This window comes from Beta vulgaris, chromosome 5, assembly GCF_026745355.1.
Source record: "Beta vulgaris subsp. vulgaris cultivar EL10 chromosome 5, EL10.2, whole genome shotgun sequence".
NCBI lineage: Eukaryota > Viridiplantae > Streptophyta > Magnoliopsida > Caryophyllales > Amaranthaceae > Beta > Beta vulgaris.
The window spans coordinates 10,834,410-10,906,498 of record NC_079206.1 but is presented as its reverse complement, the minus strand read 5'-3'; the positions used below and the strand labels follow the sequence as shown (position 1 = coordinate 10,906,498).

At 35.0% G+C, this 72,089-nt stretch overlaps 3 protein-coding genes, 1 long non-coding RNA gene and 1 pseudogene across 4 annotated transcripts in view; 3 read left to right on the top strand and 2 right to left on the bottom strand.

Moving 5' to 3' along the window:
- LOC104892778 (peroxisomal acyl-coenzyme A oxidase 1) overlaps positions 1–3,362 on the top strand; it is a 7,510-nt gene extending 4,148 nt beyond the window's left edge. The window contains exons 9-14 of the mRNA XM_010678776.4: positions 169–300; positions 1,272–1,392; positions 1,613–1,723; positions 1,999–2,068; positions 2,470–2,653; positions 2,740–3,362. Of these exons, the coding sequence (XP_010677078.2) occupies positions 169–300; positions 1,272–1,392; positions 1,613–1,723; positions 1,999–2,068; positions 2,470–2,653; positions 2,740–2,949 (828 nt within the window). The 3' untranslated portion in view covers positions 2,950–3,362. The remainder of the gene's footprint in view (positions 1–168; positions 301–1,271; positions 1,393–1,612; positions 1,724–1,998; positions 2,069–2,469; positions 2,654–2,739) is intronic.
- A 26,954-nt stretch (positions 3,363–30,316) lies between these two features.
- On the top strand, positions 30,317–32,002 carry LOC104892777 (ethylene-responsive transcription factor ERF039). Its single transcript, XM_010678775.3, has one exon. The coding sequence runs from the start codon at positions 30,603–30,605 to the stop codon at positions 31,326–31,328; it is 726 nt and encodes a 241-aa protein (XP_010677077.1). The 5' UTR covers positions 30,317–30,602; the 3' UTR covers positions 31,329–32,002.
- Positions 32,003–36,132: 4,130 nt separating this feature from the next.
- Positions 36,133–40,295, top strand: LOC130591337 (uncharacterized; annotated as a pseudogene).
- A 1,706-nt stretch (positions 40,296–42,001) lies between these two features.
- On the bottom strand, positions 42,002–44,878 carry LOC125497912 (uncharacterized). Its single transcript, XM_048645633.1, has one exon. It carries the CDS (start codon positions 44,876–44,878, stop codon positions 42,002–42,004), a length of 2,877 nt encoding a protein of 958 aa, XP_048501590.1.
- A 1,447-nt stretch (positions 44,879–46,325) lies between these two features.
- On the bottom strand, positions 46,326–47,263 carry LOC125497350 (uncharacterized). Its single transcript, XR_007273981.2, has 3 exons — positions 47,125–47,263; positions 46,949–47,016; positions 46,326–46,771 (listed from the first exon to the last, which is right to left on the bottom strand). It is a non-coding gene; the product is annotated as an uncharacterized LOC125497350 (long non-coding RNA).
- Between the last annotated feature and the right edge of the window lie 24,826 nt (positions 47,264–72,089).

Genomic DNA, 72,089 nt, shown 5'->3' with positions numbered 1-72,089 from the left:
ACTGGACTACCATGATGGGAAATCAATTACTATGTTTTTGTCTTTGTTGCGTGTGGGAATTATATTTGGGAAACCAGCAGAAAATACCCATCTGATATAATGTTATCGGCAAAGTCTAATTGAATATAGTTCTAATAATTTTCTTCACGTGCAATGTTTTTGATGCAGGATGCTATAGAAGAATGCAGAAAACTATGTGGAGGGCATGGTTATCTCTGTAGCAGTGGGCTCCCTGAGTTATTTGCTGTCTATGTCCCTGCTTGTACTTATGAAGGTGACAATGTTGTTTTGCTGTTGCAGGTACTGTTGTCTCCTTCTCTTTCTTAGAAAAACAATTGCAAACACAAGCTTTTTACTCCCTTATGTGATCCCTTTTTTTGGTTGAGGGCGGGTGGGGGGTCGATAAATGAGTTCCCTAGGCTACATAGTAGATAACTATCTAGCGCAAGCTTTCTTACGTCCCTTTGTCACCTTACAAATCATCTACTAATTATTTTTTTCACACTTGTCAAGGTTGAAATATTGTTTATGACTTTTGTCTTTTGCCTCTTGTCAAATAATTTGAGAGAGTATAATGGAGAGGCATTATGTAAATAGTGATAGAGGAATTGATGGCTATAATATTCCAACTTTTACTCAAACTTGGTCCCTGACAACATTTATAAAAAGTTTGATTCAAATATGAGGGAAGTATATATAATCTTTTGGTGTTCTAAATGTATGTTTAAGAGTGGTGTTACAAAGTATATGGGCACCTATAACAGGAAAGAGGAGCTGTATTGTGGGACTTATATAGTAGTTTTCAGCTAATTAGGAATCATTATGTTGTGGTTTTTGCTTTGTTGACTGGCTGCTATTGCAGTGTATCCCAGGGAATTAGATACCTCTTCCCGCGGTGAAGGTGGATTAGGATAATGTTGACATTTATGCTGCTGTTGAGATATGGCTGTTGCAGTAGTTATGTTTTACTGTTCATTGATAATTTTGATTTTACCAAATTGAAAAACAATTCAAAACGCCGTCAATAAGAAGGAAGTTCAGTTGTCAATTGTTGGACCACAGGCCTTTCATGTATCGTCTTATTCAATTAGTGAAGGGGTTTATACCCCCCCTGTCATTCTGGACCAATGTAAATGAGTGAAGAATATCATGCTGGTTATGATGTATGCATGTACAGTCAGAGATCCTAACATGCTTGTGGCTGAGTGATCAAATGTCAATCACCATTCAATAATGTCAATTTGACATCCTGTCTTTCTTCCTCCTTTTAGGTTGCTCGATTTCTCATGAAGACTGTATCTCAATTGGGATCTGGGAAACAGCCTGTTGGAACAATTGCATATATGGGCAGGGCAGAAAATCTTTTGCAAACTCGGTGTAGTGTTCAGAAAGGTTTGACATCTTCTGATGCTCAGACAAAAATATATGGTGCCTCACAATAATGTCTTGGGAAAATTTGACCATCGAAGCAAACTTAATAAGCTTATGTCATATAGCTGATTGATGCTGTGTATTAGTGTTTCTGTCTTTCTGATATTATTGATACCATGTATTAGTGTCTCTGTCTTTCTGATATTATTGATACCATGTTTATCTATATGCTTATATGCAGCTGAAGATTGGTTGAACCCTGCCATTGTACTAGAGGCTTTTGAAGCCCGATCAGTTAGAATGTCTGTTGCTTGTGCTAAAAGTTTAAGCCAATTTTCAAACCCAGAAGAAGGTAAGCTCTCAATAACCTGGTAGCGTAGCTGTTTTTTCTTTTGTTTATTTATCAAATTGACCTTTATCAAGGGAGATGTATGGAAATATGAGATCTTGGATTAGTGGGAGATAGTAATGCCAATTGTGTGAACTGATTGCTGCTGATCATAGTTTTGTTATTGTCCACAGACCACAATCTTTAACTCGTGGGTTTATTTGAGGGACACTGACCTTTTAGCCTCTATTTTTGCTGATGATACATTATTTTTAATTTTTGCTATCTGCTTCCTTCAGGCTTTCTAGAACTCTCAGCCGATCTTGCAGGGGCAGCTGTGGCTCACATTCAGCTTATAGTGGTTTCAAAGTAAGGAACTACCTTTATCCCTTTGTTGTTTACAAAATTTTTTAATTTATTATTGTGGTCGTGCACTTGTATCCGCAGATGTGAGATACCAGAAACCGTCCTTATCGCACATTAGTATTCCGGGATAGTATTGATCTTTTACATAGATAACCAGATAAAATTGATGTGTCTGCCTCACTCCCCTCTTGTCTCAATATCTCTGGCACATGATGTATAGCTAAGCTGTAGACTTGAAACATAAATTTCTAGTTCATTTGAAGATTTGAAATAAGTAGGGTGATCTAGTTAGCTGGAAAACTATGAATTATGTACTGTTTATCATTTTTCATGCCTTATTTTTCAAGATGCTTTTTCTTTGAAGTCCTATCTTGATCCTCTTATTTTCTTGCTACATTTGTAAGGTTTATTGAGAGATTGCAACAAGACATATCCGGGGACGGAGTGAAAGAACAATTAGAAACACTCTGTAGTGTCTATGCACTTTCAATCTTAGGGAAGCATCTGGGTGATTTCCTGTCAACTAGCTGCATCACGCCTAAGCAAGCTTCGCTTGCAAATGATCTTCTTAGATCACTATTCTCCAAGGTATTTGCCACAATATACTTTGTTTCGTGTCCATTAAAGTCTGATTAATCTACTCACATGACATCCATGGTTGCCTGGCTTTGTAGATGCGTCCGAATGCAATCGCTCTTGTAGATGCATTCAACTACACAGATCATTTCCTTGGTTCAGTCTTGGGTCGTTATGATGGGAATGTGTATCCAAAGCTGTATGAGGAAGCATGGAAAGATCCTTTGAATGATTCGGTTATTCCTGATGGTTTCCATGATTATATTCGACCTATGCTGAAGCGCCAGGTCCGGACTTCCCGGCTCTAAATTGGATCTTGCATTGTGGTTTGTAAAAATTGAATTTCAAGAATTAGGGTAATAAGGTTTTTAATAAGTAAATGCAAAACTGTGAGGAGTAAGTTTTTTTTTTTTTTTGAGGGGTGAGGAGTAAGTTAATTGTGTTTCTAAGTCTCAGCAGTCAGCACATCGATGTAGTGTTACTTATTCTGTTTTTTTTTTTTTTTTTTTTTTTTTTTTTTTTTTATATATATATATATATATATAATTAGTGTCACTTATTCAGTTGTGATAAGTAAGTTTATATTCTCTTAAATTGTACTGTAATTGATAAATAGTTCCTCCGTTTTTTTTGTTCTTGCAACGTTTTTCATATTTGGCAATTCTCTATTACTTGTAATATTTTTATTTTGGATAATATATTCTCTGTTTCTTTCCCTTGACACGTAAGGGTTTTTTTTTTTTATCACTCTCTATCTCTCTCCTGGCATAGAAGGGTTTTTTTTTCCTCTGTCTCTCTTCTCCTTATTCCTATGCAAAAGGAAATGTGCGAGTAACTAAAAAGTTAAGAAAGTGTAAAAGATTTTATTGGCCAGGTGCATTATTTATGCTTTTATGTTGTCATTTTTAACTAATGGATTGATAATTTGATATCAATCTCTTTTAATTGGTACATAACGACATTAAAAACGGTGCTATTTGAGTGCCGTTTGGGTACCAATTGTATAAATTTTAGTTCACTTTTGTGTTATTGGTATCAGTTGTAACCTTGACAATGTCAACTTTTAATTGACCATTTGACCTTGACATTCAATACATTGGTGAACCCATAAATTATATTTATAACTGATATCCAATGTCAATTATCAAAAGTTTAGTCTCAAAGGTAACTTATTCCACAGGTATTTGTCGTACAACAGCATGTCAATCTCAACGGAATAATTTTTTCGGTTTTTTCACCAAATATCCCTGACAAATTAAAAAATTCACAATATATTCTCAATGTTCCAAATATTCACCATATACCCCTGAATATTCGAGAACGTTCACCAAATACCATTTTTGTAACTATCGTTAACTCACCGTTTGCATTAATTACGATTTTGCCACAATTAAACCCTAAACCTTAAAATCTAACCCTAATCTGTAACCCTAACCTTTAATTCCTAACCCAAACCCACCTCAACCCCTCCACCCCAGCCCCCACCCCTCCTTCACCCCTCCCCTCTAACCCAGCACAGCCCCCACCCCTCCCCCTGCCAGTAGGGGTGTGCAAAAAATATCCGATCCGAAAATCCGCCGATCCGATCCGAAATTTCAGATATCCGATCCGATTTTAAGATTTCGGATATTTCGGATCGGGTATCCGGAAAATATTTCGGGTTTTCGGATCGGATACGGATCGGGATTTTTCAAAAATTTCAACGGGCCCGATCCGAAAATCCGGTGATCCAATCCGAAAATCCGGTGATCCGATCCAAAAAGTTCGGGTATCCGGAAATTTCGGATCGGATTCGGATCGCAATTTCCCCGATCCAAAATTTTCGGATCGGATCCGATATCCGACATTGAACACCCCTACCTGCCACCGCTGCCCCCACCCAATCCCTCTAACCCAGAGCAACCCCCACCCTCTCCCCTGCCACCACAGCCCCCACCCCATCCCCCTCCCCTCTAACCTAGCGTAGCCCCCACCCCTCCCCTCTGGCACCACAACCCCCACCCCATCCTCCTCCCTTCCCTTTCGATTTTCGCCGTTAAACCTCTTATCTTTCTCATCCTCGTCTTTCGATTTGCGCATCTCTCTTTCTCGTCCTCAACTTGCGATTTGCGCTTCAGATCTTGCGTGAGTTGCGGAAATTCAAGGAGGCGGTATTTCGAAGGGGGGTTTGCGAAGATTTGTCAATTTTCGGTGATTGGGGACTCAAATTCTCGCAAAAACTCGTGCTTCGTGTGTGCTTTTCGGTGGTTGCGGACTCAATTTCCGACAGTGGTTTTCGAATTCGAATGGGGGACTCGAATTCGGCCGCGAAAACTCGAATTCGAAGGCGGGTGTTGCGCCAGTGGAGGGGAGGGGGCAGTTGGAGGGGGACTAGTGGAGGGGAAGGGGTGGGGGGCTAGTGGAGGGTGGGGGAAGGGTGGATTAGGGTTTAGATTTTAGGATTAGATTAGGATTAAGGTTAGAGTTAGATTAGGGTATATTAGGGTTAGGGTTAATAATGGTAAAATGGTAAATAAAGCTAACGGTGAGTTAACGACAGTTAGAAATAGGGTATCTGGTGAACGTTTTCGAATAGTTAGGGTATATGGTGTATATTTGGAACATTGAGGGTATATTGGGTTTTTTTTTAATTTGTCGGGGGTATTTGGTGAAAAAATATGTGCATGCAATTTGCACATCCACTGCCGGTATAGACTTGTCTTTTTTGTTGTTAAAATCAGTATTTATAAACTTTTTCTTTTCTTCTTCTTCTTCAAAAAGAAAATCACTTTTCTGAAAATGGTAACTCTAAGCCCATGTCTCAAATTGTTTGGTTGAGCCGGAATGGAAACCCATTCCGTTTCTTTTGATAACCCATTCCCCTCATTTGTTACTAGTCATTTATTTGGAGTAACAAAAGAGGAATCATAACCCTAATTAAAAAACTCAAAGCCGACATCTTCTGCTTTCATCACTCCACACTCGCGACTCCATCTTTCACGCTTCTCTCGGTATCTCTCGCGTCAATTGTGTAAGTTTCTATCTACAATTTTCAATTTTTTTTGATGTTGAAACATTAGAATCATTAATTTTGATGAAATTTGAGCTAGTTTTTTTTATTTGTTAAATGTTGTTTTACATTTTTATTCTGAATATTATGTTAATTTTCATGTCAAATTACTAAATAATCTTACATAGTAGCAATTTTTAGATTTTACCAGATTTTTTCGTCTTAGATTTTGGTGAAATATGAGCTATTTTCGTGAAATTGTCATTAGCTCTTATTGTGCTGAAACTTCTACATTATTGTGCTGCAAGTGCTATTGCTAGATTAGGAATTTGCGGTAATATTTGTATGTTTTTTATCCTGTATGTTGAGTGTTTTATGAAGTATTTATAAGAAGTTGAAGAATTCAAATTTTGGTTAAGATAGTATTTTCACATAAGGAAGTCTAAGTTGAAGTGTTGAATTGTGGAATCCAAAAAATGAAGTAATATTAACTCAATATAACTCCAATTCCCACTACAGGAAACCCACAATAATAATCCTCTTAACAATTCCTGTGCAAAAATACAAACCAGCCCCAATTGTTGCAGTTTTTTCATCAAGATGTCCAGGAGAACTCACTGAAAATTTTAAGGTGCAGAAGATAATAAAATTCATTAGTTATTATTATTGTTTCACCTATATCCAAGGTCATGTACTACTAGTTTATATTTGTTCTAAAATATAGTGTCGAATATTGTTATAGCCAGACATTAGTTTTTATTGTATCACCTATATCCAAGATTGAGCAAACATGTGTGACTTGATAAAATTTATAGAAAGGTCAAGAAGGCTAAAACAACTTCAATTAGTATTCATTATGGTTATTGTGATTTTGAATATGTATTGGTTTTGATATATGATAAGTGTTACGACAATTAGGTGTATCCAATTGAAGGAAAAAAAAAGAATAGGAAAATATTACGTTTGAAAAATTTGAATGTACTAGTAAGAGAGAGTGGTGTAAAGTGTAAAAACGAAATTCGTGTTAATAGGCATATCTTCAATGTCATATGTGAGATGCTAAAAGATGTCGGAGGCTTAAGTGGAACTAGAAATATGTCACTTCAAGAGATAGTCGCTATGTTTTTGTACACTTTAGCTCACCATAAATAGAATAGATCAACTGGATATTACTTTCTTTGAAGTAGGGAAAGTGTGAGTCAACAATTTAACCTTTGTTTGAGGGTCGTCCTCAAATTGCATGAACACTTTCTTCATAAGCCTGCTCCAATACTCGATGATTGTGAAGATAAAAATTGGAAACAATTCTAGGTATTAGTCCTTCATATATGTCCACTTTCCTAGCTAATTTTTATTTTTTGCATGTTCAAATGAGTTATATGGTTGTCTTATACTTTGTAGAATTGTCTAGGAGCATTAGATGCCACCTATGTTATTAATGTAAGGATATCTTCGCAAGAAAGGGGGAAGTATCGGACAAGAAAAAAATACTATAGCTATCAATGTATTAGGTGTATTCTCTCCCAATATAGAATTTATCTATATTCTTCCGGGTTGGGAAGGATCCATCCATGATGTCCGTGTCCTTTGCAATGGCCTCGCTAGGCCAAATGGCTTTAGTGTACCTCGAGGTAAAAGTTAGTGATTTGTCTATGTGAGTAAGCATATTTTAGGTAGTAAGATAAGCTAGTAATCCTCTTTTTTGACAAACATGAAGGTAACTATTATCTAGTTGATGGGGGATATACAAATTGTGAGGGATTTCTCGCACCTTATAGAGGGTAATGAAACCACCTCAAAGAATGGGGTGATAGACATCCTGAAGTGTGGAGGAATACATAGGTGCCATCTAATGCTCCTAGACAATTCTACAAGATATAAGACAACCACATAACTTCCAAACGTAATATTTCTATGTTCCTTTTTTCTCCTTCAATTGAGTACACCTAATTGTCGTAACACTCATCATATACCATACCCAATACATCTTCAAAATCACAATGACCATAATAAATACTAATTGAAGTTGTTTAGCCTTCTTGATCTACCTATAGATTTTATCAAGTCACACATGTTTGCTCAATCTTGGATATAGGTGAAACAATGAAAACTAATGTCTGACTATAACAATATTTGACACTACATTTTAGAACAAATATAAACTAGTAGTACATGACCTTGGATATAGGTGAAATAATAACAACTAATGAATTTTATTATCTTCTGAACCTTAAAACTTTCAATGAGTTCTCCTGGACATCTTGATGAAAAATTTGCAACAATTGGTGTTGGTTTTTATTTTTGCACGAACTGTTGAGAGGATTGTTTAGTGGGAATTGGAAGTTATATTAACTTAATATTACTTCGTTTTTTGGATTCCACAATTCTACACTTCAACTCAGACTTCCTTATGGAAAATACTATCTTAACCAAAATTTGAATTATTTAACTTCTTATAAGTACTTCAGAAAACACTCAACATTATAGGATAAAAATATACAAATATTATCGCAAATCCCTAGTCAAACAATAGCAATTGCAGCACAATGATGTAGAAATTTCAGCATAATAAGAGCTAAAAATAATTTCATGAAAATAGCTCACATTTCACCAAAATCTAAGACGAAAAAATCTGGTAAAATCTAAAAATTGCTACTATGTAAGATTATTCAGTAATTCGACATGAAAATTAACATAATATTCAGAATAAAAATGTAAAACAAAATTTAACAAATAACTTTAAAAACTAGCACAAATTTCATAAAAATTAACAATTCTAATGTTTCAACATCAATAAAAGATTGTAGATCGAAACTTACACAATTGACGCGAGAGATACCGAGAGAAGCGTGAACGATGGAGTTGCGAGTGTGGAGAGATGAGAGTAGAAGAATGTCGGCTTTGAGTTTTTTAAATTAGGGTTATGATTCCTCTTTTGTTACTCCAAATAAATGATTGATAACAAATGAGGGAAATGGATTAACAAAAGAAACGGATTGGGTTTCTATTCCGGTCCAACCAAACAATTTGAAACGGATTCATTAAATCCATTTCGTTTTTGTGCCTGTTTTTCTCACCAACCAAACATGGGCTAAGTCTCTAACGCAAAGAGTAACGTCCAATATAATTACTTGAAACCTGCCACTTTGAAACACAGAAGAGTAGTTTAAGCACGGGTACACAATGGATTGACAGTAGACCTATTTCAAACAAGAATTATTTGTAATTACTTTTGAACTGTTTTACCTGAAATAGTTACCAGCTTCTTGCATCCACAAGCTGCATTGACTTTCCTTTTCCAAAAGTAACCACTATAAACCAAGATTAAGATTCGTTAAAGTTAATGATTGCATTTTAAAACATAATTTTACACGCTATTTCAGTCCATAAAAAATAATCCAAAGGCGAATATGGCAAAGCTAAATTTGGACAAGCCAAGTATCCAATGTACTACTCCTTTTCACTCGAGCAGATTAAAAAAATCCCTAATGCACAGTATTAGTGTCTTTTGAGTTCTGAAAGTGCGCTAAATAGAGATAACAATTATGAGAGTAAGTCAGTCAACAGGTCAATAATTATTGAAGTACTAATTAGTTTTTGAAGACAGGTGACAGCTTTGTTTAGGTTTATGTAAGGACAAAAGAGTAATAAGGACAAGAGAGTGTGTTCTTGCATGAAAGGATCCACAAACTACATACATATGCTTAAATTTGATTAGACCCAAGTAAAATAATATGTCATTTCCTTTGAAAATGGGGCCATTAATACGAAAGATTGCACTATACAACTTTAGAAAAATGTTGCAGTTGTACTCTAGATATTGTATGAGTTACGTTTGTCATGACATATGAATATATATATGATTACAATAAGTTGTAGTACGTAGTAGAATACACAGGAGTATATATGAATGAAGTCATTCTTGCAATTATAGTTGTTTTTCAATGATTTTCTTGGTATGATGTCCATTCACGAATTTGATATACATATAAAACATTGTAATTCTTATTAAAAAAAAAAAGAGGATACTATATGTTATGCTATTAGTTATGGTTTATGAACACATTGTTATAAATTGACAAGTTACTAAAGTTCTGGTATTATAGTTGTACTTATTAGGTTGCAACGCCAATTTTTGTGGAGTGGGGAATCGTCAAATTCATATCTAGCTCTTACCTCATGGAATATTTTGGAGCTGTCGAAGCATTTGGGTGGTCTTGGGTGTGGAAATCTTCTCCAACAAAATCTCTCTCTTCTCTTTAAGTAGATTTGGAGGTTCCTTCATGAACCTTAGGCCCTTTGGTGCAAGGTGATTGCGGATAAATATGGTTACTCTCCTCACTTTTTGCACATCTTATCAATCCTTTGATCGGTGGACCATGGAGGAATATCTGTGCAACTATTCTCAAAAGCCCGGTTACATATACCTAGTTGAAATCTGGTATTAGAAGGTGTGTAGGCATCAAACCTTATTTTGGCATGATCAGTGGCTAGGCCAGACTCCCTTGAAGATACAATTTCCTCTATTTTCTATTTCATCAGACCCTCATGCTTCTATTCTCTCATTTGGATCCTGGACTGATCGTTCATGGTCTTGGCAACTTAAGTGGTGTCGTTTACTTAGTGGCGAGGCCTAAGTCGTCTCGGCTAACGCGCAAATAAATCAATACTACCCTACACAAACGTAGTATAAGGAAGTAAGGTTCGAATCCACGGAGAAGGTAAGTTTGGCTTGACTAGACGTGTATTATGGTAACAATGGGGGGGGGGGGTTTGAGGAATGAAAATTTAAACAAACAAAACAGAAGCAAGGAAAATCAAATAATAAACGAGATCTTGGCAATCAATCTTCACAACCAATTTAACCCTTGATCATTGAACAATCCAACAACTAAGTTACTTGAACGCCCTATTGTGAATCATAGGATTCAATCTCCCCTAACGTAGTGGTATGACTAAGCGAGCGCTCTAGTCCTACCCTTAATGGCAAAACAACCTAGTGCAAGTGTTCTAGATTCAATTTGGCAATTAGATAACAACTAGGGAGATTTCAATAGGGTAATCTAGCATTCACACAAGCGGTCGAATGCGAAATTATATGATGATTCTTCTTATACTCAATCATCCACGAGCGTGCAATAATTGGGCATAAACTACAACTCTAGATAATCTCAAAGCAGACAATTATCTAGATAGTAGAGATTGCAATAAGCAAGAAGTTAATTGATCAAGTTAACTTAAGCACAAAAACAATCAAACATGAAGAACATGAAGAATCATCAACATTCAAGCAAATTAAAAGAAGAATTGAACTCACAAGTTGATTAAAATGGTTGATTCGATTGATACACCAAGATGGAAGATTAGCCCTCCATAATATCAAAGATTACAAGTTTTATTTGAGTTCTCTCTAAAACCAGTTGAAAAACGATCCAAAACACAAAGGACGAAATGTTCCTTTTATCAGCAAAACAAGAGAAGACGAAAAGACGAAATCCGCGTTGCAGGGCTCCGCGACCGCGGAGGAAATCACCGCGACCGCGGAGGGGGGTCCGCGACCGCGGAGAAGTAGCGGAGGAGCTCTCGGCAATTTTTCCAAATTTTGCTCCGAATTCTGTCGCGCCCGCGGTCATGTGCTCCGCGACCGCGGAGGCTGCCGGTACATCTTCCTCCATCTTTCCTTGGATGCTTCCTCAATTGATTAACAAATTCTTCCCATTCTTGTTTCCTTGCCACTTAAATGCACTTTGTTGACTTATTCCACTTGTACACTTGACTTTGTGACTTGACATTTTCTTCAAAAGCACATTGTTACAATTTGACCCTCTCATCAACATAAAAGAGAATAAAGAACTTAAATACCATATGATGAGAAAGAGTACAAAATCATACCAAAATATGTTCAAGACCACACAAAAATAACCAAATAAGTACTGGAAAATGCCATATGAACATGGCACATCACTTAGGCTCAGGGATTGGGAGAAATGAAAAGGCCTACAATCTCTCCTTGACTTTGTCCACTTATTAATCTTGGAAGATGATTCTTTTACCTGGACTCCCTGAAAGGAGTCTTCACCATCAAAACCATAAGCCTTGAACTCCCAAAATCTGAATCTGGGCTGCATTCGCAAAATGGAAGAAAATTCGGTTGGGCCTGATCCCCCCAGATTGAGGTGAGGTCTTTACTTGGTTGGCCTTAAGGGGTAAGCTCAGTACCAAATCGAAGCTGGCTCGATTAAACATCATTTTTCCGGAAGAGGATTCCTTTGTTTTATGCTTGGTTAGCTAAGAAAGTGTAGACCATCCACTAGTAGAATAAATGTTAATTGCGACGATTTTACCAATACGCAACAACAAATCCCGTCAAAAGAAAATGAAAAATCGAAAATCAACCTATTGCTGCGGTTCTGAGTGGAAATCGCAGCAATAGATAACGAAATTTTTTGAAAAATTTGTTGACTTGTTTGTTATTTCACTAGGAACACTACAAGAGGGGGGTGAATTGTAGTGTGGAACTTATTGCCCAAATAATGCGGAATTTAAAACATAAGCAATAAGGAACTGAAATGCAAGAGAGATTTTTACGTGGAAACTTCTTGTCTCAATACAAGAAGAAAAACCACGACCTACTCAGATTTAAACTCTTCACTATAATAGGAAATCTCCTATGATTCAACCTATTACATACCAAGTTCCACTCGAAACTCCAACTCTCTCACAATCTCCACTCTATACTCTAGACTTAACTCTAAGTCTTTCAAGAGTTCCCACATACAACTCTTTACAAAAGGTTTGCTCAAACCCTTCACCCCTAGATAGACTTCACCCTTAAGTCTACGCATACACAACAAGAACTTACTCAAGTTCCTAACTCGAACTTGATACAAGAATTCACTCAAACCCTTTACCAAGTTCCCATTACAAGAGTTCACTCAAACCCTTTAACCCCAAACTCAAATACAGACGCTTGATAATTTGGTTTAACTCTAGTATATAGAAACTGAATAACTGTAAAGGAACATGGCACTCGTAGGAACTTGAAACTCAAGGAACTGACTCAAACAAGGAATAAAATATAATTCTTTTGTAACGCTATTCCTTAAGCCAAACTTATGGAATGACATAAGTCTAACACTATGGAAAGACACTAGTCAGACAATTTGAAACTCAATTGAACTTGTATATTTATACAAACTTTTAGAATGAACGTGGGATTAATCATGTGTTAGTGGTTAAACCATTATCCCATGATGTTCCTTACTCGAAGGAACACGTTCCTTAAACATCCCATGATCTCCATGATCACTGTTAAACGTGGGAGAGAATAAATTACTGCTCCTTAATTTTAGCAACCACTTTACATTAATTTGAAAATCTGATTTAATTAAAAACATATTAATTATTAAATCTGAAATTAAATCATTTTAATAAAAATATATCTTTAAATTTCTTCCGTAAAAACCGAATAATATTTTTATTATCTTTTAAAAATAAAATCTTTTCCTTAAAAAGATTTTCCATAAAATCAGATTTTTCTTAAATAAAAGGTTACCTAAATCTAGGCTAATTTACTCAACTGACATAATAACCGTTGTAATTTCATCCTCAGTCTAGTTCCTTTAATAGTTAGTTCCTTTAACTTAGATTAGTAGACTACCACGTCTGTTCCTTTAGAGAGGAACAGACAGACAATTTCTTTAACAATACTCATTATACGTATTATAAATCTAGCCTTTTTATTTTCCAAAAACTAAAAGATAAAATTAAATTAAATAAAATCAGATTCCTAAAGATACCGATTTTATTAAAAACTTATCTTTTATTTTAAAACTAAAACTTATCTTTTATTTTAAAACTAAAACTTATCCTAAAACAACTAAGCATATTATTTATAAATATTTAACCACGTAGAGATTTATTAAGAAATAAACTCTAAATAAATTCTTATGATTAAGATAATAATTGCATCAGATTTATTGACTCTTAAATACTTTTGACTCTAAGTTCCACGAGTTCCTTTGACCTTACGAGTTCCTTTAGACCTTGTTCCATTACCTTTCATCGTTTCCACATACTTACATGAATCCTAGAAAATAAACTCATATTTTCTGCCTTCATGCTCCATGCTGCTCCAACTCAAGAACCGCATGTTGATAGCTCCACCTTTGGAACTTCAGTGTGCTAGTTCCTTTAAGAAACTTCGCACTCATAGTTCCTGCTCAGGAACTTCTTGTTTCAACTCTGAAACGTTATATTGCTGCTCCCACTCAGGAACTGCTCCAGAACTTCATATTCAATGTTCCTCATTGGATGTACCTAGGAACCGCTCTATTTGTGTTCCTCATAGGAACTCTTTTTATAGGAACTTCACTTGTTGGAAAACCTTCATGATGTGATATATTCAACCTTTGATGACTTGTTTCATGTTAATGTAATATGCACATCTCAAACACACATGTTAGTTAGATAATCATCATTTGTTTACAATCATCAAAATACTACATGACTCAACAATTTCCCCCTTTTTGATGATGACAAACAAATGATGTTTATCACAAATTAAGCAATAAACGATGTACTTTAATTCCCCCATAATAAACAAGTCATGCATGTATATGAAGGAAATATCAATATAAATAAACACATCATAAAAAGAACATTCATCATAGAAGGATATAGACTTAACTATAAAAGAACATTCATCATAGAAGGATATAGACTTAACTATATTTGAACATAAGCATCATACATATTCTTCCCCCTTTTGTCATTATCGAAAAGGATCATCTTACACACATTTATTTTAGGTAAATCATATACACATTATTTTATATGCTACACTTACCACCATCACGTTAACACTTGTTAGTCCCAAAAGCCTCAAGAATCTCAGTTTTCAAACTTAGGATGCAGTGCTACACAAATTTCCAACTCACAATCCAAAGACCCAACTTCAAAACCATCGAAGGAACTTGACAGTAAGAAAATAAAAGTCAAGCAAAAATCAATTTTGAAAGTCAAGAATGGATAAAGAGATAGGACATTGTAATATCCGGCTCAAAGAAATATGAAAGAAGTTTGTGGAAAATTTTGAGTAAAAGGAACTTGAGATATATTGTGTGCTCTATGGTTTAGACTTATAATAAGAGGTTCTCAACAATAATTATAGTTAATCACTTCACCTCACACTTTTTAAATCTCTGTCAAACCCCACACACATTCACTTGATATATATCTATCAAGTTCACTTTACTTAACTAATCAGCCATGAGGAACTCATTGAGTGAAGAAACTTGAACGAATTCATCTTTATAGTCAAGTTCTTTCAATCATTCGCTTATGTTCCTCTTCTCAAATCATCAAATCCATGAGTAAGCATTTTCACAACCATATATATGACATATTGAATTCTAGAAAATAATAAAGATTGGATCACCCTTGTTTACTTTTTTTTTTTTTTTTTAATTTTTTTTTAACAAGGGTGTCATTACAAGATGTTGTACTTTTCCTAGAATGTCACATTTACCTACCACAAAGAATAAACATATATATCGATTCCTTCCTTATTCCCCCTGAGTTCTTTACCATTCCTTCATCATTAGGAACTTATATGAGTAGCTCCATCTAATGATATATCTTTCTGAGCATCAATTGTTAAAACATATAATACTTGCTTCTCACTTCTTCCTTAACTTCCCCCTCAAAATGTATTTACCATTTATCACTCTTTATGTATCATTGAACCATAAAAAGTCATGAATTTTAATTTAGAGCACATGGGAATTAGGATATTTGAAGTGACAAGATATGAATGGAATGATAAATTAATTAATCAAAGGGTGTTTGAAGAAATGTGGTGTGAACTGTTGATAGTTGGCTAAGAATAGGTTTGTTCCCTCTAAAAGTTAAATGAAATGAAATATATTAAGGGAATTTACCATCTTGTTCCAACAAGGTTTCTTTCATTGTATCTTTGGCAACTTAGGACTTTCATGTTTCCAGCATCCACAATTCTATTATGAGACCTCTAACACTCTTAGGCAAGGGAATATGCCTTTACGACACAAAAATTAAGTGTAACATATTTACTCTAGTGTGCATATAATCACTTCAATTTTAGTAATGTAAGAACCCAATTCGACAAAACTTTTGGAAAAGAACATGTTTATGCTCAAGTCATACTTCATTAAGTCTTGTTCCTCTAAACAGTCCATGAATAGGTGAAATTATAAAGAACATATATTCACATAATTTAAAGCAAGACTTTTAAAATTTATGCATTCAGATTAATAAATTTTAACAATGTAATATATTAATGTGAATAGGAACATCATAACTTAAGTCATATTTCACCATGAATATAGAATTACCTCAAGTACTGGACTGATTTTGATGACTTACTTTTGAATTCCCGAACTGTTAGTTCCATCATTTTGATGTCTTCACATCTGATGGATACTTCCATTCCAACTTGACTCATACTCATCGTTCTTCAAAAGTTCCTTGACATGTTTTTGTCATAATATCATTATGCTCCAAGAGAGTAGTTGAGTTCCCTTATCATGCTCGTGTACTCATTTGCGTATAAGGTTAGCAAAAACTCTTGCATAAAATAGTTAGTGTACCAAGCATATTATCCATATTACGATGTACAACTACTAAGTCAATTCCTCTTGAAAACAGAAATTATTGTTAATTTTGAAATCATTTTTCAAGAAGAAACTTGATTTGTTCCTCGTAGATTTTCAGAAAAAAAATTCTTTTGAACACATTGAAAATCTATTTGGAACGTCCTAAATATCATGTAAGAAACAAAAACAATTAGAATTCTAATGGCTTCTAGACTAGCAACAGGAGCAAAGGTTTCTTCATAGTCAATTTCCTTCTTGTTGATTATAACCTTTTACTACAAGTCTAGCTTTGTTCCTAACAATTGTTCCATACTCATCTAGTTTATTTCTAAACACCCATTTTAAGCCAATTTTTTTTTTTTGTTTAGAAGAAGGAACTAGATGTCATACCTTGTTTCTTTCGAACTCATTTAATTTAGCTTGCATGGCAGTGATCCAATCAGAGTCAGTTAGGGATTTTTCATGATTTCATGGTTCCATCATTGATAGGAACGCATGAAATGCACAAAAATTCCTTAACTGAGATCTAGTTTGCATACCTTTGGATATGTCACTTATTATGAGTTTCACTGGATGAGATTTCTGATGTCTCCAAGGTTTTGGTTGAAACTCCTTGTATAAAGTTTCTTTGCCTATGTCTCTGTGAATGAGCCATAGGAATACTTCTTATGTTCCCGTTAGAATCAAGAAACTCGATTGTTGGAACTGTTTGTTCCTACTAATTGTGTAGGAACTCGCTTACACATATTCATTGAGTTAAAATTTTATTTGATGAACCTGAACTTGATCTTCATTTTTAAGCTCTTTCCATACGTTCATATAGCTGACTATTATTACTTTCTAGAGTGACATATTTCATATTAAGAACTCTAGCTGCACAGAAACTTGTGAGTTCAACAAACAAATAATAATCATCTTTGACCTGTTTACTGGGAACAAACAAGTTAGTCTCATAATAAATATGTCAACTCTTCATAACACATTATATATCATTTTGCTATAAGCTCTTTGTGTTTAACAATTAGAGGTGCATTTTAACACTACCTCATCGCTTCTATTTTTAAAGTTCCTTAGATGATTCTTATTGCTATTATTCCAAAACACTTAAATCAAATGCTTAAGAATATAATACCATGTTTTCTCCTTTGAAGATGTCATAGGATGTCTTGTTGATCAACTTATAATCATCCTTTGTTGATGATTTAGCAAGTGACATCGATTGCTTTTTCTACTTGTTCCTTGTTCCTGCATACATCATCAAACTTGTTTGGAACTTGGTTCCATGGTTAGATCTTGAATATAATAATTTATGAACACTTATACTTTTAATCTTCTTAGCAATGATTTCACATTATGTGGAATACTTACTTTGCGATTAAAGGAAAGAATCAAGTGTTCCTTAAATAACTATAAACAAGAAAAATCTCCTTCAAAATTCTAATCTAAACACTTAAAATGCCACGCAAATTCATGTGAAAAGGTTCGAAGAATTTGTGATGCACACCAAATTTTGAAAGAAGATAAGATCACATACTATCTTCATGGACACAATATACAAACGTATACCTTTAGGAACTAGATATAAGATATACCTATAATCAAGTTCCTTGGTCTAAATTTGTCAACCATGATGAAGTTAGAATGTTATTATTTTGATAGATATAAGTAGATCATCCTCAATAATGACTAGTCATGTCATGTTGTTAGGAACCAAATTGAGATCCACAAAGTATGTGTTCCCTACTTGATTCCCTTCAAGTGTGACATTTCTAGCTTTTATTGAAGACACAATTTAATTGCAAGACAACCAGAGTTAGTGAACTTTAAAAACTGTAAACATAAAGTGCTTCATTAACTCGACAATAAATATGTATACAATGAAACAAGAACTTAACTTACCAACATTTGATTATTAAACAGTCTTACCATTTTACGTTGGTTTCTGAAGCTACAGTTCCTTCATCATAAGCATATAGCGAGAGTAATGTTGATTTGTCTATCATCATATGCTTGGAACACTCGTTGTCGAGCTATATCTTACGAGTTGTTCCCCTCACTAAATATTGTTTGTTCCTTCAGTTTGGGTTGTCATAAACTAAGAAATATAATCCATAAAGCGAACCCAAAAAGAAATACTTTGTGCATTTTAATATTAGTAGGTTAGTCAAAAGAGATAATATAATTAAAGCATATAATGAAATAAAGTTCCTTAAAAAATATAGTCTCATATGAAGGGAACTTCTGCTTTGTTCAAGTGAACTAAGATTAATTTCAAAAGAATTAGAAACTTGTTCCAAATGTTGGTATTTTTCTATACCATTTAGTAGTTCCACTAATATTAGTTTACCATCGCTTCCTTCAAATCAATAGTCAATGTTTCTTGATTTGAGAAGCTGATTTTATGCATTTAATTTGGTGGAAATAGAATAAGTAGGCAATAGGAACAATTTGCTATTATAAGAGAATAAAGGCACTGAGACTTTAATTACTTAACTCACTTAATCACTTAGTCAGAGACACTTAGAACTTCATTAATTAAGATCCTATATAATAGTTATTTAGATTAATCATGAGATTAGATCATAGGATCATGGATTTACACGTTGTTCCTTTCCTTGAGGAACAAGCACATCATGCGCCACTTTGTATACGTTCAATTGAACGTGTTATATCCAGTATCTCACTTTCCTAAATTCTAGGAAATTGTTAAGCATAAAAAATTAATGTTTAGTTCTTTTTAATAATATCCAAGAAGGTTTTTCTTTAAATATAAAAGATTTAATTTTTTTTTTATTAAAATCTTTCCATAACCAAAAAAATCTTTAAAATGATTTAACTTAGTCAAAATCTTTTTCGTTAAAACCTTCCTAAATTATAGCCTTAATTAAGCTTCTATTATTATTTGAAAATGAACATCAGTTAATAGATTTGTTGATTCATGCTTAATTACTATACTCATGTGATTATATTAGAGTTCGTTTGAATCAATTTAGTTGTGCCAATAAGTTTGTTCCTTTCAGAGGAACTGATAATCATTCTCTTATTACATCTATAAGTTCCTTTACCAATATTAATTATATCCGTAACAAACCTACAAGATATAATTTTACTTGCACAAAAACTTGAAGAGAAGTTAGATTGAAATAATTCATATATATGTAACGCATAAAACAACTTCTCTTTCATAACCTTCTTCAATCATGTATTTATAAGAGATATCAAAAATCAAATTTGATAATAATAATGACCAAGATATATAGTATGTAAAGATTATTACCCAATTTCCTAAGAAATATATTTCACCTTTTACATACTTTTTCTAGCTTTTGTAGTCATAGGAACTCATGTCTAGAACTACTTTCTAGAAACAACTAACCTCTACATCAAGAGATGTCAGTTCCTTTCACATTACCTGCAAAATAAGCAAGTTCTTGGTTTTTGGTACCCAAATATATGTTGGGTCCTTTCTTGTTAGTAGGAGAACATAAAATATCCATATTCATGATGACGCACATATCTACCACTACTAACAAGGAACATCATGTACCGACATAAGAAATATTTCAAATATTCATGATGCATAATAAAACTATCATTTGGCAAATGAATAATAATATGAGGTGATATAACATGCCAAAAATAATGGATTTTCCTTAAGATGAGAAACCAAGTTCCAAGACACAAATATGCATTGTTCCATATAACTTGTTCCTTCAACATTTCTAGTATATGATTCTTTGATATTTTAAAAAATTGGAAATCTGAATTTTGTCTTTAGAAAACAATGTTAAAGTTATCCTAAATTTCTATAAAAACATCAAAGCCAAATAAAACAATCTTACTAGAAATACTATAAGGAACAAGTTCCAATGTAATATATGCGTATAAAGAATATCTCAAGGAAGAGATACTTACATCAAAGGGGTTGTTCATAATCCTTGAGTGACTTTTAATTGTGTATAAAAAGTCAGCCTTCACTTGTTCCTTTGAATGACATCGGGTGGAGTTCCTTTCTCGTACGTGTTCTTTCTTCTTGCAGGAACTTAACTCAGCAGGGTTTCCTGCTTATCAATGAGTTCCGGCTCTGATACCAATTGTTATTTCACTAGGAACACTACAAGAGGGGGGTGAATTGTAGTGTGGAACTTATTGCCCAAATAATGCGGAATTTAAAACATAAGCAATAAGGAACTGAAAGTGCAAGAGAGATTTTTACGTGGAAACTTCTTGTCTCAATACAAGAAGAAAAACCACGACCTACTCAGGATTTAAACTCTTCACTATAATAGGAAATCTCCTATGATTCAACCTATTACATACTCAAGTTCCACTCGGAACTCCAACTCTCTCACAATCTCCACTCTATACTCTAGACTTAACTCTAAGTCTTTCAAGAGTTCCCACAACTCTTTACAAAAGGTTTACTCAAACCCTTCACCCCTAGATAGACTTCACCCTAAGTCTACGCATACACAACAAGAAAACTTACTCAAGTTCCTAACTCGAACTTGATACAAGAATTCACTCAAACCCTTTACCAAGTTCCCATTACAAGAGTTCACTCAAACCCTTTAACCCCAAACTCAAATACAGACGCTTGATAATTTGGTTTAACTCTAGTATATAGAAACTGAATAACTGTAAAGGAACATGGCACTCGTAGGAACTTGAAACTCAAAGGAACTGACTCAAACAAGGAATAGAAATATAATTCTTTTGTAACGCTATTCCTTAAGCCAAACTTATGGAATGACATAAGTCTAACACTATGGAAAGACACTAGTCAGACAATTTGAAACTCAATTGAACTTGTATATTTATAGCAGTCTTTTAGAATGAACGTGGGATTAATCATGTGTTAGTGGTTAAACCATTATCCCATGATGTTCCTTACTCGAAGGAACACGTTCCTTAAACATCCCATGATCTCCATGATCACTGTTAAACGTGGGAGTGAATAAATTACTGCTCCTTAATTTTAGCAACCACAACAATAGGTTTCATTTTTTTTTATTAAAACAGTACCTATTGTTGCGGTTTTGGGTAAGAACCGCAACAATAGGTTGCTCTATTGCTACGGTAAAAACCGCAACAATAGGTAATTACCTATTGATGCGTCCTTAATTGTTGCGCGGCCAAAATCGCAGCAATAAGCCACTTAAGGACCACCGCAATTAACATTTATTCTACTAGTGGTCTTTTGCTTCACAGCTCTTTCACGAGAGATTTATTGTATTGGTGGCTGGGATTATGGAACTTGAATTGGGTATTTCTGTAAGATTAATGCCTTGAATGTGTTCGTCAAAATGCGTCAAAAGGAGGTTTTGTAGCACCGCCCGAGCGGACTCACATCGTGATTCGGGATTAGTAATTACCGCCCGATCGGGCGAATGTCGCCCGACTCGATTGGGCGGGTGCCTGGTTAACGCGAAAACGCATTTTTCTGACGGGAGTATAAATAGGTTATTTAACCTTATTGTTTTAGACGACAAATTAAGTCTAATTCTCTCTGTAATCTGTTATTCCTCACATAATAAAATATTCTCTTTCTTTGCCCGTGGACGTAGCCAAATTGGTGAACCACGTAAATCTGCTGTCTGATTTTCATTGTTTTGCATTCATTATTTGTTTCTCTCTCACGTCTGTCATAACAAATTGGTATCAAGAGCTTTGTGTCTGATCTGTGAGAGAAAGATGTCTGGGATGAATGTTAAAATTGATAAGTTTACTGGGAGGAATAGTTTTAGTCTGCGGCAAATCAAGATGCGGGTTTTACTGAAGCAACAGGGGTTGTGGGCGCCGTTGGCAAAGAAGTCAACAGATTCAGTCACCGCTGAGATGGAAATTCTGGAGGAAAAGGCGCATTCAACAATTATGTTATGTCTGTCTGACGACATAATTACTAAAGCTGTGGAGCACCTGCTGCTGGTCTGTGGTTGACGTTAGAGAGTTTATACATGACGAAATCTCAAACCAACAAGTTGCTTTTAAAGCAACGTCTGTTCAGCCTGCGTATGCAGGAAGGTACGTCTCTAAGGGATCAGTTAATTAGATAAACTAAATACTATCTTGCTAGATCTTCGAGATATTGATGTTAAAGTAGATGATGAGGATGCTGCTTTAATATTGTTAGTATCTTTGCCTGTATCATATAAAAATTTTGTGGATTCTTTTATTGTTGGAAAAGATAGTCTGTCGTTAGAAGAAGTAAGATCTTCTCTTCATACTAGAGAGGTCCGTCATCAGGCATCTGGTTCTAGTACAGAAAATCAGGCATCTAGATTAGTAGTTACTGGGGGTAAGGGACAAGAAATTTGGTAAAAAGAAATCGAACTATAAAAATTCGAATTCTAAGGGTCCTAAAACTACCGATGTCTGTAATTACTATAAGGAAAAAGGGCATTGGAAAAATGAATGTCCTAAGAAAAAGAAGCAGCAGGACAAGAATGAAGGTTCTGCTGCTCTGGCATAAACTGAAGGTAATTCTGAGGAAGATCTGGCCCTAGTTGTTAATAACCAGTAACATTGTAGGGATGTGTGGGTTCTTGATTCTGGGGCATCGTATCATATTAGTCCATGCAGGGAGTGGTTTTCAACTTATGAGCATGTCGGTAGATGGAGGGAATGTTTCTATGGCCAACAGTGCTGCCTGTAAAGTAGTTGGAATAGGCTCTATCAGGGTGAGGACTCATGATGGTACGTTATGTACCTTGAACGAAGTTAGGCATGTTCCACTAATGACAAAGAATCTGATATCTTTGAGTCTTCTTGATAGTAAGGGTTTCAGTTTTCAAGGTGAAGGTGGAGTTATGAGTGTCTATAAAGGTTCAAAGGTGTTCTGCAGCCCGGTGTCGCCAATTGAAATCAACTGAGTCGAAATCTTGGCTATTTTTAGAGCTATTCAAATCACCATGGCTTATGAGAGCCTAAGAAATTTGTGGGTGATTATTGAGTCAGACTCCTTCAATGCAGTAAAATGGTGTAATAAAAATCAAAGTCGACCATAAAATTTAAGCTTTCTAGTTAAACTACATTCGTAATACAAGAGGGAAGTGGTCGGAAATCACCATTCTCCACAAAGGTAGAAGTTCCAATATGGTTGCAGATTGCTTGGCTAAACAAGGGCCGGTAAGGAACGCTGAGTTCTTGGCTTGGCTATAGTGCCCACCTTGATTTTGAAGCTAGTGAATCTCAAGGTCTTAGTTTGAAGATGCTATTCTGACCTGACCAATCATGACCTGGGACACTGACAATCAGAATCCTGACCTGTCCAGATATGAACTGATTCGCCCTGGGTATACCCAGAACCTGTTTTGACACCACTACCTTTTTTTAATCTACACACTTTGTATTTTTAGAGCATTCACAAACTTCATGTTGACATCATTTATGATTTATACATGAGAAATTTTATATTCATGTGGGATCTTGTTATATTCGTCACAACATATATGTTCCAAATAGTAATTTTTTATAATTTTTTTTTATACATAATTAAAGATATTTCATGATCAAAATTTTGCATTAATAAGCGTGAAAGTCAAGCTGTTTAGATTTTCTAAAAAATAGAGTTAAGCTCGGTTCTATTCAACTTATTTTAACTTATTTGAGAAAAGTTCAAACAAGATAAAATAAATTCAAATAAGATAAGATAAGTTCAGATTAAATAAGATAAAATAAGTTGAATAAAACGAACTAACTATGCATATTAGACGACCCAATAAACTAGAATATAAGTTTAGATAAGATAAGATAAGTTCAGATAAGATAAAATTAGTTGAATCAAATCGTACTTTCGATTAAAGTCTTAAAGAGTGATGTTTTAATCATGCACAAGAGCATTATATTTTTAAGGGAGTTTTTTTTAGATTATTTTGAGAAGATAATTAAAATGGATGATGAAATGACGTGGAAAAGAGAATAGTACGATGGTTGGTAATTTTTTATTATATAGAATTAGGACATTATTACCATTTTTCATCTAAAGAATAGAGGATATACATGAGCTTTGCACTAAAATTATAAGTGATTCCCATTACTAAATATACTTGTATGTTTTTGAATGAATCATGAATTAGTATGTTAAATGCACTTGGAAGTACTGGAGCATCTACTTTAAAGAAATATGACAAAGGAAAAATTAGAGCTAGATTCATCCTTCTTGCTCTTTTATTATATACACATTATTTTAGAACTGAAACTAACTCCTTATTCGTGCATATCTTACAATTTGGTTGTGTTAGAAATGATTATGTTCATAAATTCATGAACTTTGACAAAAGCCAATAAAGTTATTAAATAATGAAAGCAAATTAATCGTAATTGTATTACCTTTTCTTTTTCTCTTTCTAGCTAAACCCATCAAAGTGTACGTTTTACTGATGTATGTGTTGCTTTTGACAACACATAGCCTTGTAGGACAAGGTACTCCGTAGTATCTATTACGACGATTAGTGAATTATTATGATCAACGAACAATGGTGATCTAGAGTCATCCACGTCATCAGAAATAAAATTATTATAATCAATTCCTTTTGCTCGTTTTATGACCACACTACCCCACCACAGCCCTCTTTTCACTTTTTAATTACTCCGAAAGTTTTTCGTTTTGTAACAAAGAACGTAAACCAAATTTTTACTAATGTAATAATTAGTTCCTTCATTCTACCCAAACATTTTTTCTATTTACAATTTTGACATTATCTAATAATAAAGTGAATCTAAATTTCTTTCATTATATAAGAAAATAATAAAGTTACGTGGAATTTTGTTTGATTTATTTCAAATTTTTATAATTTTTACAAATATGTAATTAAAAATATTAATAATACAAAACGTACATTGACAAATGTGAAAATAGAAAAAACTCTATGCAAATGAGGGGGTAATTATTAATAATTGTCCTTTCTGAAAAGATATATCTTGTGTAATTTAGGTAATATGTAATCTCAATATTTAGGTTGTAAATATCCTAAATATATTCAATTAATAATAATTCTCCAACGAAGGAGAATTATACTATTCTACATGGTATTAAATTTCACTTAGGGTTTCTTATTTTTTACTCTCTATTTTGCAAACCCTATTCGATCCTACGCCTAGCCATTCATCAACTAATGTCTCCTTCATCAATGGCGGGTGATGATGATGCCCCCTCCTCCTCCCCCTTCCAACACCACCCCTTTCCATATGGCTTTGTCGTCTCCAACATCAAAAACCACGTGAGTGTTGGCCTTGACCATGAAGATGGCCAATACGCTACGTGGGTCGAACTCTTTCAAATCACGGCATGTGCTTTCAATGTCCTCGACCACATCGGCGTCAAAGTACCCTGTCCGCAGGAGATCGGTGATGCTACATGGAAAAGACTAGATGCTATCGTGAAACAATGGATCCATGGAACCATCTCCAAAGACCTTGTTCACACTATCATGAAACCGGGCGCCACGACTCTTGAGCTATGGACCCGTCTCGAGGAGGTTTTTCATGACAACAAGCATACTAGGGCAGTGTATATGGAGGAACGGTTCGCGAACATTGTAAGCAAATTAAGCTTCTTGCGGATCAACATGCTAATGTTGATTGTCGGGTATCGATTGTAAGATGGTTATGCAACTCATTGCAGGCCTCACTAAGGGCCAATGTGATACTGTGGCTGCCATTGTTTCTCAATCCGAACCTATCCCAAGCTTCAATAAGGAACGTTCCATGTTTCTTTTGGAAGAAACTCGTCAAAAGAAACGAAAGGAATTCGGGCAACACGCTCTTGGGCCCAACACTCACTAGCCCAACACCCTTCCCCCGCCTATCACAGCACCAACCCAACGGCGTTGAACCAACAATAGGGCAGTGGTGGTCGAGGTAAGGGTCGTAGCCATGGCTACAACAACAAAGGGAAGGGTTGTGGTAAAGGAAACAACAATGATCAACAGCAAACTAACTCTGGGTCCAGCAATAATTCGGCCCAGCACCAGGCTCCTCAATGGGGAACCCAGTTCACCTGGCTTCAGCAGGGATAATGGGCCTCACCTTCATGCCCTTTCCCTACTGGACCATCCCAGTATTTGCAACAGTACCCGTGGGTACTCCGACCCGATCCCCTGTTAGGCTCATGCCCATCTCAGCCACAACATTAGGCCCACTACATTGTGTAGGCCCTGCCAGACTATAGTCAGCTCATGTCCCCCACATATTTGGCCCAAGCTTATAGCTCGATGAGTCTTCAACATCCCGACAATAATGGATGGTACGATACATGGACATAGGGGCGACTTCCCACAAGACTCATGACTTGGGTAATTTTTCTACTTTGTTAATTTAAGCACTCCTTAATATATTTTAGTTGGTGATGGCAAACGTATTCCAATTAATGGTTATGGCACCACTACCACTTCCTCCCCTAACCATCCTTTTCACCTCGAGAATGTCCTATATATGTTCCTCACATCATTAAAAATTTAATCTCTGCTTGAAAATTTACTTGTGATATCTCTGTTTCTATTGAGTTTGACCCTCTCGGTTTTTCTGTGAAGGAACTTCTTTCGAGGAAAGCTCTAGCGACGTGTAATAGTGTGGGAGACCTCTACCCTTTCTCAAAAATCTTCCGCTCCATCCGACAATATTCATCTCTCTCTTGCTACTATTTCTCCTTGAATCTGGCACCATAGACTTGGAACCTTGGCGACCCACTATTTGATTTTCTTAGGAAGAATGATTTATTTCATTGTAATAAGAGATATAGTTCTCTTTTTTGGTATTCTTGTCATTTGGGTAAACATGTACGACTACCTTTTAAGCCATATATCACTATTACTTTTTCTCTGTTTGATATTGTTCATGCGGATTTATGGACATCTCCTATTTCTAGCAATTTGGGTCACAAATACTATTTAATTAGTTTTGCTTGATGATTTCTCTCATTTTCTTTGGGTGTTTTCGATCAAATATAAATCTCAAGTTTATGATACTTTTCTCAATTTTCGAGCATATGTTAAAACTCAATTCGAAAAGGACATCAAAACTTTTCAATATGTCAATAGTCGCGAGTTTGATAATTCCATGTTTCACAAGTTCTGTGCGACTAATGGACTGATTTTCCGCTTCTCTTGCTCAAACACTTATTCCCGATATGGCAAAGTCGAAAGAATTATAAGAACCATTAACAATATGTATCGTACCATTCTTTTCCACGTTTCTCTCCCCCCGTCCCCCCATTTTGGGCTTATGCAATCTATATTGTAGCTTATAGTATCAATATTCTACCTTCCACAACCATTCAAAACAAAACTCCCACCGAAGTTTTGTATCGTAGAGTTCCCACTTAATCATCTCCGAATTTTTGGTTGTCTTTGCTACCCAAATCTTAGTGCCACCGCTTCCCACAAGCTTGCACCTCGGTCCCAACCATGTATTTTCCTTGGGTTTCCTTCTAACCATTGGGGTTATTTGTGCTATGATTTATCTTCCCACAAAATAATCATTTCTCGTCATGTGTCTTTTGTAGAAGATATTTCCCCTTTTCTACACTTACACAATTCAATTTGAGTGATTATGGTTTCCTGGCTTCAATATTAATTCTGACACCCACCCATTTCATTTGCAAGCTCAATACAATCTTACCCCTCTCAAACACATGACCAACCCCTTAATTTCACCCAACAGAATACTTCCCCAGTGGGTCGCGGCATCAACCCACAGCCCATATCTCACTCGCGGACCCCTCTGCCCAGTCCCCCAATCTCTCTCCCGAGCTCTCCTACTACATCCCACAATTCTCCTCCAGTCCACTTTGGATCTGCCCCCCTCCAGCCCGGTTCCAAACACTTCTCCCACGTCCATTATACCACCTTCACACTCCCTGACAACTCGTGCCAAGTGTGGAGTTTTCAAGCCCAACCCCAGATATCAAGTCAATCGTACACTTCAGGCTATTTCTCCTTTACCCAAAAAGCCGAAATTAGGTTGACCAAAATTGGAAACCTGCCATGAATGAGGAATTTAATGCTCTCACTAAATAACATACTTGGGATCTTGTTCCTAGACCAGACAGGGTGAATATTATCCGTTGCATGTGGTTGTTTAAGCACAAATACAGGGAAAATGGTGATTTGGAGATACATAAGGCCAGACTTGTTGTCAATGGCAAGTCTCAACAGGTTGGTGTTGATTGTGATGAGACTTTTAACCCCGTCGTGAAGCCGACAACTATTCATACTGTTGTGAGCATTGCCACCGGGAGCGATTGGCCCATTCATCGGTTAGATGTCAAAAATGCGTTCTTCATGGTGACCTCAAAGGAACCGTTTTTATGCATCAACCTCTAGGTTTTGTGCGACCCGATGCTCCTACATGTGTTTGCTGTCTTCGTAAGTCTCTCTATGGCCTTAAACAGGCTCCTCGGGCTTGGTATCAACGGTTTGCTAATTATCTTTTACATATTGGTTTTGTTTGCAGCAAAAGTGATAATTCCCTATTTATTTTGCGCCACGGTGCAAATGTTGCATATCTTTTTACTCTATGTTGATGACATTGTTCGCACAGCTTCTTCAGAAAAGGTCAAGGGTGATATTATTGCTCTTCTTAAGTCCGAATTCTCTATGTCTGACTTGAGAAAGCTAAGTTATTTTTTGGAAATTTCTATGAGCCGTGATAAACATTCTATGTTTCTTGGTCAAAGTAAGTATGTAGAGGAAAGTATTCACAGGGCTAAGATGGATAATTGCAAACCAGTTACTACACCCGTCGACACCAAGTCCATTTTTTGGTGCTCTTGATGGCGAGCCTATGACTGATCTCTCTCTTTACAGGAGTCTTGCAGGTGCCCTTAATTACCTCACCTTCATCAGACCTGACATTCCCTATGATGTTCAACACGTTTGTCTGTTTATGCATGCTCACAAGGAACCTCATTACAATGCTCTTAAGCGTATTATCCGATATATCAAAGGCACTTTGGATCATAGCCTTCATTTATACATATATGCTCCTATTAAACTGATTTCCTACAACGGATGCCGATTAAGGAGGATGTCCTGACACTCGACGCTCTATTTTCGGATATCTTGTTTACTTGGGTGATAATCTGCTTGTATCTTGGTCTGCTAAACGACAGGCCACTTTGTCCCGATCCAGTGCCGAAGCAGAATACAGAGGTGTCGCTAATGTCGTTGCCGAAATCGACTGGTTACGGGATCTTCTTCTAGAATTATGTTGTCCTATCCAACGAGCTTCCTTAGTCTATTGTGATAACATTTCTGCAGTCTACTTGTCGTGCAATTCGGTACAACATCAACGTACCAAGCACATTAAGTTGGACATTCACTTTCTACGTGATAAGGTTGCTTTGGGCCATATCAAGTTATTCCATGTTCCTTCTTCTTATCAGCATGCAAATATTTTCACAAAAGTCTTACAGCGGCAACTATTTTTAGACTTCAAATCCAGTCTAAGCGTTCGAGCTCCTCCCACTTCGACTGCGGGGATGTGATAGATAATAGGTTAATATTATATTGTCAATATTCTGTAAAGATTTATCTTGTGTAATTTTGGTATATATATATATATATATATATTATATATATTATTATATATATATATATATATATATATTATATATATATATATATTCTCAATAATTAGGTTCTAAATATCTTATATGTATTCAATTAATGCGAATACTCATCCAACAAAGGAGAATTACACTATTCTACATTAATTATTTATCAAATGTAACTTATTTTCACTTAAGGTTATTCCTAAAATTTAAATTGTTTTTGGTGGATTTCTTTTTGATAAGTGAACTATTTATTGCTAACTAAATTTACTTTTGTAAAAACTTATTTTAATAAGTTGTGGACAATTGAACAAACGAAGTAAATATCTTCACAATGCATAAGAAATGTCCAATTATTAGATGAATTAGTCATGTGGGGTTTTTGTAGTCCCATATTATACTAGTAAAAATGAATATGATTATTTAATGAGATATTGAGATCTACATCAATTATATGAAAAAACAAAAGCAACTTAAAAAAAAAAAAAAGCAAAGGCCAACTAACACTAAACCTCTTATAAGAATGACCACCATACCTCATATTTCCAATCATTAAAATATGCTCAACAAATCAAGTTGGGTCCCTTTACAAACACACAAGAAAAAAAAGAAAATAATAAAGAAAGAAAGAGAGCTTCATTGGAGCCAATATACTTAATAGTACTACCACTTTTGTCTTTTGGCTCTTGCTCCTATAAGTATACCCTCTCATGCTCTTTTATTCCTTAAGAAGCTAGCTCTACTTATATATTCCTAAAATCTAAACCTCATATTGCGGCAACCCATATGGAAGAAGCATCTTTGATCACCTCATATTGTGATCACCAAACCACCACCACCTCCACCTCCACCTCCTTCTCCACCACCAACGGCACCGCGGCCACAAAAACCTCCACTAAAAGGCCGAAAACAGAGAAAACTTGTAATGAGGGTAGGAAAAAGAAGTGTAAAGATGATTTTGAAGGAAAACACCCAACATATAGGGGAGTAAGAATGAGGAATTGGGGTAAATGGGTGTCAGAAATCCGGGAGCCAAGAAAAAAATCAAGGATTTGGCTAGGAACTTTCGCCACAGCTGATATGGCAGCTCGAGCACATGATGTTGCGGCTCTAGCCATCAAGGGTCACAATGCATACCTTAATTTCCCTGACTTGGCTCATCAACTACCCAAGCCTGCTAGTACAACTCCTAAGGATATCCAAGCTGCGGCTATTAAAGCTGCGATGGATTTTCCCGGCTTATTACAATCTCAACCATCACACTCACACCAAGCCGACTCACCAGCTACAACAGCCACTTCATCTTCCTCCAATTATGATACTTCATCATCAGCTTCATCTTCTAATTTTGATGATACTATATTCTTCAACTTGCCTGATCTCTTCTTGGACCTTGAAAATGCCATTGAATTCGGCCACTCGCTTCGTTGGCGGCTGCCTCAAGCCGATGAACCGCCGGTTAACGCTGAAGATCATCAAACAGCCGATCCATTTATTATATGGGAGTATTAAATTACGTTCATTTTTAGTCTAGTTAATAATAATATTATTGACTTTCATCATCATGCCCTGCTTAGTGCTTACCCTTTTGCAAGAAACATGGCATATTAGGTTTGGCATTAATAATTTAAATGTACATTTTGCCACTTTTCATCAAATTATAGACAAAATTTCTGGCAACTTCAAAATGGTCAAATTTGGGAGAGCAAGAAGCTAAGCTATCAAGTATCAATTGTGGCGTGTTTATGAAGGGATTAAGATATGATGGCTAATATCGTGCTTCATAATTTTACTCTGCCAAAATATATGCTATATTATAAGCTAAAGGGTGTTGGCTGGCACCCCTGATTTTCATTTTTAACTAACTTTCGTTTTCTTACTTGTTGAGTAACTTTTGAGAAATTGTATGTCAGATTTTTTTTTTTAATCAATTCGTCATGGAAAAACCAAAATATATATTATTAGGTAGAGATTTATGGAGTATGTAGAATTAATTAGTCTTACCTTATGTGAGAAATATAGATTTAATTAGTCTTACCTTACGTGAGAAATATATTGTTGTAGATTTAGCTCTTTTGCCTTTTCTTTTGACCTCTCCTTGATCTTTTTCTTTGTATAATGCAACTACTTTGTGTACAATTACAGTCCACTTAATTAGAGAATAAACAGGTTCTTTTCTAGGAGTTTTTTTTTTGGTTTCTGAATGCAACAATCAATGTCTATGAAATATATGTTGTTATGGCATTACAATTTTTTGGGTGTATAATTAGTCCATTCTACGAAATTACCACAATTAAGCTAATTGGCATTCATGTAACATTTTTTCATAATGTAACATACAATTACAATTTTATTTCTAATCATTTTGTTGTACATATTAGAGTGCCTATTGAAAGCTTTACACCAGTTACAACTTAATTGTCACATTTTTATAGCTAGTATTTAAGAAAATGTGTAAAGTGAACTTATGTGAGTGACGATGACTTTTATTTTTGGCTCCTTGACTTTTTTGAAGAATTATGTATGATGCAACTTTGTGTATCTACAGTCGAGGCCTCCAACTAATTAAGAGAGTAATCAATATATTCATCTTGAATCAATAGGAGCAATTTGTCCCAATGAAGCAATCAATGTTTATGAAATGAAGTATGACCTTACTCCATAAAGACCATAATGTAAACTTAGACGATTATTTACACTTATTTTTTTAACTTTTTTGTGGTATATATGAAGTATATATTAGAGTAACATGTATTTCACCAAAAAATAGATACCATAATAACATGTGAATGTCATCTACTTTATTTATATTCTACAAAATAATCCTGCTAAATAATTTCTAATTTTGATTTCAGATATCATTACGTCGTTCTTCTTTGTGTTTTTTTACCTAATAAAATAGTGTCATGATTAAATATTTATCACATTTCCTAAAGAATCTCCCAAAATATATCCTCTCTGGTAGGGTAAGAAGGTTTTTTTGCCTCCCTTTTTTGGTTTTGGCTCAAGAAAGTGATAATGGTTAGAATAATAGATTTTGATATTACGTTTATGATTGAAATGAACGATTATTGTACTTTTAAGTGTTTATTAATGAAACCCTCGCTCATATTTTTCTACAAACAATACAGAGCACATGAGAGAAAGTGCTCGACACATATCATAAAAAACAAATGATCATGAAAAACTAATTAATTAAGGGACCAATCATAATAATTAGTCAAGTTGCGGTTAAAGAGTTCAATAATAGAAAAAGAACACTTCAAAAAAATCGTAAGATAGCACAGAACCGGATTAGGAAGTAAATTTAATTAAATTATAAATTTTTTAATTATAAGCACTTTGCAAGTGTCATCTTCTTCTATTTCTTTCTGTCACTAAGATCAAATGTGAACTAAAACAAAAAATTTAGTAACATCAGCAATTATTTGATGTAAGGATGAAAAAATATCATCTCAAAATATAAAATGAAAGCAAAGATCTCATCAGCAAGACAGCAACCACTCGGCACTCTAGTTACCTAATCGAAAATTCTTCATTAGAAAAATACAGCACCTAACCCAACTTTGAGAAGGACAAATATCTAATGCTTCTATTACATGTGAGTAAGGAGTTTAGGACTCCTTGTCCCATATTAAATAAATAGACAAAGAATAACTATTTATAAAATTAGTAGGCTACTCCTCTTATTAACAATTGGTATTAGGATGGAACCCTACCAAAGTTATATGTATTTAAACTAACGCTCCTATAACATGGCTTGCATTAGGCCTAATGAAGTTTACCTTAGGTTCTAGAGATCTTTGATTCAAATCTTACCAGGTGTGATGTTTGGAGAGTATGAATCCCATTATCTTCTCCCCTTACTATCAAGTAGAGGTGATCATTAGTCTAATTTTCCTTATTTAAGTTGCATGTGGCCTTATTTTTTGTCGAAAAATCATGCACAAAACCTGTCTATTATTGGGCCAAGCCTGGCCCATGTTGATCAACTCTACTATCAAGCACCTGCTAGGTCAGAACAGAGTCCTTATTCGACTTTATTAGTTACTACTTAAAAAAATATATTAATATAGTAGTACATATGTAGTAATTGTCAAGTCGTTTATATGGTAATTTTAAAAACCCCGCATCACATACTTCCCCAGCTTCTAAAAGAATTCAACACTCGCATTTTTAGAGTCAAAGTTCACAAATTTTGACCATGAATTCCAACTATATTTATAGATGATAACATAGTCATGTGAGATAGTTTTAAATTTAAGTCAATATGTAATTTCAAAATATAATTTTTTGATTATATTTATTAATCATAATCTTAGATACCCATGCTCAAAGTAGCGCAATGGAGACCGTGAAAAGTCAAATCTTGCATAATTTATGAATGGATAAAGTATTCTGTAGGCGTTACTCGAGGATGGGAGAAAACAATGGTCGATCAGAGACTGTCCAATTTAGTTATATAGGATATCCAAAATTTCAAATCGGATCGGACCCTTACAAAGAATAATACACATACGATTATATATATATATATTGTTGGACTAATATATATCTTATCAATTATTCCTTAAAATTTAGAGCAATTTAAAATCATTCGAGGAGTGTTGAGTTGGTTTCTCTTACCCTTTCTCTATTCCTAATAAGTCTTACCTATATAACTAAATCGGGTTGACTGTCCAATTTCTGAAAAAGTATGGAGTTTTAGTAATTTAAGAATTCAAGTTAACTGAGCTTCTCATATCGCCATCAAGTCTTAATTATAAATTTGATCTCTTATCTCGCATTTCAGTGGGACTGTGGTTTTGTTAAGCTTAATTTCTTTCAATTCCACCCTATAAGATTAATGCCTGTAACGATTTCGTCAAGTAGCTATATTGGGAAGCCACTCGATGGCATTGGGCGTACTCAACGATCTACGATAGGGCGAGTTCGCCCGATCGGGCCTGTGACATTCTGGGGTTTGTAAAATACCGCCCGATCGGGCGGTGTCCCGGTTTATGCGGTAAACGCGTTTTTGACGCAGAGTATAAATAGGTTATTTTACCTAGTTGTTTTAAATTACGAATTTAGTGTAATTCTCTTTGTAATCTGGTTTTTCCTCACATAATAAAATATTATTCTCTCTCTCTCTGCCCGCGCGTGGACGTAGCCAAATTGGCGAACCACGTAAATATGTTGTATGTTTTTCATTGTTTTACATTCATTATTTGTTTATTTCTCACGTCCGTTCTAACAAATTGGTATGAGAGCTTCTTGTTCGATCTGTGTGAGAAAGATGTCTGGGATGAATGTGTAGATTGATAAATTAAGTGTGAGGAATAGTTTTAGTATGTGGCAAATCAAGATGTGGGCGTTACTAAAGCAACAGGGGTTGTGGGCACCGTTGACAAAGAAGTCAACAGATTCAATTACCGCTGAGATGACCACTATGGAGGAGAAGGCTCATTCAACGATTATGTTGTGCCTGGATGATGGCATAATCATTAAAGTCGGGGAGGAGGAAACCACATCTTGTCTGTGGTTGAAATTAGAGAGTTTGTATAAGACAAAATCTCTAACCAACAAGTTGCTTTTGAAGCAACGTCTGTTTAGCCTGCGAATGCAAGATGGCATGCCTCTTAGATATCACCTAGATCAATTAAATACAATTTTGCTAGAATTGTGTAATATTGATGTCAAGGTGGAGGAGGAAGTCGCTTTAATTCTGCTTGTTTCTTTACCGGTATCATATGAAAATTTTGTGCAATCTTTCATTGTTGGTAAAGATTATGTGTCTCTATAAGAGATTAGATCATCTCTTCATACTAGGGAATTGTGCCACGAGGTATCTTGTAGTACAAGTACAGATAATCAGGCTTCTGGATTAGTGGCCAATAATAGTGGTAAGGGACGTGGTGAAAAGAATTTAAAGAAATTTGAAAATTCTAAAAGGGGTCCTAAACCTAATGATGTTTGTAATTACTGTAAGGAAATGGGGCATTGTAAAAAGGAATGTCCTAAAAAGAAGCATCATGAGAATAAATCTAGGTCTAGTTCTACTGCTGTTGCAGCAGAAAATTCAAATTCTGAGGTTGATCTTGCTCTTGTTACTAATGAGCAAACATATTGTAATGATGTGTGGGTTCTTGATTCTAGAGCGTCATATCATATGAGTCCTCTTAGGGAGTGGTTTACTACTTATGAGTAGGTAGATGGGGGTAATATTTCAATGGCTAATAGTGCAGTCTGTAAGATAGTTGGAATAGGCTCTATCAAGATCCGGACACATGATGATACATTCTACACTTTGAATAATGTTAGGCATGTTCCATAGATGACCAAGAATCTGATTTCACTTAGTCTGTTAGACAGTGAGGGGTTCAGTTTCAGAGGTGGGAGTAGAGTTGTATATGTCTACAAGAGTTCAAAGGATGTATTGAAGGGGGTCAAGTGTGGTACCTTACATGTTTTGCAGGGTTCTACTCTCTCAGGTTTAGCTGCTCTTGCGTCGTCTGAAATTCAGAAGGCGGATATGACCAAGCTATGGCACATAAGATTTGGACATATGAGTGAGAGAGAGATGCAAATACTCTCCAAGGCTAATCTTCTGGGTGGCCATAAGGTCGCAAACCTGGAGTTCTGTGAGCAATGTGTTTTTGGAAAACTACATCGTAGCAAGTTTCCTAGGGGCTTACATTGAACAAAAGCTACTCTGGATTATATCCACTCCGATTGTTGGGGTCCTTCAAGTGTGAAGTTGGGAGCTAACAAGTAATTTGTGTCTTTCATTGATGATTTTCAAGAATGACTTGGTTAATAGTCATGAAGTTAAAGGATGAAGCTTTCAAGAATTTCAAGCAGTAGAAGGCATTGGTGGAAAATCAAACTAGGAAGAAGATCAAAAGGCTACGAACTAATAATGGTCTAGAATTTTGTTTGTATGAGTTTGGAGAGTTCTGTAAGAATGAAGGAATAGTTAGGCATCATACTATTAGAAATACACCACATCAGAATGGTGGAGCAGAACGAATGAATCAAACACTTCTAAAGAGAGCTCGGTGCATGCTCTCTAATGCTGGTATGACTAAAAGCTTCTAGGGAGAAGCCGTTAGTATAACATGTTATCTAATCAATCGTGGACCTCACTCTGGATCAATCTCAAAACACCATATGAGATGTGATCAGGTAAGTCTACAGATTACTCAGATATGCAAAGTTTTTGGTTGTAATGTTTATTATTATGTAAATGAGGGTAAGTTGGAACCAAGGGATAAAAAGGGAGTGTTTGTAAGCTATGGGGATGCAGTAAAGGGTTATAGAATTTAGTCTTCGTCTGAGGGTAGGGTTATACTGAGTAGAAATGTTGTCTTTGATGAAAATTTTATGTTGACCCTAATGTGAAGTCTATTGTTGTGTTAGATAGTAGTAGTATTGATAAACAGGTGGAGCAGCAAGTCACTCATGATGAGAGTGATGATTATCAACACATTGTTTCTGAAGAACCACCATCTTCAGTACCAAGTGAAGAGACGCCTAGCCTGGCTCGGGAACGTCATATAAGGACAAATTTTGGAAAACCCCCAAACAGGTATGGTTTTGAAGACATGGTGATTTATGCACTACATGTTGCTGAGGAGGTGGATGTGTATGAGTCATCCACATGCAGGGAAGGAGTTACATGTACGAAGTCTACCCATTGGCTTGCTGTAATAGGGATGAGATGAAATCACTTCATAAGTACGAGACTTGGGAGCTTGTGCCTAAGCCTCCAAGGAGAAACATTGTTACTTGTAAACGGGTTTTCAAGAAAAAGGAGGGGATAACATCTGCAGAGGGGGTCAAGTATAAGGTTCGATTGGTTGCAAAAGGGTTCACACAAAGGGAGAGTGTAGACTACAATGAGATATTTTCACATGTAGTCAGACATAATTTCATCAGGGTGCTACTAGCAATAGTTGCACATTAGGATTTTGAGTCTGAGTAGCTAGATGTGAAAAGAGTTGGAGGAGGAGATATACATGGCTCAACCAGATGGGTTCCAGATTCGGGGGAAGGAATGTAAAGTTTTGTAGTTAAATTAAATTTGTAATTTTATTTATTGAGTAACCATTTTTCTCATTATGTCAAGTTACTTTTTTTTTAAGGGTTATGTAAAGTTACTTTGTTAGTACTTATTTAGTTTATTATTGCAATTTTTTACCCATCCTTAAATTAGGAAAGGATATAATTGTACAAAATCAGAATATCCAATTAAGTATATATATTTAGTTAAGATAAAAAAGACATTTCATTGGGAGACACCATAGCTCCCCCCTTGGCTTAGATAATAGACTAGTCTTCTATGCACGTGATGCATGCGTTGATTGTTTGGATATATTCTTAATAAATTTCATCACCAAAATATTATTATAGAAGCATGATTTTATAATTATTCTTATACAAACTACTATAATTTATAATGTTTTTAGAAATTGAGATAAACATTTAGATGTAAAGTTTTGTAGTCAAATTAAATTTGTAATTTTTTTTATTATTGAGTAACCATTTTTCTCATTATATCAAGTGACGTTGTTAATGGTTATTTAGTTTATTATTGGAATTTTTGACCCATATTTAAATTAGGAAAGGATACAATTGTACAAAATCTGAATATCCAATTAAATATATATATTTAGCTTAGGATAAAAAGACATTTCATTGGAGGATACCATATATAGCCCCCCCTTAACTTATATAATAGAGATATATACATTTTTGAGTCAAAAGTGATATATTTTTTTAGCAACGTGCATACTTAATACGTTACTGTATTTTTTATATATGTTTTCATAGACCTCCATTTAACTGACGATCAAATTGAAGCTTTTGCATCGGCTGAGATTGAAACCATGCTCCAAAGTAATGGTAGAAGCTTGCTTAGATTCAGTGAAATGCCTTTTCAGATGAACTAATCGTGTTTGAAGGACAAAACAAGCTCATAGCAGATGAGCTTTCTTACGACATTGAGGAAATGACCTTGGAACATGACAAATTGTATAAAGGTTTAACTGATGAGCAGTCGATGATTTATCAGGAAGTATTGGATGATGTGTCGAGTGAAGAAGGAGGTGTATTTTTCTTTTACGGCTATGGAGGGACGGGCAAAACATATGTTTGGAAGACATTATGTATTGCAATAAGAAAGAAGGGCGAAATTGTATTACCGGTAGCTTCGAGTGGAATTGCTTCTCTCCTCCTTCCACGAGGAAGAACAACTCATTCTAGATTTGATATCCCTTTGAATGTAACTGAGAATTCTACTTGCGCCGGCATTCGCCCTGGGTCGGATTTAGCTATTCTTCTTATTAAGACAAAACTAATCATTTGGATTAAAGCTCCAATGATGCATAAGTATTGTTTTGAAGCACTTGATAAAAGTTTTAGGGACATATTAAGGTCCGTTTATAGGGATAACTTGCATCGACCATTTGGAGGTAAAGTGATGGTATTCAGTGGTGATCTCAGGCAGATATTACCAATTGTACCAAAGGGAACTAGGCAGGATATGGTGTTCTCCACCGTTAATCCGTATTACTTATGGGATTCGTGTAAGGTCCTAAGACTTACTCGCAATATGAGATTACAATCAGGTTCCTCGAAATCTTTTGTTGATGAATAGCGAGAATTCTCAGAGTGGATACTAAGCGTATTAGGAGACGGAGAGGCTGGGGGTCCTAATGATGGTGAAGTTGTTATCGAGGTTGCAAAAGATATCCTTATAGATCCTAAGGTTGATCCAATTTCAGCAATTATTTATAGCACGTACCCAGACCTACATGAGCATATTTGGGAACTAAATATTTACAAGAAAGAGCCAATATTTTGGCCCCAACAATGAGATAGTGGAGATAGTAAATGATCATGTTCTATCTACGATTCCTGGAGAAGAGAGAGTCTATTTGAGTTCGGATGCTATAAGCAAAGAGGAAGGAACTTTGGAGCTCACGAAATATACTCCACTGAATTCCTCAATACAATAAAATGCTCCGGTCTCCCAAATCATATCATACAATTAAAGGTTGGTGCACCAGTTATGCTTCTACGGAATATTGATCAAACATCTGGATTATGTAATGGCACGAGGTTAGTCGTCAAACATTTAGGTATCGTGTTATTCAAGCTACTGTTATTTCCGGAAGTAATATGGGTGCAAAAGTTTTTATCCCAAGAATGACATTGACGCCGTTGGACTCTACCAAGTTTTCTTTCAGATTTCAGAGGCGTAAATTTCCTTTAATGGTTTGTTTTGCTATGACTATAAATAAAAGTTAAGGACAATCTTTGTCTCATGTAGGCCTGTATCTCCCAAAACCTGTTTTTAGCCATGGCCAATTTTATGTTGATGTTTCCAGAGTTACGAGCAAAAAAGGTGTAAAGATCATTCCTTTTGACAAAAAACACGGAGTGCGTACGAGTACAACAAATGTAGTTTACAAAGAAGTGTTTGCAAACATATAGATTGAGTTAAAAGGTTATGTGTGTAATTAACGGTTTTATCACTCATATATGATGATTTTATGATGTTCCATTATTTGCATCATTATTTTTTTATTGTTCCTTAATTATGTTATAAAGCAATTAATATTCCCATGCATTATGCACATGTCCTAAAACTAGTATTACTATTAAATGCTAATATATATATAAGGGCAAGATCAAGTGAGAACGCTCTTTACATGAGAAATGAGAATGAATCTCAACCACACAATTGGGTTAGAGTTACTACACTTGTTCATTAGAGTTATACCCCCAAAAAAAAAATTTGAGCCCAAAATAAAAAGATTTTTTTTGAATTTTTTTCGTAATATTCTCTTTTTCGGAGTTACGTCACTTTTTCGTTAGAGTTACATCATTTATTCATAAGAGTTATAGCACATAAAATTCATTCTCATGAGTGCATTTCATATATGAACTCACTTTTATATATATATATATATATATAATTCGTTGGAAATTTTTCGTTGCAATGTAAGTAGTGATGATAATGGCAATGCTAAACTTATATCAGTCCATGTATTATGTATGACACAGAACCAAAAGAGAGGGGATATTCGATTATTCGGTATGTCCCATGATGGAAGACAAGTAAATTATGCAACTTATATCATGGCTCATGCAGTTGTTGAGTCTAAAACGTCTTGTCCATAAACACAGCAAAAGACAAAGTGTACGGCCGGTGCGTATATGCAAACTTTCTCAATGTAAGATCAAAGATGAGTACTCATCTTGGAGAAATAAAATTATTAACAGTATAGGGAGAACAAAAGAATGGAGATGATGGGGCATTCTAAGATCGTAAGATAGTATTTTTCTAACATATACTATAAGGTATAGATTAAGACTTAAGAGTATTAAAATTGTTAAATAAAATATCATTATACGGAAAAAATTTATTTCAAAATCCAATCACATTACATATTTTATATGATTCTTTCTATATTCAGTATTTGTCTTTATTTATTATACCAAAATAAAATATTATTGTTATTTAATAAAATCTTGAAATTCTTAACCTATAGTTTGTGACTTAGCTTAGAAAGTCCTTCTAAAATAGCGCTTTTTTCTCAAGTGAAAAAGTTAATTATTGATATGGAGTCATATGATATCTACAATATATAAAAGTCAAAACTAACGAATACATAATGAATCGAAATAAACATAATTTAATATGGCAAAACCACGATCTTTAAGTAGATTACACTAATAAAAAAAAGAAAAAACAATATAGAAACGTACCATAATGGAGCAAAGAGCATAAGTATGTTTTCCCTTCATTCTACATTGATTGTCACTTCCAATTTTTAAATACAAACGTTATAAAATATTTCATGTATATATATAAATTCCCTCATGATAAATAAAAATCTAACCTTATTTTTATTCTAAGAGTTGTCATGCACTACTTTTTCTAGTGATGGTGAGCCCGACATTTTGTTTATTTATGTTTGATTCTTTCTCTTTATGAGAGTCTTTTGTTTCATTTATATTGGTGAATTTTATCTTCTTTTATAGAAATCTCCAGATCGTGTTTTTTTAGATAATGAATTATAATGGTTTATGGATGTTTGCTATATATATGTGTTTTTACAATGATAATAAATCATTTGTCAAATTATTTTTTTTTTTTTTTTTTTTTTTTGACATCAAGTTAACTTGCGAAACAATTATATGAAAGCAATCGAATGATGAGAGGTCCTAATGATTTGAGCAAGGTCGTGAGCCTGAGATACCGCTTGCCGACTAGCCTTTAGAATGCGGCACCATTGAAAAGTAACACCCATGACCCCAATCTCGCGGAGAAGATGTAACACCGAAATATCTCGATCAGAGCCCGAACGGAGGAGCTGAACCAACTGAGCTGAATCAGTCATAATCAGAATATGGGTTAATCCACAGGTACTAGCCCATGATAAGGCTAAATGACAGGCTGTGACTTCAGTCTGTAGGGCTGAGTGAGCAAACCCCCGCCGGCCTTGGCGGTGAGAAACCCCATCCACTGTGGTCATCGCAACCCAAGCACTCGCACCAAGGCTAGTATGCTGATCCCAAGACCCATCAAGACGGATGATAGTATGAGGATATCCCTCAGAATCTTGGCCCAAATCCACAAACAAAAACCCCGGAGGCCCAACCTGCTGTTGCCTCCCCAGTGGTCGACCCAGGGAGCCTGGCTCAGAGCAAACCCTGTGCTGATCAGTAGCTAATGAAAACTGCACCTGCAACCCTTCCATTGTGGCTCGACGCTGACGAAAGACTTGATGGTTACGAGTGAGCCAAATGGCCCAAAGGGTCCCTATAAAATTGATCAAACTGGGGCTCTCACTACCTTCCCGATCGCGAAAATCCAAAACTTTGCATGTGAGCCAACACCTAAAAGACGGGAGCAAGTCCGTATCTGTAAAACCCTGTCCAAAGTGTCGTTCCCAGGCAGTAGAGGCAAGGGGACAATAACAGAATAGGTGGAGTAAAGTTTCAGACTCATACATGCAAATGGGACACAGATCAGTGTCTCTAAGTCCCCGCCGAAATAGATTGGCAGTCGTTGCTAAACTATTATGCCAGAGTTTCCAAAGGAAAAGTTTCCATTTGGACATGATGTTCAAGCCCCAGATGATACGGAAGAACCGCCTCTGCTCGGTACTTGTCATGTTATAAATATCATTTTGCTGTTGGTGAAGAATAGAGGCATACCCGGTTTTTGTCGAGTAATTCCCATTCGTGGTCAGCGGCCAATAAAGGTAGTCCTGGTGTGGATATCTACCTGGAAGTTCTAGCCCCAGTATACGCCGGGCAGAAGCCGGTTGGAAAAGCTGATGAATTTTTACCGAATTCCACCCCTCCATGGGTCCAATGATAAGCTCATTGACTCGAATCTTGGCCGCTTGCCTGAGAGGAACCTGATCTTTGAAAATCGGCACTTGATCCTTTAACCATCTATCCTTTAGAACACTTACTTGGTGGCCATTGCCAATTTTCCATATACAGGTACTGTTCAACCTCACCGCTGCCCGCCTCAGCCCCCGGGACCCCCACAAGCTACTGCTATTCTGAAACGTAAAAGCCTGAGTAGTAGATTGACAAATGTTGAAAGTTTTGGAGGCTAACAACTGCGGGTTATGGTGATACCGCCAAACCCGTTTCATAAGGAGCGCATCATTGAAGGGACCAATACTTCGAATACCTAGTCCTCCACTTCCCCTGGGTAAGTGGAGAATCTCTTTCTTCCTCCAGTGAATCCCTTGAGATTGAGCATTAAGCCAAAAGAACCGAATCAACATACTATCAATTTTATTCACGATAGTACCCGGAAGAGGAAAAACACTAAGATGATGCATTATTGTTGCAACCAAGATTGAGTTGATAATGATTAACTTAGCAGGCTGCGAAAGGGAACGATGTTGCCACCCCGTGATTTTCGAAGCAATGGAGTCCAGTAAGGGAGTGAAGTGCTGGACTTTCGGACCGTTAATGTCAACCGAAACCCCAAGATACGTACCAATTGACTCCTTCGACTCCATACTGAGGAGAGTTTTGAGTTCCAATTGTGTTTCGGTCGGAACATTAGGGCTGAATTTCACAAAAGATTTCTGAAGATTAACCATTTGACCCGAAATCATACAGAAGCGGTCAATTATCCCTTTGAGATTGGCGCAACCAGTCGGGGAAGCCTTAAAGAAGAACATAGCATCATCTGCGAAGAATAAATGAGAGATAGAAGGACCACCCCTTCTTGTGGAGATACCCTGAAGCTTCCTTATTGCCACACCCAGGGAAGTCATACGGGAGAACACATCCATACAAAAAAGAAACAAGTATGGTGATAGAGGATCCCCTTGACGGAGCCCACACTGCGGGGTAAAGGTTTCAGAAGCAACCCCATTAATCATGATACGATACGATACAGTAGTGATACACTGGTGAATAAGACGTACCCAGAAAGCCGGGAACCCATAAGCAGTGAGAACTTTCAGAATAAATTGCCAACTGACCCTATCGTAAGCTTTGTTCATATCAAGCTTAAGGGCCGCAAGATGTCGATTACCCTGCCGTTTTTTATTAATAATATGGAGTATTTCATGAGAAATAAGACTACTATCTCCCATTTGCCGGCCAGGAACAAAGGCATTTTGGTAATCGTCAATGAGGTGAGGCAATAACGGTTGCATGCGATTAACCAAACATTTCGCCGCACACTTATAAATAACATTACATAAGCTAATGGGTCGGAGATGATTTACCTCCTCAGGAGCTGCGATTTTCGGAATAAGAACCAGTAGTGATCTATTCCATTCCTGAAGAATATGGCCAGTAGAAAGGAACGATGTAACAGCTTGGATGATGAGATCCCCCATTGTTGACCAATGAGTTTTGAAAAACTCTACCGGGAACCCATCTAAACCAGGTGACTTATTATTAGCCATGGTGAATAGAGCTTGTTGAATTTCAGAGCTAGCAAACGGCTTCAATAAAGCCTCCTTGTCTATGGGTGAAACAGTCGGAAGATCAAGTTCGCGCAAAGCTAGGTCAATCGATTCATTCATGTCAATTGGGCCTGCTATATGCGTTGAAGTCGGAGTGTAAAGCTGTTGGAAATGTCTGAGGATAAGGTTATCAATTTGAGTTGGAGTATCCACCCAGTTGTTATCGGAGTCGCGAAGCAAATATAGTCTGTTATGAACCTGTCTCCGCTTTAATCGGTTAAAAAGTAACTTAGAAGGCACATCCCCAAATTTAAGCTGGTTATCCCGAACCCGCTGTTGCCAGTAAGTCGCGGCCAATTTGCTTGTGGAAAGTTGTATTAGAACAACTATATGAAAATGTGCCAAATTCAAACTTATATTCTGAATTCTTTGTTTTATTTTTTATAAAAAAGATGGTTCTTTTTAGCTACCTTTGTTACATATGTTTTCACTTTAGAGAATATTCATTGTAATTATTGTATGGGTTTAATTAATCAAAGTTAGTAACTTTTAGATATCCTAAAAATGGCAATGGAAAATTTAGCAATCCAAAATAATTTTAGAATTTGAAATGTTAATTCATAAAATTTTAAATCCCAAGATTTCATTTTGGCCATATTTATTGACCATCTATGACAAATAATCCCCCATATAAATATACACTAGTATAATATTACTTTTAAGTAAATAATTGATACAAGAATCAATAATTTCCCTTTATTTTAACTCTTTTCTTCCCGTCATAATATAGTGTTAGTTTTTCATTTTTCACGGAAATTAAGGAAAGTGGAATATATCATAATGTGTATTATATGTTGTACTTGTACTTTTACTAAATGATATTTTATTTTATTTTTACAAAAAATTAAAAGAAATAAATAAAGCTTTGATAGACTGTGCTAGTTTTTCAACCAATAAAGTAAATTCAAAAAACAGCAATAATAATTAATAGGACTGCTATAAAATAGATAATTAAAGTAAAAAATAGGGTTTTTTGTCCCAAACTACCTTTAACTTTCATGTTTTTGCGAGAAACTACCTTATAAAAATTTTATTGTTCTAAACTACCTTACTTTTAACATTTTGTTGTTGACAGCTACCTTATGCCGGTTTCCGGCGTAGACTTTTTTTTTCCGATCATTTAATATCACATGTTTAGCACGTGACCTCTCTATCCCATTATTTTTCATTTTCACTTTTGTCCCAAACTACCTTTAACTTTCAAGTTTTTGCGAGAAACTACCTTATTTTTATCATTTTGTTGTTAAGACCTACCTTATGTCGGTTTACGATATTGACTTTTTTCCTATTCATTTATTTCTTAAATGTGCGGAATTTTTTGGGCAACAGAAGCAACTGTTGCTGGTAGGCATAGTATGATTAGAGAAATTAGTAGGTGTAATCAAGTCTTTGCAGTTCGATCATATGTTCATATGAATGGAAAATACTAATTTTGCTACATTCTGTCTTGCATGATGAATGCAAATATAATATCAAGTGATGAATGCAAATACATACATGCACCTACTTATTAACTGATCGAATAAAAAACTTCCATAATAGTCAAATGATTGCCAATTGTTTTAGGCAAAAACAAAATACATAGCATACATAAAATGCTTACATAGTAGTAGCATACATAAGTTTACTCGAAAATACATCAAATTTGAAAAGCAACTTGTAGTTAAGTTAATTGAGTGAAAGCTAAGTTATGTTTGACTAGCAAAATCAAGCACCACTGTTGAAATGCAGCTGGATTGAGATGGCTGACTTGGTTGTGGGGGTTGCAGGGTGCTTGTTTGAACTTGATCACCAGTGCCCTTCCTCTTTCTTTTCTTCTTCTATATTTTGCACCACTGGATCTATTGACTTTGGCTTTCCTCCTTTAGACTTTGGAGCAGTTGGTTGTGGTGGTTTTTTGCACTTTTTCTTGTTGTGGCCAAGACCACCACAATTTGAACACTTGTTTTGCTTCTTCAACAATTGAGTATAATGTAAATGTAAGTAGCAACAACAACAACAACCACCTTTAACAATTTTCCAATCACAGTATTCAACAATTGAATAATTATCATTCATTATCAATATACAACAATTTATTTTACCGATTCAAACAAAAACTAAAAATTGGGCAAAAGATGAGATTTGTACCTGGGTTTCTGAAATTTTGTATAATTCATCCCTTTTTTGGTGCCCATAGTCCGAATTTGGCAAAAATTCTGGGTAAAATTTGATAATTGAGGGAATGAAATTAACTTGTCAGAGAATAACCAAATTAAAGAAGGTTGAAGAACGAAAAGTAAAAATAAAAAAAATAAAAAACTTACCCCATGTTTTGTCTTTGCTGCCACTTGAATTTCTCCAACCACCATACACTACAGTGGATTGAATGCAAGTGTGAAGTAAATGCTTGATGCTTGACTTCCAATTGTTTCACGGGGAAAATAAAAATTAGGTCAATATAAGATGAGAGAGATAGAATGATAACAAGAAATGGAGAAAATGGGTTTGGGGAATTTTTTTTAAAAAAATTTATAGAGGTCACGTGTTAAGCATGTGATATTAAATGATCGGAAAAAAAAGTCTACGCCGGAAACCGGCATAAGGTAGTTGTCAACAACAAAACATTAAAAGTAAGGTAGTTTAGGACAATAAAAATTTTATAAGGTAGTTTCTCGCAAAAATATGAAAGTTAAAGGTAGTTTGGGACAAAAAACCCTAAAAAATATTTAAAATAGGAATAATTTTTTGGGACACCTAAAAAGAAAAAATAAAGTATATTATGAGATGATGACAGTAGAAATTTAGAATATTTTTTTTATCCATATGAGCTACGAAGGCATAAAAAATTACATAGATTTGATTTTGGCCATATTTAATTTGACCACCTATGATGAATAATCCCCTATTCAAATATACACTAGTATAATATTACTTTTAAATAAATAATTGATACAAGAATCAATAATTTCTCTTTATTATAACTCTCTTCTTCCCGTCATGATATAGTGTTGGTTTCTCATTTTTCACAAACATTAAAGAAAGTGGATTATATCATAATGTGTGTTATATGTTTTACTTGTAAGTAAATGATATTTTCTTTTTTAAAACAAAAAATTTTCAAAGAAATAAAATAAAGCTTTGATAGATTGTGCTAGTTTTTCCAACCAATAAAAAAAGCTCTAATAAACAGCAATAATCAATAGGATTGCAATAAAATAGATAAGAAAGATTTAAAATAGGAATAATTTTTTGGGACACTTAAAAAGAAAAAATAAAATATATTATGAGATAATGGGAGAAGAAATTTAAATTTTTTTTCTATCTATATGAGCCACGAAGTCATCATAAAGTACAAAGAAGGGAGGGAAAATTTGAACCTGTAACTTATCATTTACAGCATCTCAATCTTAACTATTAGACCAAGACATTCTTGATTAGGAATTTAAAATGTGATAACCCTATAAACTACTTCAACTCACGTCCTTTTCTTCATCCTCTCATGACCCACACACAAACGTTTACTATACTCAAGGCACATACATTATGATTTGGCTAATTAGGTTATATTTAGTAAGAAAAAAATCATCCTAATCTTGATATATACTATACACGTACACATATAAAAACATACATGTGCTTTCTCCAATTTATAATAAATGAAAGGTTGGGGAAGATACGGAAATCAAGGAGAGGAAAGAGGTACTCTATCCGTTTCAAATTATAAAGCATATAATAATACGCATGTTAAGAATTTAGTTAGTTTTAGTTATATTTACATAGGTAATAAGAATTGACATTAAATATTGTATTGAAAATAGAAAATAACCTATAATCTTATCTTGATAGTGTAATGTTGCATTTAATTTTACATTGGTAACGTACAATGCCTTATATTTTGAAACAATTTTTTTTGGCTAAAATGTCTTATAATTTGAAATAGAGGAGTAGAGAGAAACAAAAACTAGGAACCTATTTGATAAAAATCGAGATAATAAAAAGTAAATATCCAATAAAATAATATTTTATTTATTTATTAAAAGGTCTAAAATAATAAGTATTTTAGTATTTTAGTTATTTTATGACGAAGGTTTTTTTTTTCCTTTGCCAACCTCTTCCATATCTCATCCTTTTCCCCTAAAAGGACAAATTGGTCTCCAAAAAGGTTAAAAAAGCGTAAACATATGGAATAAGGGAGAACCTATATGGCAGTGTGGCATTGGGAGGGCAAGCCACTTTGGCTTTCTTTTGAGTTGGAAAACAAGTGCGATTTAATCTCTTTTTACTTTGTCAAAATGATTGTGATTTCCTTTCACGCTTTTCATGCGTAAAATCTCCACTTCCTACTCCTTATATTACATGTCCATCAGTCCATGTGTGCCTTAAGCAAATTTTATAATAGTCTAATATAGGACCTTAAATCAACGTAAACTCCTATGTGACATCATTGTTACATAAGGATTAGCTAGATGCATATATATTTAAGTTTCAAGTGAGATAATACGAATACATCAGTATTTCTATTTATGAAAGATTAATATATTTTGACTTTTTTACAAATTTCATTTTGTCTATGTTTGTGATTTATAAGTAAGGAAAAATATAGTTATATTTTGTTAGATTCTTCTTAATATGTATTTAATAAATATCTACATTTTATATATTTTACAAATACATAATTAGAGATATAATTATTTAAGATTTTGCACTATCATGCACAAAAAGTAAAAGTGCAAACGATCTTTTAGAAATAAAGGTAGTATGAGGCATTAGGTCACCTGTCAAAAATAAATTTCTACTATAATGTAGATTACATTTCGTTTATTAGCATTTAGAAATTCATTAAATAATGATATTGATCGATGATGTTTTTTCTCTATTACTAAGTACTACTTGCAAACAAAATTTACCAATTAAATTTTCTATTCCTAGGACTCCAACCATCAGCGTTGGTCCTTTGACATAGTATTAGATCGATCCAATCCCATATTTGGGACCATCAATTTACTTGTCCTACATGAGTTAAAGAAGATAAATGAGTTCACTTTATAATGTGAAGGGGATACTTCCCATATTGCTATATAGTTTTAATGTGAAACCTCCTTTAACTTTTGAAGTGGACTATTTCTCATTGTAATGGGCGCAACTCAAACTCATATTTCACAATTTTTATCTATATATCTAGGTTTATGGGGTAGCTCGCTATCTAGTACAATAATGAACATAAATTTCATTTTCTCCAAATTCTTTAAAAGCTCTCTGAAAGATATAAAGGAGTACACATAAATTTTTAGGTGCTCCTGGGAGTACGAAAAACTATGTGCTCCTATACATTTTTTTTGGCATCATATTCGTCCCACATTTTTGTAAAAGGAGCAAAATATAAAATGTCTAAAATATTGAAAGAGGGCTTTTAATTTTAGGTGTTTCTGGAGCGCTATAGAAACTTTTAGTAGAATGCAACTTATTATTTAGTAGAGTGTAGCTTATTACTTCCTCTGTTTCTAAATAAGTGCAACATTTCTTGTTTTCACGTTTGCCAATGTATTATTTTAACCATTAATATCTTCAATTATCAATAAGTAAAAATTATAAAAAGTTAATATTAAAAAAATTTACATTCAGACGAATCTAACAAGATCCTACATGACTATGTTTTTCCTAAAATGCAACTTATTACTCCCTCCGTCCCTTAATAGAGTGCCCATTTCTTTTTTGGACACTATTCAAAGGTAAAGAAAGCCCTCAAAAAATATTTCTAATATATAAGAAAAAACATAGTCATGTGGGGTCTTGTTTGATTCGTCTCATTACGTACATTAAGAAAATCAAACTTTTATAATTTTTACTAATATGAAATTAAAGATATTAACGATACAAAATGTGCATTGGCAAACGTGCATTGGAGAAATGGGCACTCTATTAAGGGACGGAGGGAGTATTTAGAAACGAAAGAAGTATTTTAATTTGATGTGTTTATAAAGTAGGTAGTGTATGATATGAAGTTTGAACTATATGGATAATCTTCATTCTATACATGAGTTATGAGTTTATGACAATTGATGTATGCATTTCACAATGGATGTCTATTCGTACTCAAAATCTATAATACTTTTTCATTAATCAACGTAATTGTCAATTTGTCAGCATGCATGTGAATCTGTGATGTATATAAAAAATGATATGGTGGTTTGGATTTCGACTGATGGCCCTATCCTTTCAAACAGAATAAAATCAGTTTTCGCACTATATATACTTTTATCTTTGTGTTAGCCTCAATAATCGGTTTTGATTTTTTTTAACAAGGAAAGATATATATAAGGCTATAAGCTCAAGCAAGGCATACACCATAAAGTTTCCATGATCTGAACAAACCAATTAGGTTGGACTCTTCATCACAAGGAAACTAATAGTAGCTACACAAAACCATTACACAATATTACATAGACTGTCCCACCAAGCTCTATCCACACTACTCATTCTCTCAGGTATATGTGCATTAATTTTACAGATTACATCCCTCTTAATCCTCTCAAAAACACAGATAGGAGTGTTTACTTTAGCATTCCATACAGCATCATTCCTAGTAAACCATATTGCATACACAGCAGCATTAAGTGAGGCAGCATAAACCTTTCTCTCGAACCCAGAACACTTTCTTCTGCCAAGCCACTTGTACCATAGGGACAAAGATTTGTCAAACCATATGAGCTTGAGCCAACCCAGGACTAGTTGTAGCAATCTAACACTGAAAATGCATTGGAACAGCAGATGACAATGTGTTGCTTCATAACTTTGACAGATAGAGCATTTTGCATCCTCAAGAGCCCCCCCATTTTAGCAATCCGTCTTTAGTATATAGACGGTCCTGGACAGCTAACCAGCAAACAAAATTGTGTTTAGGGATTGCTTGTCTACACCACACTAGCTTATCCCAAAAACATCTTGGGTTTTCACCCACTAAGAGCTTATATATACTCCTAATCTGGTATTTGTGAGTTTGCATAATAACAGGGACTGTGATGGTAGCCTTCATTTGTTCTTTTACTTCACAGATGCATTTCCAATACCAGCTAGCACTACTAGGGGCCTTGTAGTCCCACCAGTCGACATTCTGCACATAAACAACACTTATCCACCTGATCCACAGAGAATCTTCTTTCTTTGCAATTGCCCAGACTAACTTGCCAAGTGCTGCTTGGTTCCAGCCGTCAATTCTTCTAAAACCAAGTCCTCCAGTCTTCTTGGGCAAGTATGTTTTATTCCAGTCCACATTACCTGGCTTTGAGCTATAGTACTCACCACTCCATAAAAAGGATCTGCAGACTTCCACAATCTTTTTTATCACACCTTTAGGGATAACAATAATCTGTCCCCAATAGATGTGAAGGCTCATTAGGACAGAATTCACTAATTGGACTCTAGCTGCATAAGAGAGGTGTCTTGAGCTCCAAGTTCTGATTCTGCTAATCATTTTTTCACAAATAGCTTGGCAAGCTCCATTACTAATCCTTGATGAACATATGTGCATCCCTAGATAGGTGAAAGGCAGTGTCCCCAATGTGAATCAAGATACATCAATGATTCTTTTAATCTCCTCATCATTCATACCTGCTGTATATACAACAGTTTTACTTTTATTCACACACAACCCAGAAGTGTCAAAAAATAGTTTAAAACCTTGCAAGTGCAGGTAAGTAGATACAAATTCACCTTTACAGAACAACAATACATCATCTGCAAACACTAGATGGTTGAGTTGTATAAATTTGCAACGAGGATGGAAGTTAAACCCACTTTTCTTCCCCACAAACTTCATGATCCTAGACATATACTCCATGCATATAACAATCAACAAAGGTGATATGGGGTCACCTTGTCTAAGATCTCTCTTAGGTTGAAAAAAACCAAAGAGATTTCCATTGATCATTAGGGAGCATCTTAGTAACACAAGTCATCACCAAATCAATGAATTTCTAAGGGAACTTCAGACTAACCAACATTTCTCTCACAAAAGACCAATCAATGGTGTCATATGCCTTCCTTATGTCCATTTTGATCATACAACTAGGTCAGCATCCCTTCCTCCCATAGCCTCTCAGTAGGTCCTAACATATCATTATATTATTTACAATATTCCTACCTTTAATGAAGGCCCCTTGGTTATCAGCAACAATCTTAGGAAGGACACTATTCAGCCTCATACATAGGATTTTTGATATCACTTTGTAAATCACATTACAGCAAGCTATTGGACCAAAATCAATTATTGAATTAAGCACTTTACATTTAGGAATAAGGGCTAAAATAGTAGCATTAATATCTTTTAAAATTTTGCCAATATGAAAGAAGGATATAACAGCTTGAGTTACCTCATCACCCATCTTCTCCCAGATATCTCTGAAAAAATAGGATCCAAATCCATCACTCCCAAGTGATTTATCACTTGGTATTGAGAAAATAGCTTGCTTTACTTCTTCAGGTAATACAGGTGCAATGAGACCTTCATGGTCAGCGGTCTCTACACAGGGCCTAAGCTCCATAATATCCTGAACAACAAACTTCCTATCCTCCATTACAGTTGCCAGCAGCTGCAAGTAATATTCCAGAAATGCTTGGTATATCTGATCAGGATTGTCAACCCAATTCCCATCTTTGTCACAAAAACTATACACATTGTTCTGAGTTCTTCTCTGCTTGATGGCTTGATGAAATAATCTAGTGTTATCATCATCATCTTTTATCTAAGCAGCTCTAGCTTTTTGTCTCAAGAACTCAACATATTTCTTATGAATTCTTCTATAATTTTCAGCAGTTCTCTGCTCTTGAAACCAAGGATCCTATCCTTTCCTCTAAATTCAAAACACAGTTGAAATCCCCCACCACCATCCAGGGATTATTATTCATTCTAGCTATCTCCACCAGATCCACCCATAGACTCTACCTACTCACTGCTTCATTATGGACATAAACAAAACTACATCTGAAACTATAATTTCTATTGTGTATAGGAGTCACAACACAATGCACTAGTTGACTGGTAATTCTGCCAAAGTCAATAGAGAAAGAGAGTGGGTTCCAAGCAATCACTATCCTCCCACCACTATGATAACTGGAGTTTGAAGTAAAGTACCAACCCTGAAACACATTATTATAAAGTGAGCCCATATTAGTAGGCTTCACCTTAGTCTCCAAGAGGCAAATCACACCCACAGGTTGAGTGTTAAGGAATTTCCTAACACTGTGTTGTTTCTGTAGGTTTACCCTTCTCACATTCCACACCACCACTCTATTCATTAGGGATAGGAAGGTTTCCACCCCCCTTATCCACATCCCTTCTATCCTGTAAACCAGACACCTGCTCTTCTTCTCCATTCTCCTTGATAATCTCCACCACTGGTTCCTGTGGGTCATGTTCAGCTAAAGAAGCATATGCATTCTCCACTTCCCCCTTAGTGACTTTTGGTGCTATATATATCACAAAATTACTAGGCCTCACAAATTCATCACTTCCCACCTCTTCACCCTTTTCTGCAGGAGCTCTAATAGCCCCCTTAGGAATCCACACCTTCTGAACTCTAGGCTTCTCCACTACCTTCCTGCATTCCTTTTCATTATGACCCATCAAGTGACATTTAGCACACTTAATGGGCTTCCATTCATATTCAATGTCCACACACACCTCAATACCATTTTCATTAATGAATGTTGTTTGATCAGGGTATTCATGATCAATGTTCATTTCAATCAGGATTCTAGCAAAGCCCAACCTATTTCTATTCTTTGTGGCCAAATCAACTTTCACAGGTTTGCCTAGCCCACCAACAATCTTGAACAAACTTCTTTCACCCCAATACTTAAAATCAAGCTTCACTCTCACACAAGTAGGGACAACCTTGAAGTCATCTTTGTGAATCTCCATATCAGGGGACAAGGGTTTGAGAAACATAGGCTTCTTATAAAAAAAAAGGCATATCTCTATTTAAGATCAAATCACGCTTCTCCACTAATTTGAAACGAATCAGATATACACCAAATTTCAACATAGCTACTTTGTCTACCCCCTCATTCCTCCAAATTTGTCTACAAAATCCATCCATAACTGTTATAGGTGGATTAGCACCAGCTACATATCCCACCACAGAAGAGCTCCAGAAGTTAATCTCAGTTTGGATGTCTTCAAGGTCAATTTTAACCGGATTATCAACTTTCAATTTATAAAATCCACATTCAGTTTTATCAGGATTCAAATCCACCACAGTATTACTCTCATTATTTACCACATTTCCAGTCAATTCATCATTCCATTTCAGAATAGGGATCGGAGAATGAGTATTACCTCGAGAACTTTTCGCAACATTCCCATCCCATTCAGAACGATCATTGTTTTTCTTCGATATTACAGATTGCCCGTCACTGAAGTTCCTTTGATAGCGGAATCAACAATGAATTCCTTCAGAGATTCGTCAGGGGTATGTACTTCCTCAAACCGCAACAATATTTGAGCATACTGCTGCGGTTCCTGGGTAAAAGCGCAGCAATAGATTTATTTTATATCAGATTTATAAAGCATATAGCTGCAGTTTGTGGAGAAAACCGTAGCAATATGCTATATTTAATAATAATAAAATAGACATATTGCGGCGGTTTCTTAGGAAAACCGCAGCAATAGGTACTGTCACTACTACAAAAGGAGTGTTATCGCGACGCTTTTTAACCCATTTGGCGACGCCAAAAAGCGTCAGCTAAATTTGCTTGCGACGCTGTCTAAAAGCGTCGCGTCAATTGAGTAGGTAATTTACGACACGTAAAAGCGTCGCCATTCTCGACGCCTAACATAGTCCCCAATTGTCTCGTCGCGTAAAAGCGTCGCAGTTCGCGATGACTTGCAGCACCTTGTTGCCTCAAATCTGGACGCTTTTAGGCGTCGTTAAAAGAGAAGTTGGATTCAAAGTTTAATATTTATTTGGCAAAATTTCATGACAATAAAATGTATTTTCGTTTTTGTAGTCCGTTTTGCTATTTTTCCGAATTAACAAATATATATATATATATATATATATATATATATATATATATATATATATATATAAATCAAGTTTCAATGTTTGTTTTTATTCTGGAGTAAAGGTAAAAAAAAAAAATACTTTGATCAATATATTATAAATGTATATATACTAAGATAATTAAAATCCCTACAAATATTGCATATTCACCAAAATCCTAGTCATATATGTATTTTTCTATAAACATAATTGCAATTGTATGTCGTAGTTAAGTCTAATTAATAAAAATATCCAATAAAGTGAAGTAACCTTGAAAATAAGCTAACTAATAAGATCTAGCGCGCTAGCAAAATACATGACGATACGATGGTAGCTACTTTGAAGCCATCCGTTCTGTTGCACCTTATTTTCGAGTACCTTCAAAAGGAGATAAAAAAGACAAAATATATAATCAGTAGAGGGCATGGTCTCCATGGTGAAAAATAGAGTGGCATGCTCAAATCAACGGCCACAAGATGAAAATGAAAATAACAAACTAGAAACACCCTTCTCAATCCCCTTTTTCAGTATGAACAACAAGAGTAAAGTAAATGAAATTTAGGAGGAACTTCTTCCATAGTCGTCAACTGACTTATATCACCCAGTAACGAATTATAAAGCAACAATAGGTGCACTCTAAGGTGGCTTCAGAATAGTTCTATGGTAGCCACTTAAGTTATTGCATCACCAATACGGTTATAACTAAACCAATAATATAAGTTCATCATGCAGGCTACTTATCACTGTCAGTCCATGCATATATCATGATCTATAGTTTTCGCATTACAGCTAAGACACTGGTGCCTAGTAGAGTACTGGAGTCATCTTTCTTCAATAGACCAATGTTTTTCTTCAATAAACCAATTCATGAGGACAATAGGAGCGGAAAAGTAAACTCGAACAATACTGTCACAGATTTATAAAGCAACAATACTGTCATGTTATAAAGCAACAATACTGTCATGTAATACTACAAACTAAGGATAAAATTAAAACAGATAGATGGGTGCGTGTTCATAGATTTGCAGCCAATAATTCTCAATCCTCTTGATCAGTATAATTAAACAACAAGAGTAAACCTTTCCACTGATGCACTGAACCACCAATTCCATGATGCCAAACTGAATTTGCGAGTGATACATACAACTCCAAAAGAACGTGTACACTAAACTCGACATTTACATGAAACTTCCCGAACCATGAGATTATCAAAAAAACAGAACAGGATTTATCAAATGTCAATCATCATTAAGTAACTTACTTTCCCTAGCTCTGAATGCCAATGCTTAACCAACTTTATCCATTGATTACTAGTAATGTGACTTGAGCTGGTGTTTAAAATGCCTCCAACTTCTGTTAGCACGCTTGAGGATTTGTTTCTCGTATTTTAAGAAAATAATATTGTGGGTGAGCCTAGGCGTTTACAAGCAGATCCAAAGAAAGAGAATAAAAAAAGTACTGTTGTTCTGAAGGCAGCAACAGAACTATTATGAAGGCATTTCTAGTACCCCAGTGAACTTAGCAATTAGTTGAAGGACTATCAGTTGGATTGTGTATCCTTTCTTCTCGTTTTAGATCCCCAATTTATCTCTCTCTCTCCTCCCTTCTAATCTCTCTCTAATTAACTTTTAACTTTTGTGTTTCAGAATGCTCCAGATCTCAGCTGATGCTGATCTGTGTGGTCAGAAATCAGAATCACAGATTGATTCTTTAGCAACTGTAAATATGACTTCAGACTATACCTCGTGGCATATCAACCCATTCACATCTGGCTATGTCGTATGCGGCCACCGAAATTGACACACATATTGAGAAAGATTACTATTAGAGTTTGTTCCCCCTAAGACGCCAACCCAACCCCATCCCACCCTGTTCTTAGTGTAATCTTTGAGGGAATGAGAAACTTTTATATTTACACGTGGTACAAGAAAATGATATAAAAAACAAGCTTATAATAATTGACCAACGAGTTTTTTGCAATCAATAAAAGATTTGTTCATAGACAATTTACAATCATTGTTATAAGTTCATAGCTCATGCCTGCAGTAAGGCTGCAGTATGCCTGCCAATTCAATTGAAAAACAAAAAATAAACGAAAGTGTAACTGCATATCAAATGATTTATAAAGTATGAACAATCTCCGACACTTCACTAACTCTTCTCGTTCCTTTCATATAAAAATCAATGCCCTATAATATGTTCGTGTAAATCACCAAAGCAACATTACTTGTCTAAATTACAGAGTTGTACATAATATCTTTCAAAACCTTGTGCATAACCTTAGACGACGATTAACAGAGAATGGAAGAAGCAATTACATGATAGTTAAAAAACAAGATTAGGATATACTATAAAGTTTTATCCAACTCCAATACATCATCTATTGAAACATTTTATACGTGTCAAAACAATAATAACAATAACCAAATTTCACAAAGGATTCTACGACTTTCAATTTTCCTAACTGCTTCTAAGCTTTTGAGATTGGATCAAGTGCATTTCTAGTACCCCAGTGAACTTAACAATTAGTTGAAATAGGATGAGTTTTTTTTTTATCAGAGGATATTACTGTGCCATTAGAGCTTTCTGATAGCCGATAAGTTTCTGTACTTCATCTTCCTAGGATTTGGCAGCTTCTAACTGCATTTTGTACTTTGTGATAGTTTTCGATCTTCAGTTATAGATTGATGGATGAGACTTAACTCTTAAGGTGTGAAAGTAGCACCTAGCACTGCTATGGGCTTTTTGTGGATAAACACATTCTAGTAGCACTTAATATTGGTTTTGGAACTTGGTGTGCTTAGGGAAATGGTTGTAGGAAAATCAAAATTGTGCAGGACTGCAGCATGGCAATGTGGTGGCTATCTACTTGGATTTAGTGGTTGGTCTAGTATGCTTGTCCTTGAATCTAACAATCTGACATAATTTTCTGGCCTATGCTAGCTTTTTTATTCTTTATTGTTTTCAAATATTCAATTTAGAGACTTAAATAACGTTGTAGACATCTACACAGACACATTGGTACATTACTACATTCTCACCAGATAAAAGTAGCAGTCTTGTAAATACTTATAAATCCTCACTATTGTGTGCTTAGCGCTAACAAAAGTGAGGAAATACCGATTCGATCCGAGATCTTGGAATATTTAGTCACTAATGCTACTGCACTTAGCGATAACAAAAGTGAGGATTTAGTCTGAAAGACGTGGTCTTCAAAATAAATCCTAACTACTCACCAGATTGTACAATCTGATGTTCACTTGAGAAAGACATTGTAATTTGGGTGTTACATGGTCAGATAATAACGCATCTAAATTCAAAACAAAGGAAAAGAAACCTCCCAGAATTTAGTTTCCCTTTCTAGTTCGTCTTACATCGATCCTTTAGTTTCCTAGCTCCTCCACCAATCACGACACTGATGGTATCCCGACATAGACACTAGACTCTAATTTTATCAGAAAAAGGGTATAAACTAAAGAAAGCCTTCTGATAGAACTTCACAACTCACAATGAAGTTCTACTGAAACTTGTATTAAGCTCTTCTAACAAGTGATAGTACATAGTAGACTCTAGATATATTAAACTAAGCAAGAAGACTGATCCGAACACCAACTAGTTACAGCTCCTACCTGGTTCTGTTTACTGTCTTAGTATACAATATACACTATGCACAAAACATCTTATATCTGATGTGCATCATCATAATGCATGGAATATTTATCAAAACTAGTACAAAAACACACTTTATAAAAAAAAAAAAAAAAACTACTACAAAAACACATCTTATATCATTACCCCACCAGACCACCACTATGAAATTACACAGACCTGTTTTTATATCTATGGTCAGTATGCTAGGTATAGTTTAAAATGTATTACTTGTCTCCTAATGACCTTAGCCTATCTATTCATAACTCTAACAATGTGTTTGGTATAGCATTATATCTTGAAGTAATGACAATAGTAATCTGTGCATAATTTACATGGAATGATAATAGCTTGTCCAAGCAATTTTTTTTAAAGAGAGCCATGACCAATTCATAATCTCCTCACTCCTCGGGCTGTCATCAAATCAGCGTGGCAACACCTATATAAGGTACAACATCTCACAACATTGGCTATCCGCCCATCATTGTGAGAACCAGGATGATTAGATAACAGGGCCATCTAATAAGGTGTGTAAAGTGTTTCGGATCCCCCAAAGTAGACTGGAAATTCTAAATAGTTTAAATAGTAGAGCAAATTATTTTCTCTGTCACCTAATTGTCAATAACTGTCGCCTGTCGGTTCTCCATCAAACCCTACTTAAACCGAATCAAGTCAAATTGTCCAAGCATTGGCCCACTAGATTTGTATTAAAGAAAATTTCATCCAATTCGTAATATGGACCAACTGATTTCTGTACAAGGATAAAAAATGACAGTGAAGCTGATATGTGAATTAAGCAGTTTTCCCCCCTTCATTTTATCAAATTATCTCATCCTTGTTGTTTCTATAGAAGTGTAAGGCTGCTACTGGGTTATTTAGGGTCTGTCGAAGTTATGCCCCAACTCACCCGGCCCTCTAGATAACATAAAGAGAGGACAGAAGGGAGAAGTTTCAGAAAAATGAAAAATAAACAGCTATAACCACAACGCATACCCTTAATTATCTAAAAGTACTAAGCTTAATTATTTAAAAAGCCCTGAATTTCATTAAATGAACCTGAATTTCTTTAATCAAGTGTTCAATTCCGTCAGCCCTAATTGATGGAAGGTTGAGGATGAAGAATTCAGAGACAATTGAGTGAATTCAGATTGGAATCTTACAAATTCAAGAAAAAAAGAATTATTCACAACAAATTCAGAGTGAATTCGCAACAAACCTGATTTCGGTTGATTCGCAACAATCCTCAGCCTAATGAAGACGATTATTCGCAACAATCCTTGGCCTACTGAAGACGATTATTGAAATCTCATAGATTTCAGTTGCAAATTGATTGTTTTCGCGCAGCAGTTGCTCAAGACTGATGAGAGGTAATTAAGAGATAAAGAATTCAATGGAATATATAAGTCGAAGATGCAGAACCAACAAAGGACAAGGATTACAGAGAGACGACGAGATTACCTGAGAATTCACACGCCGGTGAGGAATTGAGAAGAATCCGGCCAGCGTGATAGGGTTTGATGTTAGAAGTGGATCGAGTACTAGCGTATTACTGGGGAGTGGGGAGTTATTAGCAGCGGTTTTTTAGCGCGAGTTTAATTTGCATTCTTGGACGTGTGTTAGATGAAAATTGAAGCCCATACAGGCACGTGTGTTAGGCACGTGATTTTTGGACGCGAAAATGCGTTGTAAAATTTCTCCACGCTTTTAAGCGTTGAGGTGGGGCGGAAATTTTGAAACCCACCCAACGCCTATACTGTGGCGTCGAGCAATAAGCGTCGCGATAACACTCCTTTTGTAGTAGTGTGTACAGGAAAAAAAAATCCGCATTTTGCCATCAAATTTGAAAGACAAAAAAGTTAAAAGAAAATAAAACACTATTGATTGAAATTAATGACAAAAAATTATTATACAAAATTCAAAAACATAAAAAATACAATATAAAAAAACCAAAATTATAGTACCAAAAAAACAACAAATATGAATATCATTAATATATACTTCCTCCGTTTCTATATAAGTGCAACATTTGCATAGTGTTTACTATTCATAGTTTAAACTTCAATTAGCTTTAGTGATTTGCATTTTAGGAAAAACATAGTCATGTGGGATCTTGTTAGATTCGTCTAAATGTGAATTTTTTTAATATCAACTTTTTATAATTTTTACTTATTGATAATTGAAGATATTACTGGTTATAATAATGCATTGGCAAACGTGAAAACAAGAAATGTTGCACTTATTTAGAAACGGAGGAAGTATAAATTAAAAACTAGTTATATAAAAAATACAAATTAAAATGAAAAAGTCAAAAAATAAATCCTACAACAAAATTTTTACAGAGAGATATTAAAAAAAAAAAGGAAAAGAAACGAAAAAAAAAACAGATCTGATAAGAATCAAGGCAGGATTTAGGGTTTCGAACGACCGGGCGACGAGCGAACGGCCAACGAACGGCCGACGAACGAACGACCAACGAATGGTCGACAAATGACAACCGACGAACGAACAAACGATGGAGCTTCAAATTCCGATAAGGACGATTTTCTTTCCCAGAAATCAGATTGTGAAAGTAGCTTACTGCAAAGTGCAAAATCATTGAAAGAAGAATCTTAGGGCATGAGTATAACATCATCGGTCTGGATTTGGCGCAATGTTGGGCTCTTCCATCTTGTTTATCGACATTATTACTCGATCAAGCGACGCCGGTGGCAAGAGACCACGAAGGAGGAGCGAGAAAGATGAACGAAGACCGGCGACAGAAGATGCGAGACGATTTCGGTGATGAAGACCGGCGAGCGAGATGAGTGAGTGATGGAACGAAGACCGACGATGAAGATCGGCACCGGCGAGATGAAAACCGGCGAGATAAGAGATGAGAGGGTGAGAAGATGAGAGATACGTGAGAGGATGAGAGATATGTGAGAGGGTGAGAGTGGAAAAACGACTGAGAAAAAAAGAGGATTAGAGATAAGGAACCCTAACTGCACCCTAACTGTAGTGTTTTAATATTTGACAAGATATATTGCTGCGGTTTCTGTCAAGAACAGCAGCAATATATTAAAATATGATTTTTAAATAATATTTTAATATATTGCTGCGGTTCTTGTCAGAAATCGCAGCAATATATCTGGTCAAATAGACAACTTGTTTTCAAAAAAATTTCCGCGGAAATCATATTGCTGCGGTTTCTGGTCAAAACCACAGCAATATAGTTATTTTACATTATATCTTTTCTTTTCACGTGATATATTGCTGCGTATGGGTAAAACCGCAGCATTACCATCGCAACAATAAATAATTATTCTACTAGTGGATTCATATATTATTAATGGTAACTAATGAAAGAAGTTCCAAATGATAATTTCAAGAATTATTGAAGTTACTAAGTTAGAACTCCAAGTTCGTAGAGGAGAAGTTCATGAGGGAGGGCTCCAAAAGAGACGAAGTTTATATGTATAAGTTTACAACTAGGCTTAATAATATAAGGAACAAGCAAGCAATAACAGCACGAAACACCAATTTTTAACTGGAGGGGACACCAAAGGCCTCCGCCCTTCCATCTATTGGATAGATATAGATAGAGAGAGAGGACATGGCTTTTGGTTTTTTCAATTTATTTGTTCCTTGAGTTCAAGAATAGAACAATTTCTCATAACAAGGCATAAGGAAATGACCTTTTAGAAAGTATACTGGCACGAGCCAAAAAGGAACTAGTTATAAAGTAAAATTAATTTTAGGATTAAGTTAAGTGTGATAAGTTTTAATAAGTAAAAGATTTTTTCTTTATGAATAATTATAATAACATCTTATCTTTTATCTTTTCGTTAGTTTTATCTAGGATGATAACTTATTTTTCGAAAAGATATATTTTCCAATAAAAAGATATTTTTCTTAGCTCTAATTTGATAAAATCGATTAATGCCCCGTTCTTTTGAACTGGAAAAAAATGAACTGAACTCAATTGTACTGAATTGGGAGAAAATGAACTACAGAGATCAGAGAGTGACTGAATTAAACTGAATTGAATTTAAAATAAGTCTGAAAGAACAGGGCCTAAATAACATTTGTTTTTAGTTTTCTAGTCAAAATTATGATGCTAAACTTATCTAGTTAAATGAATCTACCTTTTAGGATTCGAGTTATTAACAAAAAGAGGAATATCTTGTGCTAAACCTGTAAATAACTCACTTTAATCACATATAAGTGTAGACATATAATCGTGTCTTTCCATTTAAGAATTCGATGATTAAACATATTGTGGTCTTAATTGGTCCAACCTAAGGGGAGAGCAGATCGAAAATTCATCCCAAAACTATTTCGAAAAGTGTTAAAGTCTTACTTTAAAGCCCAATCAATTATTCTTTATAATTAATTGCATTTTGAGCCCAATCCTTTGGAAAATCTCAATAATTAATTATTCATGATAATTAATTATTTTATTTTAATACATAAATATTTTCAAATATATTTTAATAATTAAAATCGAATTTTCAGAGTCAAAATATAAGATAAGATCGTTAAAACACATTTTACAAAAGAGCTGTCAAAACATTTCAAAATCCAGGCGGTGCATCTGGCGCGCGCACCGTTGTTCCAACTATGTCAGGCACACCAATGTGCGCATGACACGTGGCCTATGTGTCACAAAGAGTCGTGCGTCTAGCGCACTCCTCTATGTGACGCATATTTTTGTTTTTTTATCCTTCTAAAAACATGTATTACGTGTACGTAACTGATTAGACTTGTTGCGTTTGGTGCACCAATGTGCGCCTGACACGTGTGATTGTGCGTCACACAGGGCCTGCAACGTGACATGCAGTTTCTGTCATATAAATAGGCGTGATTTGCCAAATTAAGCACACGGTTTTGACACACAATACTTGGACGATACATTTTACGAAACCTCTCTATAAAACTCATACTTACAAACACAAACACAAATACATAATTTCATACATTCGTACATACGTTCAGATTTTCAAGCTTCACGATTGCTTGTCCCGAAGGTTATTAATCTCTTAGACCCAAAGCCATGGTATAATCATGATATTCATTATTTTATATTGAAGTTACTTACTATTTCTTTCATGATGTAGATATTTAAGATGAAATTGTTCTATTGTACATTCAAATCTTTCTTTTCTTAGTTATTATTGTTCATATATACCTATCCATGTTATATGATTGTCCTATTAATGTTTTCATCACTTACAAGTTATTATTATTAATCAAAGAACTGCTGTAATATTAATTTGTTAATTTGAACAACCTACTAGGTTTCCTGTAATTTGATTGCCTATTAATTTGAAAAAATAGTCTTTTATGTGTAACCTGAACTAACCAAGACTAAATTATTTTTAGGGTGCATGAAAATATTTTATGATTATTCTTCTGTATAAAACTTGACATGAAATGTAGTAGAGGTGATTCATGGGAGAATGTGATTCCTGAACATGTTCATACCCTCACTCCCGAAAATCTATGGTTCATCGACCATCTATGGAGTTAGGATAGAAAAATCTTCATTGAATAAGTCCCTAATATGTCCCTACGATTTTTCATATCCAATATAATTTATGAGTCTTCCTTTAAAGACTTGTTGGCAAGTTCAAAACAATTTTCTATAAAAGCTTTATAATGAGGTAGTCAAAATATGCACTCATCCCACGTAGGCGACAAAAACACGCCTACAATAAGTGTCTGACTTGATTGAACAAAGCATTAATGAAATCAGTCTTAGAATTGTTAATATTGAGTCAAGTTCCGTTTGAGTGTTATTGATAGAGTCATAATGATAACGTCAGCAACTTTGATAATAAACAAATTTGAAAAAATTGATAAGAATCATTCCACCTTTGGCCGACGTGCTCAAAACAGTCCCACTTTCAATTAATCTAGAAAAAATCCCACCTTTACACCTCACCTTCTTAAAATGGTCCCTAACCTATTGCTAACCAATTTAATAGGTAAAACTTCACACGTTTATATATATATATATATATATATATATATGCAAGAGATTTTAAATTATAATTTTATTTAACTTCTGAAAATTCTCTCACACCCTCCCCCTCCTCCTTTACGTAGAGGTGCTCATGGGCCGTATCAGGAATTGGCTAAAAAAAAAGTAGCCCGTTTTGGGCCAAAATCGCAAACCTGGCTGAGCCATGGTTCGGGCCAAAAAAAACTGCGCCAAAACCCGTTATTTCCGGCTTTTCGGACCTGATTGAAATTTAGCCTATTTTTTCAAAACTAGGTTGCCCGCAAGCCAAAAAAATCGTGCCCAAAACCCACTGTTTTCAGGTCGGATCGGGCTCACCTTAATCACCTATACTTCAGCTGTCATCCTCCTCTGCCAGTATGCCATTAACCCCCCCCCCCCCTCTACTGCAGTTTATGATAAAGTATAAAACTATTACTGAAACTCCAATTATTAGATTAAGTTTTTGGTTGAGTTGGTTCTCTAACTTGATATCAGAGCTTAGTATGAGAGGCTTAACAACCTGGGCTCTGATACCAAATCAAAGAACCAACTAAACCAAAAGTTTAACTGATGGGTGGAGTCTTGGGAATAGTTTTGTACTATATCATTTTTCCTTTCCCAACTTAACAAATTCAGTATTAACATCCTCATAGAAGTCTTCGAAGCTTCGCTCAACCTCCTCATTTTACCAAAGGAAAGAGAACATACAACAATCACTTATAAGAACATATAGCAATCACTTACAAGAACAAAGGTGAGCAAGTAATAAAAACATATACCAAAAACAAAGGACAAGATACAAACAACAATAGAAGGTAAAGCAAATTGGGAAGCAATATATTTTTGGTTTTTGTTTCGTTCTTAAACCATTTTGGTATTGTCTGAAAATTCTGGATATGCATTCCATTATAGTTAGTTGATCCAAAAAGAAATTGTGATTGTAATTCACAAACTTATAGTTAGTTGATCCAAAAAGAAACAGTGATTGTGATTCACAAATTAAGTACTCCCTCCGTCTCAAAATATAGTTCCTATTTCCCTTTTTTCACGGTAATTTATGCAAGTAGAATCTAAGAGGGATAATAAAGATTTTTTGTTTATTTAAATAAATATTGTATGGGAAAAGATGATTTTAGGAGAGATGATGGAGAATTAATTGGTGAAAAAGCATTAACTGTAACATTTTGGTTGTATAAACAAAGGAAAAAAAAAAAATTCAAGAAGCAAATAAATGATGGGACACAGTTTTTCTAAACAAATTATGAAAAAATGTAGAACTAATATGGAAATGGGAACTATATTTTGGGACACCCAAAATGGAAATAAATGTGAACTACATGTTGGGACGGAGGGAGTATATGGGAAGACAAAACACAAAGATAAATAGTCGGAGGTACTGTTTTTTTGGATCGAATTGAAATAAATTGAAATGAACTGAATCGAACTGAATGAAAATTATGAGAGGAAATTAACTAAACTGAACTGAAATTAACTGAACTAAAATTAACTGAAATTAACTGAAAATAATTCGAAAAAACAGGACCTAAAGCAACACATATTAGACGAAATAATGATATAGTACTAGTGGACGACCGACGAGGTCAATTATATGGACTCGGGAAGACTGAAGAGACATTCGAAAGGGAATATATATAAAACAAGTGGGAGCAACCAAAAGATAAGTAGATTAAAAAGTATGAAAAAGACAGTTTTAATTTGTTGAAAGTGCAGAACTTGGACGACAAGGTTAGCATCTAACTACCGTTGTTAGAAGTTTACATCAAAATAAAATTAATAAAGGGAAAATTTATAACATGATATTGATCCAAAGTGAGAGAATATCTTAAAGGAGGCAAGGAACACAGGGTAATGTGGAAAATATGTGCAGAGGAAGAGTACTCACGAGGCAAGATCGTGAGAATATACTACTATAGTTTGATACTAAGTCAAACCCTCCCCTTTTCTGCATTAGAGCACCAAATTAAATTCTTAATCTTAATTTCCTTTATCAAATTTAGTGTATGGCCGCAATTTGTATCAACAGGAACTTATTGAGTTCTTTCATGTGTTATTACAGAATATGCATATGAACTTCTTACAAACAACACTTGATCAATCACAAAAAATTTCTTATACTCTGTTTGCCATCTTATTTGTAACTATTTGTTACCTCATTTGTTCTATAAAGATCTGATTACTTTTTAAAACATATAGTTTAAGATAGATATGTTGCAGTGTAGTTATCAAATATTATTTTATAAAAAAATAGATGTAATAAGAGTTGATGGACCTAGATATTTTCATAATTGAAGCAGAGAAAAAGTTAGGTACTCTGTCCCAAAATAGTTTTAATATTTTTATTTTGTTGCAAATTAATTTGAAGACTTATATTTTTGGCATGTCCCACCGTATTATACTTCCTCCATTTTGAAAATACTTGACACCATTTGACTTTTCCACTGCACGATCTCCTTTGACCGTATTTTCTTATTTTTATATAAGGAAAATATAGTTATATATATGGAATCTTATTAGACTCGTCTCAACATATACTTTTGAAATATCAACTTATAATACACCCTCCGTTCCAAAAGATCTAAACACTTGATGAGACACGTATTTTAAGGTGATAACTTGTAGTATGATTATCAAATACTATTTTTTTTTAAAAAGTAGATGTGATAGGAGTTGATTTGGTATTTTTATTAGAGGAAAGAGAAAGTTGGGTAACTTTTTATTGATAAAAGATAATGTTGAACCCTAGTTTTGATAATGACAAAGAAACAAAGGAACAAACTAAGTAGTGAACTAATGAATTATTTAAGTGTATGGTGTCTAAGGTATCAATGCAAGGAACTGGGAGAATACAAAGTCAATGAAGAAGTCAAGAGAGGATTTCAAAGGCTAAGTAAAGAAGTTTCTATTTTTATACTGGAGCAAGCATTGGATCAAGAATAATAGAAGCTAGGCGTTTTATTTTCTAGTTCCAATGTAAAGGAACAAAGAAAGAATGGTAAGGAACTGTGGCAGAATATTTGAGAATGAAGCGTTTGTTCCTCTGTAAGGAACAAACTCAGTGGCACTTAGCAAATATGTTAAAGGAACTGAACTGATATAAGGAACTAGACTTAGGCGTGTACTTAGTATAACGATTAAGAGTTAATGGAGTAAGTCATGCCTAGATTATAGGAAATTAGTTATTTCTAATTTCAAATGATAAAATCAGTTTTAAAAAGAAAATCTGTTTTGGAAAAGATTTTATTTTTCGGAAAATAAGAAAATAAATATCCGGTTGTTAGAAAGATTTTATTTCAAAGATATTATTTTCTTAAAGATTAGAAATTCAGATTTAAAGATAAAAAGAGTTTATAAAAACTGATTTTCGGATAATGCTCAAGGAACTCCTATTATTTAAGAGTAATGGCTGCAATTTATCCACGTTCATTGTTAGTTCATGGGATCATGGGACATGATGTAAAACGTGTTCCTTAGGGGAAGGAACATCATGGGTAAATGGGTTAAAACGTGTACTCTAACATTAATCCCACGTTCTTTATGATTAACACTATAAATATAGAAGTCTAGATAAGTTCCAAATTGTGTCTGACTAAGTAATTAAGTGAGTTTAACTTATTAAGTGTCAGTGCCTTCATTCTCTCAAAATAGCCATTTGTTCTTTGCCTTCTTACTCTAATTCCACTAAGCTTATTTCGATCAATTGTATTTTGGTTTTTGGGGTAAGGGAACTTTGAGTGAAGTTCTGTAAGAGAAAGGCTTTGAGTGAAGCTTGTATGTGTGAGAAAACTTCGAGTGAAGTTGAGAGGAACTGCTGTTAAGGGAACAGTGGTTCAGGAACTTGAGTTTAGGAACTCAAGGAAGGCTCGAGTTAGAATTAGGTTGTAACAGAGTTGTTTGGCCTAATTAGTGAAAGTGTTGAGTTTAAAATCCCTAGTGGTCGAGGTTGTTTCTTCTTGTTGGGCCCAAGAAGTTTTTCCTCGTAAAAATCCCTTGTGTTCCTTTAGCTTGTTTATTCGTTTTTGTTTTAATTTCCGCAAAAAGTTACGTTTATTTCTACACCTACAATTCACCCCCCCTCTTGTAGTGTTCCTAGGGAAATAACAATTGGTATCAGAGCTAGAACTCACGTAAGATAGGAAACCCTATTGAGGAAAAATCCAAGGAACAATGAATACCACCGAAAAACTCGAAGAAGGTTATTCCACTCAAAGGCCTCCTATGTTCAATGGGAAGTACTACAACTATTGGAAGAACCGCATGGAGATATTCATCAAGGCTGAAAACTATCAGGTATGGAGAGTCATTGAAGTTGGCGATTTCGAAGTCACAACTACAAATGACAAAAATGAGGTAACTCTTAAACCCCTCTCTGATTATGACAAATCTGATTTTTGAAAAAATGGAAGTAAATGCCATGGCTATTAAATTATTGCATTGTGGACTTGGACCCCATGAACATAATAGGATCATGGGATGCAAATCCGCAAAGCAAATATGGGATTTACTAGAAGTAACCACGAAGGAACTAATGAAGTTAAAAGATCGAAAATTGATTTACTTATGAATCAATATGAACTGTTCTGCATGAAATCCAAAGAAAGCATCCGAGACATGTTTACTCGTTTTACTAACATCATAAATGAGTTGGCTTCTCTTGAAAAGTTTATTTCATCTGAGGAACAGGTTCGAAAGGTTCTTAGGAGTCTTCCTAAGGACAGATGGATGGCTAAAGTCACGGCTCTTCAAGAAACAAAAGACTTCACTAAGTTCAACTTAGAACAGCTGGCAGGGTCACTTATGACTCATGAGCTTCACCTTGATACTGAATATGGTGAAAGCTCCAAATCAAAATCAATTGCTCTCAAAGCAGATGATGAAGATGATTCGGACACTGAAGAAGAAGAAGCAGCCCTCATGGTTCGAAAATTTCGAAAGATGTACAGGAACATGAAGAATGGAAACTTCAAAGGTAAAACTAAGAAATTTTCTAACAAAGCTGCTTGTCATAAATGTGGAAGTACAGATCACTTCATCAAGGAATGTCCTCTTTGGGAAAATGACAAAACCAAAGAAAGGAACAAGGAACGCTTTGCTGAAAGGAACAAAGAATCAAAAGCACCTTTCTCTAAGGCAAATGTGCGCAAAGCTATGATAGCTGCTTGGGGAGATTCAGAGACGGAAGACGAAGAGGAACAACCAACTGAAGAAACAGCAAATCTTTGCCTCATGGCAAACACTGACGAAAAGGAAGATGAAGAAAAAAGTTGAGGTAAGTCAACATGGTCTTGAGTCAGACTTAGATGGTAAAACTAGGCCTGAAATATATGATCTTCTTTATGATGCAATTCTTGAATGTAGAGATGAACGTGAAAAACGTGAACAAACGGAACAAGCCTTAAAGGTTTGCAAGGAACACATAGAATGGCTTAAGAAAATGAGAACTGATGTTGAAACTAGATTTTTTGATTTGTTTGATAAAAACTTAAAAATCAAAGAATGTTATGAGAGTTTGAAAAATGAAAATTATCTAATTAATTTAGAGATTTCACACTTGAAGGAATTTGTCCCTGTTCTGAGTTCCTTTGATATAAGATCAACCCCTTTGAAAGGATACAGATCTGAGATTGAAAAATTGAATAAAGAGAAAAATATTTTAAAGGAACAGATCTGTAATCTTAAAAAGGAACTGGTTGTTGCAAGGAACAGAGGCAAAATCATGAAAGTTTCTAAGTGGATTGAGAAACCACAGACCAAGAGGAAGGAAGGTCTTGGTTTTGAAAACCACAAGAAAAGGAACAAGACAAAGAAATATGTTGATCTACCTAGTGACAAGTTTTGTATGTATTGTGGCAAGGTAGGTCATTACATAAATCAATGTCAATTAAAATCTGAAATGATTGGGAAAAACGTGAAAATAAGTAAGAAATGGGTTGTCAAAACAAATCCTAGTCAAGAACAGGAACCCACGAAAGATGGGGTTCCTTCAACTAACAACTAGTTGATTTTTGCAGGTTGGAGTGAGGGGGAACAACACATGGTATCTCGATAGTGGTTGTTCCGAGCACATGACAGGAGACAAAACAAAGTTTCTCTCGCTCACAACCTATGAAGGTGGTAGTGTAACATTTGGTGATAATAAGAAAGGTAACATTGTTGCTATGGGTAAGGTCGGTAAGTCACCATTACACTCCATTGAAAATGTATTTTTAGTTGAAGGTCTAAAACATAATCTATTAAGCATTTCTCAATTCTGTGACAAAGGAAATACTGTGAAATTTGATAAAGAAAATTGCTTGATCATCAACATTAAAACTAAGAAGGTTATCTCGGAAGGAACAAGGAAAGGGAACACATACATTGTGGATCTAGACCTTGTTCCTCAAATCAATTTAACTTGTCTTAGTATTATTGAAGATGATTCACTTCTATGGCACAAGCGTCTAGGACATGCTAGCTTTTCATTACTTGAGAAACTTAGATCAAAAGACCTTGTTTTAGGATTACCATCCATAAAATTTCATATTGATCAAGTTTGTGATGCATGTGCACGAGGTAAGCAAGTAAGATCCTCTTTCAAATCTAAAACGATTGTAAGTAC

Excerpts from the sequence above, each read along its gene's own strand:
- LOC104892777 (XM_010678775.3), top strand. The coding sequence starts at position 30,603 with ATGGAAGAAGCATCTTTGATCACCTCATATTGTGATCACCAAACCACC.
- LOC125497912 (XM_048645633.1), bottom strand. The coding sequence starts at position 44,878 with ATGAATGAATCGATTGACCTAGCTTTGCGCGAACTTGATCTTCCGACT.